A 66,119-nucleotide genomic window follows, 5' to 3' on the forward strand; every position below is an offset into this window, starting at 1 on the left:
TTAAAAAATGACCCAAAAGGTGGCTGTTTATGCAAAGTCAGCCTTCCGGCGTCCCTTTCGGGAACATTCGGCTATTTATGACAAAACAGCATCACCTGACTTATTTATTAAAATTTGACATATTATTTGTTATTTGTTTTTTCATTAATATTTATTTGTTTTTGGCTATTTTAGCAAAAGGTGGGTTGGACATCACCCGACTTATTTATGACAAGATTAAAATTTTTGATTTTTAGCTATTTTAGCAAAAGGTGGGGTTGGACCCGATGAGGGTTGCCTACGTATCTCATATCCGGTGAGAATCAAACCCGCGTAGTTCGGGCAATCAAAATATTTTTGAGAAGGACCCTTTTCCATTTTCTATATTTTTTTTTATTATTATTTTCACAACAATCAAATAGACTATTATTCTATTATTTTCATTTATAACAAACAAACGAATTAACGAAAAACATAAAACATTCCTTCTTTTTTGAGAAGGTGGGGTTGGACCCGATGAGGGTTGCCTACGTATCTCACATCCGGTGAGAATCAAACCCGCGTAGTTCGGTCCAATGAACTACATTAAAAGAATGATAAGCAGATGAACTAACTTTTTTTTGATTTTTCGTTTAAAAGAACTACTTTAAAAGCAGCAAGGAAATATTATTTTTTGATTGATTTTCTTTTTAAAAGAAACACTTCTAAGATATATTTTGAATTTTCATTTGGTCTTTTTTCTTTATTCTAGAGAAGAAGAAGAAAATATTTTTCGGAATTTTGCTTTTAATAAAAGAAATGCTTCTCAAAATGTTTTTTTTTGAATTTTGAATTTTCTTTTCAATTTCGAAAAAAGAATCAAAATATTTGTTTTTCTATTTTATCTTTTTGAATTTTGAACTTTCTTTTGAATTTTTTTTTTGGATTATATATATACTTATTTTGGAACAAATAATAAAATCACATTCAACGCCGGACTCTTTTTATTTTTATTTCTGGCATTTTCATAGACAAACAAAATAAAATAAAATGAAACATTTTTTTTAAAAAAAACAAACTCTTTTTCATTTTCATTTAATGACAAAACAAACTATTTTCTTTAATATTTAAAAAAAACAGACAGAACAATGATGATTTTTTTTTTATTTTCCCTTTGCTTTTAATATAACAAACTAACAAGACATTTTTTCATTTTCAAAATTTCGGCAGAGTTTCGACACTACTTGGACATTTGTTTTTTTCTTTCTAAAAATAAGTAGTTATATCTCTACACTGCCATTTCCTCATCTTTTCACGATTTTCTAATTTGTGGAAAATGATGACAACATACAAAATCTTTTGAATTTTCATGCCTTGTTTTTATATGTATTTTTATTTTTTTATATTTATTGTTATTTTCAAAATGTGGCATGGGAAACATAAGGATTTCCAAGACATCTTGGATTTCGCAAATGTTCTCCATGCGCTTTTTCCAACATATGAAGCGTGGGGGACATATGGGAATTCCAAGACTTCTTGGATTCCACAAATGTTCCCCATGTGTTTTCCCAAAAAGCAAGCGTGGGGGACATAGGGAATTCCAAGGCTTCTTGGATTCCACAAATGTTCCCCATGCTTTGATTAAAATAACATCATGCTGGAAATGACCAAATGACTCATTCGCCCTTGACTGAATACAACATGTAGCACATAGGATGCCATAAGATGGTCTATTATTTTCAGGTTGCTTGTCCTAGACGGACCCAACCCCTGTGTTGAGTCCCCTAAGTCAAATGCACATGATGCAAATAAACGTTCCTACTAGGGATCCGGCATGTGGCTTTGTTATACTAGGTTCAGAACCTGGGTGTTTGTTCTAGACCTGGCTTACCCGAGCGGACAGCTCGAGCCGAGGGGGCAGCGTCCGGGAATACAGAAGCTTCACCGGCTTTGCGACTTATCCAAACCTCGTTCTAAATTGGGACTTGACACTATACAGAAAAGAAGTCGTACGAAGTACACCCTTCTTCATGATTCAGAAGACTCAGAGAGAAGATGGGTTTCGGCACAATTTATATACAGTTCACATAATATCAAAGCGGTAAAAGCAACATTTAGCACATTAGGCTTAAAACATGTAAAAAATCAGATAAAGCCAAATATAACAATTTATCTAAGCTCGAATTTCTAACCCTGAACCAGTAGTTCTGGGCCAAGTCCCCAGCAGAGTCGCCAGAGCTGTCACACCTCCTTTTTCCGCGCCCGGGGGCGCAGGGGGAGTTTTTTCCAATTAAAGGACAATCGAAACGGGATTGGTTTATTTATTTCAGAGTCGCCACTTGGGAGATTTAGGGTGTCCCAAGTCACCAATTTTAATCCCGAATCGAGGAAAATAATGACTCTATATTATAGTCTGCGTACCAGAAATCCGGATAAGGAATTCTGTTAACCCGGGAGAAGGTGTTAGGCATTCCCGAGTTCCGTGGTTCTAGCACGGTCGCTCAACTGTTATATTCGGCTTATTTATCTGATTTTTAATACAATTATGAACCATGTGCAAATTTTATCTTTTAACCGCTTTATTAATTATTATTATTAAGAAATGTGAACATCGCTTAAAACATATCTTTGGACTGTGTCACATGAAATGCACCCACAATCCGAAACATATTTTATTTGATGTTTTAGAATTTGGATTTGGGTCGCATGAAATGCACACCCGAGTTTAAGAAAATTAAATTATTAAAGACGCGCCTAAAGCAACTAGCGCATTATTATTTTGCGGAGGCCGTGAAATTCGCTAAACAACCCTCCTGAATTCTAAGTAATTTAAACAAGTATTTACTGAGGGCCCCACAATTTGTGTTTTTATTTGGCGAGGCTCATCTCATTCTTATTTTTTTTAAAAGAATTTGCAACGTCATGAAAATGCATCTCGGGCCACGCCACAATCAATGCGCCCGTGACTAAAGACATATTTCGACTCCGTTGAGATTTGGATTTGGGTCACATAAATGTGCACCCGAGTTTAGGGAGATAACATTATTAAAGGCGCGCCTAAAGCAACTAGCGCATTATTATTTTTGGGGTAGGGCCGTGAAACTTGCTAAACGGCCCGTCCCGGAATCTAAGTATTTAATATATACGTTTAGAGGGCCCCGCGGCTTGTGCATTTTTTCTTTTTATTTCTTTTTATTTTTGCGAGGCTCGTCTCATTTTCACTTTTTAAGGGAAAACTTAAAACAACTACAATTTCCTACTAGTGAAGCCATCCGAGATTAAAAAACGATTCTAACCGGTAATAATATCCATGAAAAAAATGAAAAATAGAATAACCTCGTTCATATGCTCACATTAACTTTGAGCATGCAGTAACTAAACATAAAATACCATTTTTAACACAACAACAAAATTGCATTGTTGACATTCATACATATCGAATATTTTCATTTATTGCCTTGAACCATAATATGCAAAATGAATGAAATGAAACAAAGGATGAAGAACACCAACCTTCGAACCTCGACAATCCTAGAACGACAAACAGTGCTTCCTACGGAACTCGAACCGGACCTCACTCGACGAGGAATAATGATGAAACCTCGGACAAACACCTCGACGTACCGGACCTCGACGGAAAACAGAAAACTCGGCAAGGCGGGATCGCGGCAACCCACAACTGCTCGCGAAAGACGGAACGACGTCGACAGCAGTAAGGTCGACGCGGGGGGGCTACTGACGGACCTGTTTGGTGGTGTACGCCGGTGGCTTTGGACGCGAGGGTTTTGTTGGTGGTTTTGGACGTGAAGGGGTGGCGTGTGGGCAGTAATGGAGGAGTGGGTGTCGCGAACGTGAGGGAGTAGTCTTTTGGACGTGGGGGGGGCCTAGGGTCGTTGGGTCGTCGACTGGTGGTGGTCGATGGTGAAGCCGGTAACTGGAGGTGGAAGGGTGGTTGTTCTTGGTGGTTTTGGGCAGTAGGGTCGACGCGGTGGAGCTGGACTGGTGGTTTTTGACGTGAGGCTGGTGGCGTTAATGGAGGTGGGCGTTTTGAAGGGTCGGGCTGTTTGGTCGTTGATGGTGGTGATGGTTGAGTCGACGATGGAGGGTCTGTTGGAGCAGGTGGGTTTGGACGTCGTTTTGGCAGTGACGGGGTGCTGGTCCGGTGCTGGGGGGAAGTGACGGGGTGGTCGTGTCCGGTAGGGTTTTCTCTTCTTCTTCTTTGTGAAGAAGAAGATGAACAGTGAGCAAAAGGAATTGTTTTCCGTTTTTTTTTCTTTTTTTCTGACCAAAAGTCCAAAAAATTCCCCCCCCCCTTTCATGTTTTGTCCGTGTATTTGTAATGTTTTGCCCTCAAAAAATGAGCCCCACGCGTGGTGGGGTTCAAGGCATATGTCCCCCACGCGTGGTGGGGTTCCCCACGTGTCCTGGACACGGTTTATTATGGGCTCGGTCCGAAAATTAGGCCTAAAACCGGGAAGTTTAAACCCGAATATTATTCTTTTGCCAGGACCCGAGAAATAGGAACACGTTGCTTAACTAGTCCTATGTAAGCAAAATAACTACCAAAAATAAGACTAGTAACAAAACTATATCTTTTTGAATATTTTCCAAGATTTAAAATAGCTACAAAATATTAATAAAACTATATTTTTGTAATTTTCGTTTTTTAAATATTAAGATAAAATATGAGATAATATTTTTGTATTTTTCAAAGTTAAAAATGACTATAGAATATTAATAAAACTATTTTTTTTTTGTAATTTTTCGAAATTATATAAGGTACAAAAATAAAGTGCAATTTTTGTATTTTTCAAGTTTATGAGAAATACATAAACTAAAATTTATATATATTTTTTGAAATTTTTTCTTTTTGCAACGAAATAAAGTAAAAATAGTTAAAATAGCTATACTAGACCCAATTTCACATATTCACACTAAAAATGTGAAAATTCTCGGGGAGGGTCAAAAATCACGTGCTTACAAGGACAACGGCTAAAGTGTTGGAGTCAGGTTTTAATTGGCCGACGTTGTTTAAAGATGCACACTTTTGGGTGAAAAGTTGTGATGAGTGCCAACGAAAGGGGAATATTTCCCTTCGACATGAGATGCCCATGAACCCAATTCAAGAGGTGGAAGTATTCAATGTATGAGGAATCGACTTAATGGGACCATTTGTCAGCTCTTATAATAATAAGTACATAGTTGTAGCGGTGGACTATGTCTCGAAATGGGTAGAAACCGTGGCACTTCCAACAAATGATGAGAAGGCAGTTATTGGTTTCTTGAGAAAGAAGATATTTACCCGATTTGGCACTCCAGGAGCTATCATCAGTGATGGGGGCACCCACTTCTGCAATCCAGCATTTGCAAAGTTGTAGGAGAAATATGGTGTTCTCCATAAAGTTGCTACTCCGTATCACCTACAAACAAGTGGGAAAGTCGAGGTGTCAAACAGAGAAATGAAGAGTGTTTTGACCAAAACTGTAAATGCTATTCAGACTGATTGGGTGAGAAAATTGGATGATGTGCTATGGGCTTACCGCACTGCATTCAAAACTTCGATCGGCATGTCACCATATAAATTGGTGTTTGGAAAGGCATGTCACTTGTTGGTGGAGTTAGAGCATAAAGCATTCTTGGCGTTACGACAATTAAATCTGGAAATGGAGGCCACTGGAACTAGTAGAGTCATAGAGCTGTATGAACTTGACGAGCCCTGTTACCATGCTTTTGAGAGTACAAGGTTATACAAGGAAAGAATAAAACTGGTGCATGACAAAATATTCTTGAGCGAAATTTTAAGTCGGGGGACGTGGTACTATTATTCAATTCGAGATTGAGGTTGTTTCTGAAAAAATTAAAGTCAAGATGGTCAGGACCATTTCATGTGCTAGAGATTCATCCCACTGGAGCCATAGAGATTGCTTCAGAAGATGGCTCTCGCAAGTTCAGAGTCAATGGTCACATGTTGAAACATTATTTGGGCATGGATTACACGAAAGTAGTATCGGTGACTCATTTGATAGAGCCAACAATGTTGAGCGAGCCTTAAGTTGATTGCATGCATCGTGCCACGACGTTAAATCAGGTGCTCCATGATAGGTAACCCACTATAATGTTGTATTCGTCATGTGGTGATGTTAATTAAGGCACTTATTGGAAGGTAACCCAATTCGTAGTTGATTTTTAGTATAGTTGGAAGTTTTTCTTTTTGTTTTTAGGAACTAATATGTTTGCAGGTAATTTCGGCAAGTCGTACACTACACTGCACGTTGCCTGGTCCCCAACGAGCTGGGTCAGGAAGAAAGCCTCGCATCACCTGATGGAAAGCTCGCATGGGAGCTCGCCTTGCGAGGAAAAAATCAAGGTGAATCTTGCATGGAGCCTCATACTGCACACCCCAGAGCTTGTGTTGGAGCTCGCCTCACGATGGGTAAAGCGAGGCAGCAACCTCGTGTCGCCAGGTAAGTGAAATTTTTGGTTTATTTTAATTTCTTTTCCCTTATTTCTTTTAACCACCTCCCTTAAAAACCTAACCTAAACGCCCAAACCTCACTGCTCACAAAATACACTTAAGCATATATCCTCACTGCTCATGCCAAGAACACTACCAAACTTCCTCCCTCACAACCCAATTGAAGACAAGCACTCTTCTACTCTTTCCTTCACCTGCAACAACAATTCAAGGGCAATCCCTCCTCTTAAACATCTAAGGTATGACTTCTACCTCCATTCTTTGACAATTTCGAGTTGCGTGAATGCATGTCATTGGATACAAATTTTGGGGTTGTTCTTCATTGTAACAATATGTTTGTGTGTCCCAACCCTATGAACTAGGATTGGTGTTGTTATTGTGTGAACAAGTGGTAGCACGGAACTTCCAAGCCGATTTGGGAGGGTGAGGCAATCCCTCGTCCCTATAAGCACTCTCATGGAACTAGTGCATGCTAAGTGTTTGTCATAATGCCTCAAAGGCATTCTTTGTCCCCATTAGAGCCCGAGTCTCCGGGATTGTAAGACTACTGCTATATAGTCGGGCGCCACTTTAAAATCTTAAGTGTGGGGTGGCTCATTGGTAGCCCGATGCTTCCAAATTGGAGGAAGCACTCATGTGTCATTGCTTGATTCTCATGCTAAGAAAAGATGAGGTGAAGTCTGAGTAACCTCGGAAATAGTTGAAAATCATGTGTTAAACTCTTAAGTGTTGGGTGGCCAAACCATGTTTTGAAATGTTGCAATGGAGCTTAAATTGATTAATGCTCACTTGTGCAGGTACGAATATGCCTCCAAGTAAAAACACTGGTAAAGGCAAGGCCACATCCACTGTTCCATCTAAGGCTAAGGATACCTCCGCACCTCCCCCGAAGAAGAGAAAAGGGGGAAGCTACTTCTAGTCAAGGTGAAGGCCTGCAAGCCATGGCAGCTATAGCAGCCACTCATCCACAACCTCAAGGATAGCGGGAGTTTGGCATCAAAAGCATACCCCCACATGTTAAGGATTGGTACAAGCGTTGTAGGCCAAAATATATACATCCGGAAGATGCTATTCACGAGCGTAGCCTGCAAGCCAAGTACCAAGCTATTTGGAGGGCATCAATGAGTTGGGGTTGAGTTATGTGTTCAAAAATACAGGGGATGTAAATGTCAATCTTGTGAGGGAGTTTTATGCCAATTTTGACCCAGAGGATCCTGAGCAGCTGGTGCCTATTCAGAGAAGGTTGATCGATTTTTCAGCCTCGACGATATGCAATTTCTTAGGTGCATCGGATGTTCCCCAGGGACCCTTGTACAATTTCATAATCCTTCCTACTTATAGAGAGCTAAAACACACTCTTTGTAGTATCAACTCTGTGGTGTCTTGGGTGCGGGATAAGAAAACCAATCGCCATAGGAAATTCCCAAAGAAGAATATAAAGACAGAAGTGCAAGTGTGGTTGAAACTGATTAATACATGGCTCCTACCATGCATCCATGACACTCTTATCAGCCGTGAAAGGACTTGCATGTTATATTTCTTAATGATGGTCCAAAGGGTGAATGTGGGCCACTTGATCCATTACCAGATGACCCAAGTGCGAACTAGCAAGAAAATTGATCGAATGCCCTTTGCAAACATGTTGACTCAGTACTTGCGACAAGAGGAGGTGGAGGAGGATAAGGAGTTCGATCACATCATTGCTCCATCCCTAAGACTAACGGACCTTACAAATGTCCGGGTTAAGGAGGAGAATACCACAACTTCACTGACAGGGGTTGAGCGCAATGTGCACAATGAGAGCTTTATGGCCATTTATATGGGATGATGGACTTGCAGCTTCGGATTGGGGCCACTATGGAGGAGAGGGCCATATTGGAGGAGTGGTTCCCGCTCAACGCTCATGCTCAGCAGCTGGTTGGGCTAGGTGATGGATACAAACTCCCAGCGGATGAGGATGTCAACATACCTAAGCAGTCTGAGGCCGAAGTGGAGAAGTCAGATGATGGGGATAATGAGGAGGAGGAGGAGGAGGAGGAGGAGGAGGAGAAGGAAGCACAAGATGAGGAGTGGGAAGCCTCAGAGGAGAAAAACGATGATGCAGTTTGATCAGGGAGTTTTTCATCCACCCTATTCATTTTTTTTTCTTGTTTTCAATTTGTGTATGTTAAGCGTGTTGATACCCAATTTTTTTCTATATATTTTCAATATGCAAAATACTTTCAAAATAGCATATATATGCATATATAAGCATGTCCAAGTGTTTTATTATTTTTCCATAATTTTTAAGGGTTTTAAATTGATTTATTTCCCATTTTTATCCATAAAATCCCCAATAATTATTTCCAAAATTATTATTTTGATAATTCATCTAATGTATTTTCATATTTATTCCAAAATATGGATAAGGTAATTTTTACATATTTTTACAATTTTATTTAGTATTTTCAAAGCTAATTGCATCTATTGCAATATTAGCCATTTAAGGTTTAATTATATTTTATATTCATAAAATTAAGCCATATACTTTTAAACTATTAATTATATGTTATAAATCATTTTAGTGTTTTCAATTTATTTTCAGAAATTAATTTACTATTTTTATAATTTTAAAAGGGGAAAATTGGCTAGTTAAATAATAGCCCAATTACATTTCAATTTTAGCTAAATTAAACCTCAAATTAAACCCAATTTCCCGGCCCAATTCCCATTCAAACCCGACCCCTAACCCAATTTAAACAACCCAACCCGGATTCCCCACCTAACCATTTTAATCCTGGTCATTGATCATTTAGATCAACGGCCACCATTCCCCCTTATCATTTTTAACCCAAAACGACCCCTTACCCTAAATCATTTATCACCACCCACCGCCCTTGAATCCCTTTCCTCTCCAATTCTCTCTGTAGCCTCAGCTAAACCCTAGCCGCCGCCACCCTAACCCACTTCAATCCCCACCCAATCCATGGACTCCCATGGCTGTTTAAGATGTACATCGGTCTCCTACATCTTTTGGTGGCCCGTTTGTGTGATTTCATGGATAGATATCGAAGAGATCTGGTCCAGTCCTTGCTCAACTTCTATTCATGGACTTTCTCCGGCCATCCATGGCCGTTCAAGTCAGATCCATGGCTTTTCCGGCTAGATCGGTAACTTTTTAAGATCTTTCTCACCTTTTTCTGGGTTCTCTGAAACCCTAACTTTTAAGATCATTCAATTTTCTTTAGATCTATCTTAGATCTGTGAATGTTATGAACCCCTCAAGTGTTTTCCTTTAAAAATATTCGATTTTCAAAACAACTCTTCGTCTTCAACTAATAGGGTCTCTCTTAACCTCTTTTAAAAGATCTCTTCTCTGATTTTTGGTATTGTTTCATGATTTTTACTATGTTCAAATTTATTTACGCCTTTTCTTCTACTTGAATCAGCATGTTGAAAACCATAAGTGTTTTGGTTCTATCCGGGGTTCTGAAACTCTCTTTGTTTATTTTATACGCATACTTGTTTCGATTAAGTTCGGTGTGTTCGAATCTTTTTCCTTGTTTGACTTATCTAATTTTGAGTTCTTACTATTCTTTTAACTCGACTATTGTTGAAACCCTAATTTATTAAAAGGGCCTTCCTCACTTATTGTTGTGAGTTCTTTACTTGTTTTTGATTTTCTTTACCTGTTAGTTTGGTTCTCTGCACTCTGGTTCTATGTGACTACTTGACTTTGTTGGCTACTATGCTTCGAGTAGGTTTCTTTTACTATTGAATCCTAGCTTACTCCTGCTATTACTGTATGTTTGTGCTATCTCTTTTGCCAATATATTTGGCCTCGCATGTCTAATGTTCCTGTTCGTTCTATTTATATGCTGAAGTTTCTTCCTGGATTGATCTTGATTTTGTGATTGATTACAGAAGATTTTCTTTTATGAACCCTAATTTCACTCGCATGTTTAAAATTAATTGATTTCTTTCCCTTTACTGTGATGTTTTACCTTGCTGAATTCTTTCCCAAAATAAGCATATTTTGTATTTAGACTTGATTGTTTGTTTCATGCTTTTACTACCCCTTTTATGGAAATAATCAATCTATCCCCAAACTTATTTTCTTTCCTTAATTAGACCTGCTACTACCCTTTAAACAATGATTCTTAATTAAAGAAAATCACTTGTGGCAATTGATTCTGACTTGTGATTGTTTCCATGTTTGTGTTAAGACTTTACTTATTACCTTATTCTTCACCAGCTTTCAAAACTATAAATATCCACCCTCTTTTCTTTCAAAGACAAGAACAGTTATGTTCAAGAACACACACTTACACTCAAAACTTTCTCTCTTTTCTCTACTACTACTTGTGCTACTGCTTTGTCTAGCCGGCTGAAAGCTAAAGCTAGACTGTGGAATTTTTGCCTACTTTTCCTTTCTGCACATTATTACTCTACTGGTATGTCCTAGTTAATCTTCAAGCATCAACAACAACATGTTTCTTTAGCTGTTTCAGTTTCCTTCACCCTTACCTGCTTCTGCTTATGTTTATGCAATCAAGTTACATTACTAAGCATGCTGTAATCTGTTCCCTCCCCTTCTAAATTAATGTTTTCCCTTATGTATGCACTCTGTCAGTCACTTGTTGTGTGATTTGCCGACTTATAAATCCCAAACCCCCATATCCCCCTATGTGTTTGTGTTCTTTGGCTGGTTTGTGGGCATGCCAACATCATCTATTGTTGTACATGACAAAATCTGATCCTTTCTGGGGTCATGTGCTTCGTGCAATGTAATCCCAAAACCCCTGACCCCTTTGTGTAACTGTTGATTCTGTGTAGTTTGAGTTTTACTACTACTGTTTTCAAAACATCCTTACTACTTACTATTTCCAACCCATTTTTAAATAAATCTCAGTGTTATGCACTTCCACTATATTCTTAGAACCTAGGTTCTGCCCCTCTTGTGTGAGCCTTGCCTTAGGACCCTTGAGCTCCCTCTGAACTTGGACACATAAGGGCTGGCCCTTTCACACTTCACCCATCTCTATTTGGTTATGCAAACCTGGGTGTAAGCACTGCCCGGAGTCCCTTGAGACCCTTAGGGAACTTTGATACATCCAGGTCTGATAAAGGCTTTGAAACAAGTGGCATTTGTGGTGGTTTTTTCCATAACTCAGAGAGGAAGTCAGAATCAGGCTTCCTATGGTTGTAACTTCTTATTTTGCACTTTTCTGATGTAATTCAGTATTTAGTCTGTAATAATTTAACAAATATTGAGGTTGGCTAGTGAAAGGGATGGGGTAATTATGCATGTTTTAGCTATTAGAAAGGTAGAGAACATGCCTATAGGATCTGTTCTGTTCTAATTCAAGTTCTGCATGCTTTACTTCCACACTTAGACACCATGCCTATAGGATCTGCTCTATTTTAATTCAAGTTCTGCGTGCTTTACTTTTACACAAATAGAGATCATGCCCATAGATTAAAATTCATTTTAATAGAAATCATGCCTATAGGAATTTCGCTTTAATCAAATAAATCCTGCCTATAGAAATTTCGCTTTAATCAAATAAATCCTGCCTACTTCACTACATGTTCAATTAGATACCATGCTTATAGGATCAAAATTGGTCGTTAACACTTAGATACCATGCATATAGGAATTGAAATCGGCTATAATAGAGATCATGCCTATAGGATCTAAATCAGTCTAGTTAAAATTAGTTTGACTCATGCCTGTCATGAATCAGTTTAAGCAACCTACTCCTTTTATTAATACGATTTAGAAAGCATGCCTATAGGGTCCAAATCGCATGTTTTAAAATTAACCATTGTTATGCTGCTTTCCTAATCAATAATAGATATCATGCTTATATGACATCACCAATACACACTTAGGCAAGCCTTAGGTAATTGCTTGATAAAACTAAACTCGCCTTTGTTTAATTAGCACTGCTACAACCAGCAGGCAGGCCTGATTCGGACTTCTTATCTGAGTTATGTAATAAATATGGTCTACTTCAACAATTAAAGCACCCTGCCTTAGTACCTTTAAATTTTGACCCTAAATGTGTTTAAGTCAAGCTATTTATGTGCTTTTATTTGAGGCGGTATATATGAGCCTCTTAGTTGTTTATATGTTTCCTCTAATATGCAGTCATATGTGTTTTTTATGTCGTCTTAGTCTTTTTACCTTTAAAACCCAAGAGTCATCCTAAAATCCTCCCTCTTATAGGAATAGTAGTCATAAATCTCTCTGAGACTGATAGGAATGGGACGGGTAATAGCTTGTAATAGAGGCCGAGACCAATTCGTGCTTTAATACCTTAACGGGGTGGGAAGGGTAGATATAGATATAATGACCGGTGTGCTAATATCACGTGTATCCCCTCTTCGAAGGAGTGTCATACCGGTATCGCATTGATGTGATCCATATTATAAATAAACCTAGGACCCCCCTCCTTTTATATTCTCAAGTATTTGTAGAACTGTAACTCCTTTTCAAAATTCGCCTTTTAATAATTTTAAAACTCTTATGTGTTCAAACTTAAATCCCCTACTATTTTAGCCTATATTTGTCTATCTGCTAATTGTACAAAATTCACAAAAACTGTCTGGCCGGAAATAACACTAGTGGATCCTGAGGGGTGCCTAACACCTTTCCCTTAGGATAATTTCAAGCCCTTACCCAATCTCTGGTTATCAACAAACTTAGAAATTAATTCTTATAGGTGTCCTAATGCACCTTAAATCATTAAGTGGCGACTCTTCAAATGCAAACCCAATTCCCAAAAGGAATGAGTTGTCCCATACCCAAAATGTCATAAACACTATTTTCCGATGCGAAGAGGGAAAAAAGGCGCGCGACAGCATGGCGACTCTGCTGGGGATCTTAGGCTTTTACCACTTCAGATTGTTCTTGTGAATTTTGTTCCTCCCTTATGTGCAATTACTTGTTTAATTCCTTTAAGCATTTAATTTCTTTTCAAAAGCAGAACTGACCGATCTTCTCTATTTCCTTCCTTTATTGCTGCTTTAAATTATGAAACTGATGTATTTATCGCTTTATTAATATACAAATACGTGCCAACATGTTTTAATTATTTCATAATCATGCTCAACATCATACTCCACTCGTGCCAAACAAATACTATAGCAACGCTTATAATGAATGGTTGCGCTCTTCCTATATCATTACCCCCCTAAATTCAGAAAGGCATATTTGCGGTAAAACCAGTCGATCAGCGGTGCAGTCACCGGTTTCGTGCCTTCCCCCTTGAGTAGTCCGCTCAAGGGTACCAATCTAAAACCCCATACAAACCTTACTCTGTTCAAATTGTGCATGCATCATGGTTAAACCTAGCCGAGTCAGTTATGTTGTCCACATAATGATCCTTTAAGATAGCCTTGTCCAAAGTCCACCGGGTTTCCCTGAACCCAAACAGACACCACCACGTTCTGTGTATTTATTTAGAGAACTAAATGCTCCATGCTAATTGTTGGTATTAAATATTCGAGTTTGTTTTGTAGAAATATGAGACATGAAGTCCCTAGATTCGGCATGGTCACCAACATCCACCCAAGACTGCTAAGTTGGTAGAAAGATCTTCACTCTAGTGATCAAAATCTCATCCGAAAATATCTGGGAAATCTACCATCCCTTCTGGAGATCCAATCTAAAAACAAGATCATAGAAGTTGCTACACTGTTTTAGGATTGTGAAAGGGCTGTATTCCACTTTAGGGACATTGAAATGACACCCTTGCTAGAGGAGATAGGAGGATTGGCCGGTCTAGTGTGGGAAACTCTAGGTCTGCTGATGCCTGAAAACCGCAAAGGTAGGGGTTTCCTCAAAATGATGGGTTTGAAGAAAAATCAAGAATTGACATGTCTGAAGGAATCCTACATCCCTTTTGACTATTTGTATGAAAGGTAAGGTCACAGCAAATCCTATCGTACCTACCCTGACGAGTTTGCCATCACATCCTTGGGGCACATCCATCGAAGGGTTTTCATCTTCATGATTTGTTTTCTAGGTCTGATCGTGTTTTCGATGAAGAAGGCAAGTATCCATACCAGGCTGGCTATGGTAACTAAGACCCTAATGGAAGGAATTGGTGGGCAGCCATTCAGCATCATGCTCATGATCATTGCAGACATATATCGAGCCTTGGAGAAGTGTCAACGAGGAGCAAAATACTTTGAAGGCCGCAATTTATTACTTCAACTCTGGCTCATGGAACATCTCCAAAGGGGCGAATACCGACAAGAGATTCAGCGAAGGGACTAGGATGATCACATCTCTTTCCATTATCCAAAGCGAATGAGTTACATCCCCAATATGTTCGCTCAGCCGGAGGATGCCAAAGGATGGGTCGAGCTATTTGATAATCTGACTGAGGAACGGGTCCAATAGATGTTCGAGTGGTTTTCGACCGAGGAGTTCATCGCCCGATCCAGAGATGCACCTTTCCTGATACTGATCGGTCTGAGAGGAACATACCCTTACGTCCCTCTCCGAGTTATGAGGCAAGCTGGTAGGAAGTAGGTTATACCCAGGGTCGACAAGATGAGTCATTTCCGGGCTGACTTCCAGAATGATGATAGTCCTTACAAGTGCTAAGCTCAACATATGTGGCACCGCAAGATCATAATAGGGAGAGAAACCATCGAGCCAGACAGGTATCATGCTGGTTGCGCTCCTTTCTACTCTGGTTGGTTGGAAGACAATCATGATGGTCTGGGCCATCCAGGGTTTGCTCAAGGTCACAGGATCATAGATGAAAGGGCCGAGGCATATGCCAAATACAACCAACTGTGCAAAAGGGTCTAAGAGTACGAAAGCAAACACCGCAAGATACAAGAGTTCAACCAGAAGCTGATTGAGGAATGGAAGGACATGACTGTCAGTGCCAACAAGCGGCTAGGATACTTGGAGCGAGGCATAGTGGAATTGGAGAGAAAGATTCTCAAAAGGGTCGAAGATTGTCAAAATGCTTAAGGGACCAAAGGTGGACACCTAGCTAGAGCATACCTATTGTTGGGACTTCGCGAGTTGGGAAAGTTGTTCGACGGAGCCAAGGATGCCGAATTTGGGGAAGGTCCTTCTGGGACCAAATAGAGTTTATCTTTTCGCTTTATAAATTGTAATAAGGCTCATGGCCATTAGTGACTTTTATTTCCTGTTTATTTAATATCAATTTGGGATTCGTCTACTTTTTATCAATAAAATGAGGCATTTAACATCCTAAGTTCTCCAAATTAATTTGTCGCCATGCCTACCTCGGGCACAAAGAGGTTCCCATATTAGGACATGTTTTACATTCCGCACTATGTGTGTTTAAAAACAAAAATAATAATCAAGTTAGTGAAGAATATAAAAAGTGTTGCAGTATTTTATTTTTGTTTTTATTATTCCCCTCCCCAAAGGTTAGTTCGTGCACTCTGGCAACATCATCCTATTCTACGAGATCCAGGGGTCCTCCACCAACTCTTCTTCTTAGTCTTGCCAAAAAAAAGAACAAAGGCAAGATGGAAGATTTGAACAACGCCAGAAAGGAGAATCCAACTGAACGGGTAGAGTCCACTAATGGCCATGGTACTTAGGTTCCTAAGGAGAATGTATCCCGACTTGAACAAAAGCTGTTGAAATTCCAAGAAGTGCTCGATCAGGTTCGGAATCTGGCAAGCCTGTCATTTTCCCTCAGCACTCCAGATATCAACTTTCCCAATACACAAAACCCCACACCTCCTCAAAACATCCCATAGCAACAGAATCATACCGCTCCTCACCATCACACTGTTCCACCAAAAAATCAATGCAACACTTGCCATATCCCAAACAACACTCCACTACTCATCCCAAAACCTCAAAACCCCACAAATGACCATTTTCACACTCACACACCAAGTCACCATCACACCCCTATCTACATGGAGACCATGCCATACTCCACCCAACCTATCTCAAGCACACCCGAGTCTGATGAAAAAGACCTGCTCATCATAAACCTGGCTGAGGAACTTAAGAAATTGACTAACCGGATTTAGGGAGTTGAAGGAAGTAAAGGAATCGAGGGGCTGAACTATGAGGATCTTTGCATACAACTTGATGTCGAACTGCCTGAGAGGTACAAACCTCCTAAGTTCGAAATGTTTGATAGTACGGGTGATCCAAGGGTCCATTTGAGGATGTACTATGACAAGTTGGTTGGAGTAGGGAAAGACGAGAGAATCTGCATGAAGCTGTTCATGAGGAGTTTGAAAGGAGATACGTTGTCCTGATACATCAGCCAAGATCCAAGAAGTGGTCAACCTGAGTAAGCATGGCGTTCGACTTTATGGACAGGGTCAAATTTAACACAGAGAATGCGCCGGATGTGTTCTATATTCAGAATCTAAAGAAAAAGCCTACAGAAATGTTTCGCGAGTATGCTACTCGCTAGAGGTCCGAAGCCTCTAAGGTTAGACCTGCCTTAAAGGAGGAATAGATGAACAAATTCTTTGTCTGGGCTCAGGACCCACAGTATTACGAACGACTGATAATGATCGAGAGCCACAAGTTCTCTGACATTATCAAACTAGGTGAAAGAATTGAATAGGGTATTAAATGCGGAATGGTTACGAACTTCGAGGCCTTGCAAGCTACAAATAAGGTCTTGCAGTCTGGTGGTGTGTCCAAGACATAGGGGCCGTGATGGTTGCACAAAGGACCAAACTTCCTATCAAATACCAAACTTACCCAACACCTCCACTCACATACCAGCCAACTCCGAACTACCAAGCATCCTCACCACCAACTTATCAATCACCTCCACCTCCCACATATTAACCTACTTCACCCAGATACTCTCAACCCACTCATGTCTACCAAACCTATAATGCTCAACCATCCCACTATCAATCACCTCCTGCGCACCAAAACTTTCCTAGACCTCGACCTAATTTTGATCACAAACCTCCAAAATAATATACAACCATTGTCAAACCCATTGACCAGTTGTACGAGAGACTCAAAGTTGCTGGTTATGTCACCCATATCCCTGCTGCGACCCCTAAGAACCTGTTTCAGTGGGTTAACCCAAACAAATCCTATGCATACCACTCCGGCATAACAGGGCACACTATCGATGAATGTCTTTCTTTGAAAGACAAAATCTAGTCCTTAATTGATAACAAGATCATTGTGGCAAAGGAACCCGCGTCGAATGTCCGCAACAACCCTCTATCAGACTATAAGTGTGGAGGTATCCACATGATTGAAATAGAAGATGACTAGGATCCCGATGGATCAATCGGGTTGATCGCAGAAGGCGATGACCCAAAGAAGCCAATAGTTACTCTCAATCCAATTATAGTCCGGATTCAACCATCTGAGGACACTGAGGTAAATATGTCTGTGCCACTTGAGTTTGAAGCAACATCATCTACAAAGACACCGGCACTAATTGAGGTCGAATTCATGTCTCCGGAAAATGCACCCACGCCATTCGAGGTTGCAGTTTTGCCACCCAAGGCACACACGCTCCATTCGGAGTGAGGTTAGCCACGCCAATCCCAGTGGCAATGTAGACCATGACACTATTCCATAGAAATGTTGTACCCTGGGACTATACAGCCGAGGCAAGGAAGAAGGGCAAGGTCAGGTTCAAAGAGACTGTTGTAGCACAGGGTATGGCAAGAACTGGTAGAGTCTATACCCCTGAACATCTAGCTGAGTCAAGCAAGCAGGCCTCCAATCGGCCGCCCTCATCGAGACGGGTCCAGACGATCTTTGGAGAAAGATACAGGCCAAAGAATACTCGGTCATCGACCAGTTGAACAAAACATCAGCGCAAATCTCCATTCTTGCTTTGCTACAAAATTCTGAGGCACACAAGAATGCTCTATTAAAGGTACTAAGTGAAGCATACGTGCCAAGTAATATCACTGGTGGGGAAATGGCTAACATGGTAGGACAAGTTCTGGAAAGCCATAAGATCACCTTTCATGAAGACGAGCTGCCACCTGAAGGGCTGGGGCACAACAAGGCACTACACATCACCGTGCAATGCGAAGATTATTTCATCACCAGAATCCTGATCGATGGAGGTTCCAATCTCAATATGTGTCCGTTGATAACACTCAAGAAATTGGGTAAAGGACTACACGAGATAAAAGATGGAGATATCAATGTGAAAGCCTTCGACGGTTCCCAGAGGTCCACTATTGGTAAGATTGTTCTATGCTTACAAATGGGACCAACATGGTTCGACATCGATTTCTAGGTAATAGACATGCCAACATATTACAACTTGCTGCTGGGACGGCCGTGGATTCATGCTGCTGGGGATATAGCATAAACACTACATCAGGCAGTAAAATTTGAATGGAATCACCAGGAAGTGATCATTCACAGCGACGGTAGAAACCCTATATATAGTCTCCACACCATTCCGGCAATCGAAGGAAAAAGGAAGCTAGGTAGAGAGACTTACCACCACATTGAACGTGTAAATCCTGTTGACAAAGACAAATGGTGGGATAACAAAATCGAGAGTATACTGAATTGGCGTGGGTTTGAACCTGGCAAGGGGCTCGGCAAGAACCTCCAAGAAATCGCTAAGCCTATAAAACTCAAGAAGCATGGCACTACCTTCGGTTTGGGATATGACTACACCTGGGAACAATTCAACAACTGGTCACCACCATGGCACGGTACTTATATCCCCTAGAGCACCCTATACCACGTCTGGAGCAGACTTTCCAACAAGCCGACATAGTTTATGGGACAAACGAAGAAGAAGCACTTGCAGCGGTGAAGAATTTGTTCCTAGAAGACAATGACATGGACTGTTGTGTTGTTCTTGAGGAGGAGAGCGAGGAAGGCCCTTCCATACAGGCTGTAAGAAGAGGGGCATGCCTCAATAATTGGACCATCAGGACAACCAGAGCCCGGTGAGCCTCGGGGTAGCAAGGCTAAAACTAGCATCATGCACTATTTTATTTACTAAATAATTTTCTTTTCTCATTCTTTCAATTCCCGCAATAAGATCTCCAATGTTCAAAACAGTTATGCAATTTATCAAAGCATTTGCCTTTTCTTATGAATCAACACTCATTATTAGTTTTCTCTCATTACTTTACATATACAACATTACTATTACTTATCTTGATGAACCAATGACTGTGACATGCAATAAGACAATGCAACAAACAGACATTGATTCAGAGGAAGATGACATACCAGATAAGATTGTCAAAGAAGTTGAGAATTTTGAGAATAGACCTAAGTCCAACCTGGAAGAGATAGAAATTGTTAACTTGGGAGATGCAGAAAACATCAAGGAAACACGAATCACGTTCCCTTATCGCCATCAGAAAAGAAGGAATACACAGAATTTCTAAAGGAATATGAGGACATATTCGCCTGGTCGTATGATGACATGACTGGTCTAAGTACGTCTATTGTGGCTCATAAACTACCAACCGATCCGACATGTCTGTCGGTAAAGCAAAAGCTCAGAAAATACAAACCTGATATGAGTTTGAAAATCAAGGAAGAAGTCACTAAGCAAGTCAAAGCAAAGGTTCTCAGGGTAGTATAATACCCAACATGGTTAGCCAATATCGTGCCAGTACCAAAGAAGGATAGGAAGGTCAGATTCTATGTCGACTACTGGGATATCAACTAGGCCAGTCCGAAAGACGACTTCCTTTTGCCGAATATACATATCCTGATTGACAATTGCGCCAAGCATGAGCTGTAGTCATTTGTAGATTGTTTTGCGGGTGATCATCAGATATGGATGGATAAAGAAGATACTGAGAAAACGGCTTTCATAACACCGTGGGGGATGTACTGTTAAAAAATGATGTCGTTCGGCCTAAAGAACGCAGGGGCCACCAACATGAGGGTCATGACCACTATTTTTCATGATATGATACATAAGGAGATAGAGGTATATGTAGATGATGTTATTATCAAGTCCAAGAAGGCCACTGACCACATGGAAGATTTGAGGAAGTTCTTTAATAGATTGTGGAGGTACAACCTGAAATTGAATCCCGCGAAATGCGCATTTGGGGTTCCCGCTGGAAAATTGCTTGGGTTTATTATGAGTCGCCGAGGAATAGAATTGGATCCATCAAAAGTCAAAGCTATTCAAGAACTGCCACCGCCAAAAAGGATGTGATGAGTTTCTTGGGAAGGCTCAACTACTTCAGCCGATCGTCGCACAAGCAACAGTCAGAAGCATCAACCCATTAAACTAGGCAAGAATTTTGAGGGGGACCCTCAAAATTCCGTAGCAAGAGAGGTTGCAATGTCCTGAACCGCGTCACATTCGTCGGTTCATCTAAAAGCTATTTTTTTTTACTATACACTTATGTCATATCTTTACGAAATCATGCATGTTTATTTCTGAAATTGCTTTGTTTAGCAACGCTACCCCAATGATACATACAGTATCACCAGATCAAAGCCAAGCAGGTCAAGCAAAGCTAGCGGGGATACAAACTAACCTTCCCTCCACAAAACTCATGATTTTTCTTTGGATGCAGGCACCAAGATTGCAAAATCATTAAACATACTATACACTCATGGACAAACATTATTCAGGAACACGACTCTCTAAGCCGTTGCACTCACCAGCATTTGCTGTCCATTAGTGATGTCCCGTATGTCACAATGATCCCAGTAATTGCAACACCGCAATCTGTTATCAGCTAAGAAAGCTCTACTACCATTTGTCATTTATTTCTTGCATAAGTCTACTATTCTGCCTTCCGAGACTAAACGCTGTCTCCATCTGCATTCCTGCATAAGGCTACCATTCTACCTTCCGAGGTTAAGCTCTACCTCCATCTGTATTTACATTACATAAGGCTACTATTCTGTCTTCCAACTTGCATAAGGCTACCATTCTACCTTCTGAGACTAAACGTTGTCTCCATCTGCATTCTTGCATAAGGATACCATTCTGCCTTCCAAGATAAAGCTCTACCTCCATCTGCATTTGCATTGCATAAGGCTACTATTCTGCCTTTCAACTTGCATAAGGTTACCATTCTACCTTCCGAGACTAAACGTTGTCTCCATCTGCACTCCTACATAAGGCTACTATCCTGCCTTCCGAGGCTAAGCTCCGCCTCTCTCCGCATTTGCATCTTTGCATAAGGCTATCATTCTTCCTTCCAAGACAAAGCTCTGCCTCTAATTTTCTTCGAAACTAAGCAATATCTCAAGCATCGTTTATTTCGTTTCTCTTACGCGCTAAGCTCTGCCTCTCAATTCGCAAGACTAAGCTCTGTCTTGTCCGCATCATGCTACTGCATCTCATGGGCTAAAAGATTGCCTTATACTGCATCTCATGGGCTGAAAGATCGCCTTATACTGCATCTCATGGGCTGAAAGATCGCCTCATACTGCATCTCATGGGCTGAAAGATCGCCTCATACTGCATCTCATGGGCTGAAAGACCGCCTCATACTACATCTCATGGGCTGAAAGATTGCCTCATGCTGCATCTCACGGGCTGAAAGATCACCTCATACTGCATCTCATGGGCTGAAAGATCGCCTCATACTACATCTCATGGGATGAAAGATCGTCAAATTATCCAAAGGCGTCATCGTTCGGAGGCATCATCTTCATAGCCCGAGAATACCATGTCATGGCCTGAGGATCCCTTTTAATCTTTTGCATATCATTATTCAAAGGCACCATAGTTCAGAGGCACCATCCTCATAGCCCGAGAACATCATTTCATGGCCTGCGAATCCTTTATCATACGCTTCATGGCCCATGACGTCATCCTAATCGTCCGAAAATGACATTCATGGTCCAACGGGAATATGCATCATGTTTAAATTTATGCACAATATATGCTTGTATTGTTTCTAACTACATGTTAACCGGCGAGCAACGGCCATCCCGGCAGGAGTGGTCCCACTCCAGTTCCCGCAGCCTTACCTAACCATTCCCGCAAGTCATCCACTCACCCCGCCCTAGATATTGCGTCCGTTTTTGAAATATCATCATCAGCACACTCCGCAAGTGAATCCTGAACTACATACGACCTGATTACTATAAAACTAGGGATATGTAGGCAACTCAGAAGCTAGGGTGCGGCCTAAACTTCTTCAAATCATTTTGCTTGGTCAAAATTGGCCATCATATCTTTACCCGACAACTCTTTCATCCTTCCCAGGTAACGAGGGGCAGCTGTTGATACCCAATTTTTTCTATATATTTTCAATATGCAAAATACTTTAAAAATAGCATATATATGCATATATAAGCATGTCCAAGTATTTTATTATTTTTCCATAATATTTAAGGGTTTTAAATTGATTTATTTCCCTTTTTCATCAATAAAATCCCCAATAATTATTTTTAAAATTATTATTTTGATAATTCATCTATTATATTTTCATATTTATGCCAAAATATGGCTAAGGTAATTTTTACAATTTTATTTAGTATTTTCAAAGTTAATTGCATCTAATTGAAATGTTAGCCATTTTAAGGTTTAATTATTTTTATATCCATAAAATTAAGCCATATATTTTTAAACTGTTAATTATATGTTATAATCATTTAAGTGCTTTCAATTTATTTCCAGAAATTAATTTACTATTTTTATAATTTTAAAAGGGAAAAATTGGCTATTTAAATAATAGCCCAATTACATTTCAATTTTAGCCTAAATTAAACCTCAAATTAAATCCAATTTTCTGGCCCAATTCCCATTCAAACCCGACCCCTAACCCAATTTAAATGACCCAACCCTGATTCCCCACCTAACCATTTTAATCCTGGTCGTTGATCATTTAGATCAACGGGCACCATTCCCCCTTACCATTTTTAACCCCAAACGACCCCTTACCCTAAATCATTTCTCACCACCTGTCGCCCTTGAATCCCTTTCCTCTCCAATTCTCTCTGCCGCCGCCACCTCAATCCCCACCTAATCCATGGACTCTCATCGCTGTTTAAGATGTACATCGGTCTCCTACATCTTCTGGTGGCCTGTTTGTGTGATTTCATAGATAGATATCAAAGAGATCTGGTCCAGTCCTTACTCAACTTCTATTCATGACCTTTCTCCGGCCATACACGACCGTTTAGGTCAGATCCGTGGCTTTTCCGGCTAGATCAGTAACTTTTCAAGGTCTTTCTCACCTTTTTCTGGGTTCTCTGAAACCCTAACCTTTAAGATCATTCAATTTTCTTCAGATCTATCTTAGATCTGTGAATGTTATGAACCCCTCAAGTGTTTTCCATTAAAATTTTCTGATTTTCAAAATAACTCTTCGTCTTCAGCGATTAGGGTTTCTCTTAACCTTTTTTAAAAGATCTCTTCTCTGATTTTTGGTGTTGTTTCATGATTTTTACTATGTTCAAACGATTTGTTTACGCTTTTTCTTCTACTTGAATCAGCATGTTGAAAACCCTAAGTGTTTTGATTCTATCCGGGGTTCTGAAACTCTCTTTGTTTATTTTATACGCACACTTGTTTCGATTAAGTTCTGTGTGTTCGAATCCTTTTCCTTGTTAGACGTATCTGATTCTGAGTTCTTACCATTCTTTTAACTCGACTATTGTTGAAACCCTAATTTCTTAAAAGGGTCTTCCTCACTTATTACTGTGAGTTCTTTACTTGTTACTGACTTTCTTTACCTGTTAGTTTGGTTCTCTACACTCTGGTTCTATATGACTACTTGACTTTGTTGACTACTGTGCTTCGAGTAGGTTTCTTTTACTACTGAATCCTAGCTTACTCCTACTATTACTGTATGTTTGTGCTATCTCTTTTGCCAATATGTTTGGCCTCGCATGTCTGATGTTCCTGTTCGCTCTATTTATATGCTGAAGTTTCTTCCTGGATTGATCTTGATTTTGTGACTGATTACAGAAGATTTTCTTTTATGAACCCTAATTTCACTCGCTTGTTTAAAATTAATTGATTACTTTCCCTTTACTGTGATGTTTTACCTTGCTGAATCCTTTCCCAAAATAAGCATATTTTGTTCTTAGACTTGATTGTTTGTTTCATGTTTTTACTGCCCTTTTTATGGCAATAATCAATCTGTCTCCAAACTGATTTTCTTTCCTTAATTGATTCAAAGAAACGAACAATTGAGTTCAAGAACACACACTTACACTCAAAACTTTCTCTTTTTTCTCTACTACTACTTGTGCTACTGCTTTGTCTAGCCGGCTGAAAGCCAAAGCTAGACTGTGGAATTTTTGCCTACTTTTCCTTTCTGCACTTTGTTTCTCTACTGGTATGTCCTAGTTAATCTTCAAGCATCAACAACAACATATTTCTTTAGCTGTTTCAGTTTCCTTCACCCTTACCTGCTTCTGCTTATGTTTATGCAATCAAGTTACATTACTAAGCATGTTGTAATCTGCTCCCTCCCCTTCTAAATTAATGTTTTCCCTTATGTATGCACTCTGTCAGTCACTTGTTGTGTGATTTGCCGACTTATAAATCCCAAACCCCCATATCCCCCTATGTGTTTGTGTTCTTTGGCTGGTTTGTGGGCATGCCAGCATCATCTATTGCTGTACATGACCAAATCAGATCCTTTCTGGGGTCATGTGCTTCGTGCAATGTAATCCCAAAACCCCTGACCCCTTTGTGTAACTGCTGATTCTGTGTAGTTTGAGTTTTACTACTACTGTTTTCAAAACACCTTTACTACTTACTATTTCCAACCCATTTTTAAATAAATCTCAGTGTTCTGCACTTCCACTATATTCTTAGAACCTAGGTTCTGCCCCTCTTGTGTGAGCCTTATCTTAGGACCCTTGAGCTCCCTCTCAATTTGGACACATAAGGACTGGCCCTTCCACACTGCACTCATCTCTATTTGGTTATGCAAACCTGGGTGTAAGCACTGCCCGGGGTCCCTTGAGACCCTTAGAGAACTTTGACACATCCAGGTCTGAGAAAGGATTTGAAACAAGTGGCATTTGAGGTGGTTTATTCGATAACTCATAGAGGAAGTCAGAATCGGGCTTCCTATGGATGTAGCTTCTTATTTTGCACTTTTCTGATGTTATTCAGTATTTAGTCTGTAATGATTTAGCAAATATTTGGGTTGGCTAGTGAAAGGGATGGGGTAATTAGGCATGTTTTAGCTATTAGAAGGGTAGAGAACATGCATATAGGATATGTTCTATTCTAATTCAAGTTCTGCGTGCTTTACTTCCACACTTAGACACCATGCCTATAGGATCTGCTCTATTTTAATTCAAGTTCTGCATACTTTACTTTCACACAAATAGAGATCATGCCCATAGGATTAAAATTCATTTTAATAGAAATCATGCCTATAGGAATTTCGCTTTAATCAAATAAATCATGCCTACTTCACTGCATGTTCAATTAGATACCATGCTTATAGGATCAAAATCAGTCGTTAACACTTAGATACCGTGCCTATAGGAATTGAAATCAGCTATAATAGAGATCATGCCTATAGGATCTAAATCAGTCTAGTTAAAATTAGTTTGACTCATGCCTGTCATGAATCAGTTTAAGCAACCTACTCCTTTTATTAATACGATTTAGAAAGCATGCCTATAGGGTCCAAATCGCATGTTTTAAAATTAACCACTATTATGCTGCCTTCTTAATCAGTAATAGATATCATCCTCCAATACACACTTAGGCAAGCCTTAGGTAATTGCTTGATAAAACTAAACTCGCCTTTGTTTAATTAGCACTGCTACAACCAGCAGGCAGGCCTGATTCGGACTTCTTATCTGAGTTATATAATAAATATGGTCTGCTTCAACAATTAAAGCACCCTGCCTTAGTACCTTTAAATTTTGACCCTAAATGTGTTTAAGTCATGCTATTTATGTGCTTTATTTGAGGAGGTATATATGAGCCTCTTAGTTGTTTATATGTTTCCCCTAATATGCAGTCATACATGTTTTGTATGTCGTCTTAGTCTTTTTACCTTTAAAACCCAAGAGTCTGCCTAAAATCCTCTCTCTTATAGGAATAGTAGTCCTAAATCTCTCCGGGACTGATAGAACTCATTTTCTTCAATCATTTACATCTTTTAACATGATTTTAACTCAAAATCAATGATTTTCATGGGAGAAATTGTGTGTTTTGGGTAGAACCTAGGTTTTTAAAAAAATTGAGGATTTGGACCTCGATTTGAGGCCCGATTTCAAAACAAATTATATATTTGGGTTCATGGGGGAATGGGTAATCAGGTTTTGGGTTGAACCTCGGGTTTTGACCATGTGGGCCCGGGGGCAATTTTTGACCTTTTGAGTAAAACTTTAGAAAACTCATTTTCATGCATTAGGGTTGATTCATTTAGTGTTTTTTTATGTAATTAAGTAACTTGTGGCCAGATGCGAGCGAATTGGTGGTAGAATCAAGGGCTAAAGCTATAATTGAAACGTGAAATGCATTCGTGGCATCGAGGTAAGTGTTTGGTCTAACTTTAGCTTGAGGGATTAAGAGTTGTGTCTTATTTGCTACGTGTTAATTGTGGAGTATGACATATAAGCATGGTGATGGGTATCTATATGTCGGTGTCAAGCATGCCCGTGGGTCTTGTATTATAATTGTTATGATTTCGTTGTGATTTATTGTGCCTCACATGTTATTATCATCATTGTTCCCTTGCCGGGATATTGTTGAAATATCATTGTTTCCTTGCTGGGATATTGTTGAAATATCATTGTTCCCTTGTCGGGATGTTGTTGAAATATTAATGTTCCCTTACTGGGAAGTTGTTATATTGTTCTTGTTTCTTTGCTGGAATTCTTTATGATTGTTGTTGATTTGTAACATGGGAGCGGGTGGCACGTCTGCCACAAGATATATGAAATAGAAGCTGGTGGCACACCTGCCACAAGATAAATAAAATGGGAGCGGGTGGCACGCCTGCCACGTGATATTTGAAATAGGAGCGGGTGGCACGCCTGCCACAAGATATATGAAATGGGACCGGGTGACATGCCTGCCACGAGATATTTGAAATGGGAGCGGGTGGCACGCCTGCCACAAGATATGTGAATGGGATTGCACGCCTGCAACAAGATGTGAAATGCAAGTGAATTTTGCCTTCATTTTTCCTTAACCTTGTTAGTGGTTGGATTTTGGTTCCTTTTATAATTCTCTTGATATTCTGTTGTTACCTGTTATTCTCCGAAGCATGTTTTCCCCCCTCCCATCTTTACTTGTTTATTTCTTCTTTACTTTCCGATGTATATTATATAACTACACGGGTTTATCTGGTAGTCTGGTCCTAACTTCGTCACTATTTCGCCGAGGTTAGGCTAGGCATTTACCAGCACATGGGGTCGGTTGTGCTGATACTACACTCTGCACTATGTGCAGATCCCGGAGCAGCTCTCCGACCGTAGTTTGAAGGCTACCTTCAGTCCACGCGGAGATCCAAGGTAGACCTGCAGGCGTCCGCAGGACCTAGCATCTCCTCTATCTTTTATTTCCTGTTTCATCTTTTTTGCTTCAGAAACAGTGTGTCTTTTATTTTCAGACCTTGTATTTAGCAGTCTTAGATCGTCAGTGGTACTGTGACACCAGGTTTTGGGATTAAGGCTTAAGCAGTTGTAATAGATACAGACTTCATATATTTTATGGTTTTCTTCCGCGTAAATTCAATTTCCGTTGTTTATACGTTATCGCTTTATGTTTGTTATAAAGAAAGAAATGGATAATGAAGTAATTAGTTTAAGGGTTTGGCTTGCCTAGCTCATATTAGTAGGCGTCATCACTACTCCCGAGGATGGAAAATCTGGATCGTGACAATATAGACACAAGGTATCACTTCATCAGAGAATGCATTTTCAAGAAGGAAGTCGAGCTCAAGTATGTGAAGTCTCATGATCAAGTTGCAGATATTTTCACAAAGCCTCTCAAATTTGAAGATTTTAAGATATTGAGATCGTATCTTGGAATGAAGAGAAAAAATCAAAATTAAGAAAGAGATTTGTGGGACTATTCAAATAAAAAATAAATAAAAGATCAAAACAAAAGTTGGCAACAAGTTGCAATGCAACAAGTTGAAATGGACGATAATAAGATAGCAATTTGCGAATCTGCAAATTACAATGAAAGAATTTGATTGGCTAAATTGGACGGCTCCTTGCTTATAAGTAGAGTCATTCAGTTTCATTTCATTTACACCAAAATCAGAGAGCGCAATAGAGCGCAGACAGAGTAATCCGAAGATTGTTGTCTGTGAGATAAATATTAAGTGGGAGTAATATTATAATGAGATATTTAAAATAAAGAGTATTATTTCTTTTGAAGTTGTAGAAGTCTCTTGGCACTAATAAGTTGTAATATTATAACGGTAATATTGCTCCGCTCGGATATTATTTTACCTCGTTAAAATATTTGGTGTCTTTGTTACTCTCTTGTGTTATTGTTATTTATCGTGGATATTATTCCTGAGCGGGAATTATTATTTTTCTCAACAAAAGGATCAAGTAATGTCAAATAAGAAAAAAAATATAAATGTTTTGATTTTTATATTCTAAACTCCTTACTCTCTGTGGGTGGTAACTATCACAAATGTCCAACTTATCCTACTGCCACTGCATTTGTGCAATTAGAGTAGCAAATCTTGCCAGCTGCAATATTTGATTTTGTTGTATTGAAGTGAAAGGATAAGCTTATGGAACTAGCAAGAAGAAATCCCCAATTATAGTGCATTCAAACATACATTTATTCAGTTGAAATAGTGTTTGTTGGGTTAAAGTAACTTTCTTTACGCCATCCACATGATGGATCCTTGTGAACAATTCCCTTTTTATGTAGGTATACAATTTCCTGCCAAGGTTTATGTAGTTCTTTTTTAAGAATGTTATTTGATGAAATTCTCACTACCCGAAAATAGGAAAATCCAAAAAAGAAAGTGTTTGCTCAAGTACTATTGCAGTTGGCCTAAATGCAAGTGATGCCATAAATTTCATTAAGAGTGTTCTAAAATATATAATTTTTTAATTTATATACACAAATATTTTTTTGTGTACACAATATATTTTTTCGATGAAGGGTGTTCAACTACCACCCTTGTATGTGGCTATGCCACTGCACAATACTGTGTTTCAGCGTAAACATAATATCAGATATAATTGTCCTGGTGCTTCTTGATCAAAATTGACAGAAAAAAGATTTATTATCTATACATTAGTGTACACTCATTAAATCTTCTTTATTCAAACAAACTGGCTTAAATAGGAGGACAATTGTAAATGACTATTTTCTTGATTTGAATATAATATTAAAGTATAGCATGATTATTTGGATTATAATAATATATCTTGCAGTTGTGTAGAATCTTCTCAATCTTTGTCAAGTTTCCATATTTTATTCATTTAGATGGCCGTGCCTGTCAGGTTAAGAAAACTAAAAAGAATTATTGCTTAACTACATATAGGAATTAAAGATGCAGAGTGTAGAAATGTGTTACCATTGACGTTGAACTTTCAACTTCTTCCGCTAGATTGGTTTACTACGGAACAGTGATTGAAACTATAGTTTGTGGAAATGTTTAATGTTTGGTTAATTCAAAGAAGATACATCTCTAGTCTATTGTTAATATCAATTTTCAAAAAAAAAAACTTTATGGTCAACTTTACTTAAAGACAAGAGTCTCCATGTCAATTCTCATTTTAATTAGTTGCAGGTATAACATGCATGAATTAGGCGTTTGGACACACATTATATATGTGCAAATGTTATTTGCAAATATTGAAACATTAGGTGCAAATCAAGGTTGAAAAACTTGTTTTATGAGCATTTTAAGTGAAATCGTGAATTTTCCACTAATTCACTAAAAAAAAATTCAAGTGAAATATATGTCCAAGAAAAGAATTTATTCAAATTCATGCAATTGTTTCAACTTCAACCAAATATTGCTCAAAAAATATATTTTAATGATAACGCATAGCATTTCACATATAACGTGTCTCCGTTCAACTCTCACTATCCATCATCTATCTCCCTTCCAATTCCCTAACCCTGAATATAATAGAAAAATACTTTTTTTAAATTGAAAAAAATTTCTTTGGTTATGTACTATGTACGTTACTACGTACAATCGCAAAATACCCTCCCTCTCTTGCCCAAAAGCTATAAATAAATAAGAACAAACAAACGAGACGTCTTTAATTTGTAACCCTCGCGTAAGGCTAAATTTGCCTTCACTTCTTGCATTACTTGACCGAGAAATGCAAGTATGCAACGTTATTGGTCTGTCTGAGCTTTGAGCCATCAGATAAAACACCCCCCCCCCCAAATACCCCCACCCCACACCCTCCCCTAAAAAAACAAATGGCGTATATCCTGGTCACAGCAAAGAATTTCAAAACCCAAACAGCATGAGAAGTGTCAAGTGTGTATACTTCCAGTAACTCTGGCTCCTACTTCATGATTTTCTTCCCTATTCAACTCACTCTCCCTTTTTAATTAGTATCGAAAATTCAAAATCATGTTTGTTTGTTTGTACGTCCTTATCTCAACCTCCTCTTTAACTCATCAGATCAGACTCTCCATCACGGATTCTGTATGAAAGTTGTAATCTTTTGATAACCAAATCTTGAGTAATTGCGAATTAAGAAGTGAAAACTGGTTTCTTGAATTTGGGTGTTTGATAAATTAAAAAAAGAAAGACTATGGTAATGGAAATTGTGGTATCCGTAGTGTTGCTGTTGGTGGGAATAGCTGTTTTAGTATTCATTCATGTTTGTATTGTTGGAAGAGCATTCAGGAGCAGAAATGGTATAAATGGTGCCATTTTTAATCCAAGAAATCTGAACAAAAGTATGTCACAGGAAGATATCAAGAAACTGCCTTGTTTTGATTACAAAGTGGAAATAAAAGGAAGTGGTAGCCCTGTGGATTGTGCTGTGTGTTTGGAGAATTTTAAAGTTGGTGAAAAGTGTAGGATTTTACCTAAGTGTAACCATAGTTTTCATGCTCAATGCATTGATTCATGGCTACAGAAAACAGCTGCTTGTCCAATTTGCAGAGCCAGTGCTAAATCACCATTGAAAACAGAGGAAGAAAACAACAATTCTAGTGAAGTTGGAATTGAAATGACTTAAAGGTAACAATTGTTTATTCTGTCTTTTTTTTCTTGTGAGTGGTTAGTAGTTTGAAATTTGATTCCTTGCTTCTGTTGGAGGAGAGAGCTAAATACGTGGCTAATTTACATTATAAATTGTGGGGAAAAAGAAAAGGATGAGTAGTTTATTTCATATATTTATTGCACTTGCTGATTCCTTTCCATAGCGATGTATTCTTTTTTCATTTTTTCCTGCAATTGTAAGCTTTGTTTTATTGTAATTAATGCTATAATGCTGTCAAATATACAATTGCTCGCGTTCTTCTTCTTCTATCTTTTAAAGTTGAATTTATGGAGGAGGAAACAAAAAGAGAGGGTCCAGAGGAGAACAAGGTTAGGAAAATATTGGGGTATTATTACTTTTAGCACGTACCAGAAATTATTTACGGTAGCCGAAAAAGTATATAAAATTTATATAATTTTTGTATATAACATACAACATACTATATATATTCGGCTATTAATTTTATAGTGGCTATACAATGTTATTTTTCTGAAAATATTCGCTAGGCCCAATAAATATATGATGTGTGTCCTTATTTGTGGGAAGTTCTTGGAGAGAAAGATGTCGGGGGTCTATTTGGAAACAGCATCTCTACCCCAGGGTAGGAGTAAGGTCTGTGTACACTCTACCCTCCTCAGACCCCACTAAGTGGGATTGTTGTTGTTGTTACTTTGATCATTTTTAATTAATAGTATATTTTATCTAAATTTCTCACTTAAACATGATATTTGCACAGTTTGATTTGATCATATCCCTTGTCCAATTAGTTTTGTCAAAGATGAAATCGAATAAAATATTAGGACTAATACGCCAAGTTATTATCAGATTTCTAGGTGGGCGTTGGGAGCTTAATATCTATCATCTAATCATAGTTTTTGTTGGTCTTACAACGGGGCCTCAATTATCATAACTTTCGGTTTAAGTGTGTCTAGCAGACTAACACTAGACAATAATTATTACTTGGAATAATAAGTACTTACTTAATTTCGGATCAGTTTTTAATGTATTTACACTGCGCGTGTGTTTCTTTTATATGTTTTTCTTTTTTCTTTAAAAAAAAAAACCTTCAGTTAATTACCCCAAAAAAAGAAACAGCTGTTATGTCCCTGATAATACATAGATATGTATGCTTCAAATAAGTATTTAAGTTACATATGCCAATATTGTAAGGCTTTTTCACACCATCAATTAAATTTAATCAGTAATAGCAGGTCATTACGTCATTTTAATGTTACAACATTAAGCTTAATATATATAAAATTAGGTATTCTGTAGATTAATTTAATCTAACGGTGTGAAAAAATTGCTTTAAACTCAATAAATAATTATTCTGTTCATCTCAAGTAAATACGTATCAAAAATGAACAATTAGCTTTTCTTTGGTCGTTAGAAATGATATTAGGACAAGGAGATCACGATTTTTTCCTGCTCGAATTTGGAATTCCCAGATTTCCAACGCTCTGTCAATACTTTTTCTTATTTCTAAATAATCAGATCAATTTTTATCTAAAAATTTACATACAAGGCCTACTTTATTTTGTTGACTCTATGTCTTGTGGGAGTTTGATAATTTCTGTAGTGTTTACGAACGGGATATATACACAATTTTAAAAGCTTTGGACATTTACGTAAAGTTGCAGATATTGCCACAAAGATAATTATTTTTAGCTGAGTGGTCAAATGTGTAACTTGCCCAAAAAAAAGGAAAAACTACAATAGGGCCGTTGCAAAAAATAATATACGGAAAAATAGATATCTTTTGTATATTAATATATAATATACAGATTTTTGGCTAGCGAATATTATTATTTTTAGTTGACTAGCCAATTGTGTAACTTCCAAAATAATAATAATAATAAAAAAATCGCCTGGGAAAGGGGTGAAATTAAAAAATAGCCAGATTTACAAGTGGTAATTGAAAAATAGCCACAGTTTCAAAAGTAATCGAAATTAGCCACTTTTCATGTAAAGATAAATCTGAACGAAAATATTGTTCAAAATTCGGAAAATATTCCAGCATAATATACTAGAGTTCGAGTTTTTTACATGTGAACTTCTAGCATAATATGCTGGAAGTTCTTGCACTGGTGCTCCAGTCTCCAATATATTAGCTGGAACACTCTGTGTGCTGGAGTTCCAACATAATATGTTGGAAGTTCATACACAAGTGCATCAATCTCATGTATATTATGCTTGAACTTTCTGTTTGCAGTTAAATAGTGGTTATTTTTCAATAACTTTATAAACGCTGGCTATTTTTTAATTATCAGTCCGAAAACTGGCTAGCTCATGCTATCTTCACCTGGGAAAGCTGCTACAAATAGCCCACAAGAGTTTTGGACCTTGTATTCAGCCCATTCTAGACCCTTCAGAGAAATTAGCCAACCTCAAAGTTCCTTTGCAGAAACTGACCATTTATACAAATAGCCATAAAAATTCAATAATTACTTTTTATAGCAAGTATACACTGATTATACATAGTTATTCAAATATTATAGATGAATTTATACATATATTATACAGCCGCCGACTATTCTAGTTTAAACAATTAGGTGGACGGTTATTAGGATTAATTCTTCAAAGAGTAAATCAGATAAACTGAAAATGAAATCGGCCCAACTAAAATAAGGGAATAGCTTCGTTTTTCAATAGATGATGGTCATTAGCGCGTAAAAATTGTATGGGATAGCCACTTTTTAAAGTGGTATTTAGTTTTTATCCAGTATTTTTAATGCTGAGCAAAAGTAGTCACTAGTCTATTAAAATTAATATGAAAAGACAGTATTACCCTTTCATAATTTCATAAAGGTAAAGCGTAGGAAATTGCTGCGTGAAAGTTTACGTTTCCCTCGTTCAAATGGGAGTTTTCTTCTCTCTTTTAATTTCTCACTGATTTTTTAACACAATATTTGGTAGACTGCTCGTTGTTCATAATTGTTGCCAAGAATGTATGGTTTCCTACATAATATAATGGATGAGTGTCATGACTGTCTCTATCTAGTACATAAGTAACAAAACGGGGCAGAAACATAGGTAATAGCAAACTACGATGATTCTGGAAGAATTTTGTGCCCTTCATTTGACATCAATCTTATATGTAAATTGCAATTATTATTATTTTTATTTTTTTTGTGAAAAGATACAAATAATATTTGGTTTTCTGCTACGTTATGGATCCTGAACTTACAGTTACAAATTCAAAAGTTAAGGACACTTGGTCCTGAACTTCGAGTTCCAAGTTCAAAAGTTAAGGACACTTGGTCCTGAACTTAGAATTATAAGTTCAAAAGTTAAGGACACTTGGTCCTGAACTTTGAATAACAAGCTCAAAAGTTAAGGACAATAGGTCTTGAACTTACAGTTACAAGTTTAAAAGTTAAGGACAATAGGTCCTGAAGTCCTGAACTTAGACTAACAAGCTCAAAAGTTAAGGACAATACGTCCTAAACTTAGGCTAAGAAGCCCAAAAGTTAAGGACAATAGATCCTGAACTTACAGTTACAAGTTCAAAAATTAAGGACAATAGGTCCTGAAGTCCTGAACTTAGTCTAACAAGCTCAAAGGTTAAGGACAATAGGTCCTGAACTTAGGCTAAGAAGCCCAAAAGTTAAGGACAATAGGTCCTGAACTTAGACTAACAAGTTCAAAAGTTAAGGACACTTGCTCCCGAACTTACAGTTACAAGTTCAAAAGTTAAGGACATGTAGTCCTGAAGTTAAGTTCAAAAGTTAAGGACATGTAGTCCTGAAGTCCTGAACTTAGAGTTCCAAGTTCAAAAGTTAAGGACATGTAGTCCTGAAGTCCTGAACTTAGAGTTACAAGTTCAAAAGTTAAGGACATGTAGTCCTGAAGTTAAGTTCAAAAGTTAAGGACGTGAGCAAAAGGGTATTTTCGTCCGGGCAGTTAAAGTTTATTAAAGCAGTGGCTAAAGACTAAAGACATTTTAAACAGTGGCTTAAAAGTAAATACATGTGTTATTAGAGGTTAACCGTGCACTTCCCCCATTAGCGCTCCATAGAATCATGCTACCAAGGACCAAGTATGCAACAAGTGTTTTTACGTAAAAATAGCACAGTACTGGTCATTCAAAAATAGTCAGCGTTTACGAAGTCAATGAAAAATAGTCATTATTTTGTTGCAACAGAGACCGATCCAGCATAATATACTGGAGTTCGGTGCACCTGTGTATGAACTCCAACATATTATGCTGGATCAGTATACTTTGCTGACTCCAATATAATATACTGGAGACTGGAGCACCGGTGCTCCAAACTCCAGTATATTATACTGGACAATTATACTTGCTGGAACTCCAGTATATTATGCTGGAGTTCTAGTGTACTTATGCTGGAACTCCATCATATTATGCTGGAGTTCCAGCATACTTATCCTGGAACCCCAGTATAATATGCTGGAGTTCAAGCATACTTATACGGGAACTTCAGTATAATATACTGGCGTATTTTCCGGGTTTTGAACAGTGTTTTCGCTCAAATTTATCTTTACATGAAAAGTGGCTAAGTTTCGATTACTTTTGAAACTTGACTATTTTTGAACGACCAATTATAAATCTGGCTATTTTTGAATTTCTCCCTGTTTTTACGTAGGCTTTATTACATACCCTGATACCCATGGTTAAGGAAATAAGGAATGTGTATTTTTCATTTCAAATGTAGCATCTAATCATTGTAAAGTAACGTGATTTGAAGTAAACATCGAAGGTTAAAAAATATATTTCCAAGCAATAGTAGAACTCAAAAAGCTCTACAGTAGAGTCTTTCTTCCTATATCTCAAGTGTGCTGCTGTTTTAGTCGTCACTTCTCTCCCCTGAGTTTAAAATACAATATTTAAGAATTCTTATATACTCAAATAACATTGCAACGAGAGAAAAATACCATATAGGCCCTTAAATAGTCAAATTCTGGCAACTTACTCCATTATTATTATTATCATTGTGGCAATAGCTTCTACTCATGCTATTTAATTAGTGACGGAGCCAGAATTTCGATCAAGGGGTATTAAAATATAAATAATTAGATACATCGAAAAATCAAGGGGAGTCAAACGTATAGTAAATATACATAAAATAAAATAAAATTATCTAGCAATATAATTTTTCCGGCGAAGGGATATCGCTTGACAACCCTTGGTTCAAGCCATTGTATTTAATGCTAATAACTGCTCCTACTTTTTGCTCTTTGAGTCTAGGCGTCCAGGGGACTAGACCATATGACCCTGCACATAGAAAGGGCCACAGATATTAAGTCAATAGACATGGTTGACAAGCTACATAGTCGCAATTTTACTATCTGTTAAAACATATTATATATATTTTTGCCTGGGATTAAAATGTTTTCTAGGTATATGGTTGAATAACAGGACATATAAAATAAGTGCTCGTCGTTTTCCTGTGACTTTGAACGTTATTTGGATTTTTTTCCTTTTGGGGTTAAAACCAATGCTTAGACAGGGGAAGGTCCGAAGGGGCCACCACAACTAGTGTGCTTTTAGAGAAGTCTATTGGATTATGCTATATTACTATTTCGAACATACATTATGTAACAAGATCTTGACTTAGGGATTAACGTAATAAGTTTGACTATTCATCGGTTATAGTGAAGACCATCCTTATTTCTTTTAATATTTTTATTCAGTATTTACTATTTACTTGAGGTAAAATGGACCTTCTAAAATTTCTAGACCTCATGCCTTGTGATGTGAAGTGCAGCGAAAAAAGAGAAAGGTCACTTCTATTAAAAAAAACTTACTTCTGGTGATGAAACACTATTTGATTCTACACAATTAGCAAGTCACTCCAACTATTAATTTTAATAAGTCGATATTGTGATTACTTAGTCTTGATTTATTTTGTCATAAAGTTTATTGATTGGTACACCTCCGTAGAGCAAGTTATCTGAACTCAGTATTTTGACGTACTTATATATATATATATATATATATATATATATATATATATATATATATATATATATATATAAGTATGTGGGTATGAAGTTTACTAAAATTACAATGAATTTAATAACTAGCAAATAATGCAAATCCCAATGAAGTAACAACAGTTGGACAATGGCATGTGTGACGAATCCATTGGACCAAGTTACCGTGGAAGAGGTCGAAGCCCAGCAAAATGAGAGTAAAGTTGGGCCTGGGTCTGTTCGAAGAAGCTGTAAAAATTGCAGGGCGTCCTATTTGGTCGCCCCCATTTAACCTATATCTATTTTTTTAAATTTTTTTAATTTGTACCCACTTTTTAAATAATTTCAACCCCCTTTCTCATCATTCTTCTTCTTCTCCTTCTTCTTCTTCTTCTTCTTCTTCTTCTTCTTCTTCTTCTTCTTCTTCTTTTTCTTCTGCTGTTGCTGCTGATGCACTAGAATGTGTGGTGGTAACATTCGCTTGCTTGTTCATGTCGAGAATCAATAGCAGTGTGAACTTTTGCATCGCAGAAAGGCACGTGTCATTGAAGGTTGGGACTTTAATAGTATTTTTATATAAAAATAAATTCTGAAAAGCAATCCATGTATAACAATTTGCTTGTGCCAAAGGATATAGCAGACATATGTTTCCAAATGCCGATCTGTCGAAGAAAATTCTTTGAAAGAATAGTTGTTTGTCTCTCAGAATACACACATTAAGAAGAAGAAAAACAAACACACAAGCACTAGAAAAAAAAGAGAACTAAATAACTTCAGCTCTAGCACAAGCACTAGAAAGAAAAGAGAACTAAATAACTTCAGCTCTCGACAGTTATAAAACAAAAACTTCAGCTCCAGTTACAAAACAAAAACTTTAGCTCTAGCGCTGAAGTTCGACAGTTACAAAACAAAAACTTCAGCTCTAGAGCTGAAGTTCGACAGTTACAAAACAAAAACTTCAGCTCTAACTCGCCAATTACAAAACAAAAACTTCGCCAGTTACAAAAACAAAAACTTCAGCTCTAGAGCTGAAGTTCGCCAGTTACAAAACAAAAACTTCAGTTCTAGAGCTGAACTTCAGGCCCGGCTACTAGAATGCTGAAGTTTTGCGTGATTGTCTTTGCTACTTCAGCACCGTATGCTGAATTTATGCGAAAAAAGGGGTACGCTTGTAATTTTTTTTACAAGACAGGCATAAATTAAAACGTGACATAAAAAACGGGTATAGATGCAAATGCCCGAAGAAGCCAACTTACAAAACAACCCAACAAGTTTTTACAAGATTATGTGTGTGAACCACGTTAAATATTGTGTCATTTATTTTTGGTTTCGTTGATCATTTATTTTATTCCGTTGTGCAGTAGTGTTTAGTGCCACCGGGTCCTAACAAGTGGCATCAGAGCTTTGGTTAGAGTACTATTCATACGTACGGTACTATTCATACGTACGAGTACTATTCATCCATACGGGCACTATTCATATCCACGGTTACTATTCACCGTCGGAATTTTTTTTAGATTGCAGAAGTCTGTCAAATTTCTGATCTAAATGGAGGCGAGGACAAGCAAGATGGTCAACCTGAATGGCACAAATTATCACTTATGGAGAAACAAGATGAAGGATCTCCTGTTCGTGACAAAGATGCACCTGCCGGTGTTCAGTTCTCAGAAACCTGAAGATAAGTCAGACGAGGACTGGGAATTTGAGCACAACCAAGTGTGCGGCTACATACGGCAATTTGTTGAAGACAATGTGTACAACCACATTTCTGGTGTGACACATGCAAGGTCGTTATGGGACAAGCTCGAAGAGTTGTATGCCTCTAAAACAGGTAACAACAAATTATTTTACTTGACAAAATTAATGCAAGTAAAATATGTAGAAGGGACAACTGTGGCAGATCACCTTAATGAAATACAAGGGATTGTCGACCAGTTGTCGGGAATGGGCATAAAGTTCGATGACGAGGTACTTGCTCTTATGGTGCTGGCAACACTCCCAGAGTCATGGGAAACCTTGAAGGTTTCAATCACCAATTCTGCACCCAACGGTGTGGTAAACATGGAGACAGTCAAGAGTGGCATTCTGAATGAAGAAATGAGACGCCGATCACAAGGAACATCTTCTTCACAGTCAGAGGTGTTGGCTGTTACGACCAGGGGGAGAAGTCAAAATAAGAGCCAGAGTAACAGAGATAAGAGCAGAGGTAAATCCAACAAATTTGCAAATGTTGAGTGCCATTACTGCAAAAAGAAGGGGCATATCAAAAGATTTTGCCGACAGTTCCAGAATGACCAGAAGAAGAACAAAGGCAAAAAGGTGAAGCCCGAAGAAAGCAGTGATGATGAAACGAACTCCTTTGGTGAGTTCAACGTTGTCTACGATGACGACATTATCAATCTGACAACCCAAGAGATGACCTGGGTGATTGATAGTGGGGCTACCATTCATGCGACGCCACGGAGAGAACTCTTCTCATCTTACACACCTGGAGACTTTGGTCGTGTAAAGATGGGAAATGCCAATTTCTCAACAGTTGTAGGCAAAGGTGATGTTTGCCTAGAGACCATGAATGGGATGAAGCTACTTTTAAGAGATGTCAGGCATGTTCCAGATATGCGCCTGAATCTGATCTCCGTAGACAAGCTCGATGAGGAAGGTTACTGCAATACCTTCCATAATGGCCAATGGAAGCTCACGAAGGGCTCATTGGTGGTGGCGCGGGGCACGAAGCAGTCAAAGTTGTACGTGACCCAGGCGAGCATCTCCCAACAAGTTATAAATGTTGCGGAGAATGATAGCAATATCAAGTTGTGGCATAGACGTCTTGGCCACATGAGTGAGAAGTCAATGGCGCGTTTGGTAAAGAAGAACGCCTTACCAGGTCTAAACCAGATCCAGTTGAAGAAGTGTGCTGACTGTTTAGCTGGGAAACAAAACAGAGTTTCGTTCAAAAGATTCCCTCCTTCCAGAAGGCAAAATGTGTTGGATCTGGTACACTCAGATGTATGTGGACCTTTCAAGAAGTCCCTCGGTGGTGCCCGATATTTCGTGACCTTTATTGATGATCATTCACGAAAGACATGGGTATACACGCTGAAGACCAAGGATCAAGTGTTTCAAGTTTTCAAACAGTTTCTGACCTTGGTGGAAAGAGAGACTGGTAAGAAGTTGAAGTGCATCCGGACAGACAATGGCGGTGAATACCAGGGTCAATTTGATGCTTACTGTAAAGAGCATGGTATTCGACATCAGTTCACACCTCCTAAAACTCCCCAGTTGAATGGCTTGGCTGAGAGGATGAACAGAACTTTGATCGAGAGAACCAGATGTTTACTCTCTCATTCAAAGTTACCAAAGGCTTTCTGGGGTGAAGCTCTAGTTACAGCAGCCTATGTGCTGAACCATTCACCCTGTGTCCCTCTTCAGTACGAGGCTCCAGAAAAGATTTGGTCAGGAAGAGATATCTCTTATGATCAATTACGGGTATTTGGCTGCAAAGCCTATGTCCATGTTCCGAAAGATGAAAGGAGCAAACTTGATGTCAAGACAAGGGAGTGTGTATTCATCGGCTATGGTCAAGACATGCTTGGCTATAAGTTCTATGATCCGGTGCAGAAGAAGCTCGTCAGGAGTCGAGATGTCGTGTTCGTTGAGGACCAAACAATTGAAGACATTGACAAAGTAGAGAAGTCCACTGATGATTCTGCTGAGTTTGAGTTGCCTCCAACAGTGGTGCCGAGACAAGTTGGAGATGATGTTCAGGATAATCAACCTGAAGCCCCTGATCTTCCTAATGAAGATGAACCAGCAGATACTGAAGGTAACGAGGACAATGGTGATGATGATGCAGACGAGGAGGATCAACCTCAACCACCAATCCTCAATAACCCTCCTTATCACACAAGATCTGGAAGAGTTGTGCAACAGTCTACCAGATATTCTCCACATGAGTATGTGTTACTCACTGACGGGGGAGAACCCGACAGCTTTGAAGAAGCTATTGATGATGAACATAAGGAGAAGTGGATAGAAGCCATGCAAGACGAGATGAAATCCTTGCATGAGAACAAGACGTTTGAGCTGGTGAAGTTGCCGAAAGGCAAGAGAGCTTTGAAGAATAAGTGGGTGTTCAAGATGAAGCATGATGAACACAATTCCCTTCCGAGATTCAAAGCAAGATTGGTCGTCAAAGGTTTCAATCAAAGGAAAGGCATTGACTTTGATGAAATATTCTCACCAGTTGTGAAAATGACCTCAATACGCACGGTGCTGGGATTAGCAGCAAGCCTCAACCTGGAGGTTGAGCAGATGGATGTAAAAACCGCCTTCCTACATGGTGATTTGGAAGAGGAGATATACATGGAGCAACCAGACGGTTTCCAGCAAAAGGGGAAAGAGGACTGCGTTTGTAGATTGAGGAAAAGCCTCTATGGCTTAAAACAGGCACCAAGGCAGTGGTACAAGAAGTTCGAGTCGGTGATGGGGCAACACGGCTACAAGAAGACAACTTCAGACCATTGTGTGTTCGCTCAGAAGTTTTCTGACGATGATTTCATCATCCTATTGCTCTATGTGGATGATATGTTGATTGTTGGCCGGAATGTTTCCAGAATTAATAGCTTAAAAGAACAGCTAAGCAAGTTCTTCGCCATGAAAGACTTGGGGCCAGCAAAACAGATCCTTGGGATGAGGATTATGCGAGACCGAGAAGCCAAGAAGTTATGGTTGTCTCAGGAGAAGTACATCGAGAAGGTACTTCAACGGTTCAACATGGAGAAAACTAAAGCAGTTAGCTGTCCTCTTGCTAACCACTTTAGATTGAGCACCAAGCAAAGCCCGTCAACAGATGATGAGAGAAGAAAGATGGAGCGGATTCCATATGCTTCAGCAGTAGGAAGTTTGATGTATGCCATGGTTTGTACACGGCCAGATATCGCTCACGCTGTAGGAGTGGTAAGTAGATTTCTTTCTAATCCAGGAAAGGAACATTGGGATGCTGTTAAGTGGATTCTCAGGTATCTTCGAGGAACCTCCAAACTATGCTTATGTTTTGGAGAAGACAACCCTGTGTTGGTTGGCTATACTGATGCAGATATGGCCGGAGATGTTGATTCTAGAAAATCAACTTCAGGATACTTGATTAACTTTTCAGGGGGAGCTGTGTCATGGCAATCAAAGTTGCAAAAATGTGTTGCATTATCAACTACTGAAGCTGAATTCATCGCAGCAACGGAGGCTTGCAAAGAATTGATATGGATGAAGAAGTTCTTAACTGAACTTGGATTTTCGCAAGACGGTTATCAGTTATTTTGTGATAGTCAAAGTGCTATCCACCTTGCGAAGAATGCCTCATTCCATTCCAGATCCAAACATATTGATGTGAGATATAATTGGATCAGGGATGTGTTGGAGAAGAGGATGTTGCGGCTTGAAAAGATCCATACAGACGAAAATGGATCGGACATGTTGACCAAGACTTTACCGAAAGGGAAGTTTGAGTTCTGTAGAGAAGCTGCAGGGATAGTGGATCCACCATATAGTTGGAAGGGGGAGAATTGTTAGTTTTTCCAACAATTATGGTGATGTATGGGAGAGGTAAGCAATGATGCAACTCTCCTTAGTGAGATAAGCAATGATGCAATGAGTGGTAGGTGAGATGGGAATATTGCAAATTGATCCTTCTTGGTAGGTGAGATTTGCACTTTTGGTCCCTATCTCAAAACTATAAATACCCCCTTCCATTTCATTGTATAACACACCAAAAAAAAACTCAAGAAGAAAGAGTTTGAGAGGGAGAGAGATATAGTTCCTTTAGGAATGTTTCCTAACAGGGGAGTGACAAAATAGTGAGTAGAATACTAGTCGGGTATTTTTCGGGAAACACTTTTGTGTGCGCCACTATTTTGGGTAGAGCTCAGGAATTGTTGTACCTCCAAATTATTGGGGAAGTCTCTCTTTGTATGCCTGCTAAATGTTTTAGTGGAAGTTGGTGTCGGATTTGTGGACGTAGCCTAAACGTTTTAGGTGAACCACGTTAAATATTGTGTCATTTATTTTTGGTTTCGTTGATCATTTATTTTATTCCGCTGTGCAGTAGTGTTTAGTGCCACCGGGTCCTAACAAGAAAGGCACGTGTCAAGCAAAATAGAGGTTATCTATATCTGTTATATGTACGAGCAGTTTTAGAGTAGTGGCAAGCAAGATGTAGCAGTTTCTGATTTCTCATCCCAGTTTCTTCTAGAGTCTCCTCATCCTCCTTCTGACTATTTCTATCATATATCTTTCTTGCAATCCTATTTTTAAATTCCATGACCCTCGCTTATTGCAAAAATATATTGGACCCTTGTCCATTGAAAGGCGTATTGGGAAAGTTGCATACCGGGTGGATACCCCAGCTTGGTGGAAAATTCATCCTGTTTTTCATGTCAGCCTCCTGAAACCTTTTCGGGAAGATACAGAGGATCCTTCAAGGAGCCAGCTCACAATACCCAGTATTCGAGGGCCCAATTCAACCGGGAAAAGGCGTGTTGAAGCTATCCTTGATGATAGAGTGATTCATGCCTCAAGGAAAGATCACCAGGAGTTCTTGGTGAAATGGCAGGGCTGTGATACAGAGGAGAACACTTGGGAGAGGGGAACAAACCTCAAAGCCTACAAGAGCCTAATTGAAGATTATCTTGCAAGTAAGGCGCCGAGGACGTCGCCAACTCAGGTGGGGGAGAATGTCATGGGCGGCTTTCCAGCCGTGCCCCATGACCCCTTGGGCGCGCCCCGTGGCGTCCTAGCAAGCCTTCCAATGCCTAGCGCCACGGACGGCCCCGTGGTCTTGGTCGCGCCAAGTGACAAGCGCGCATGTGCCTCTGTCGCCCCACCGATATCCCTCGCCAGCGCCCAACCGCAGGCAGATGCCAACAGCGCCGCGCGCGCAGACAATGCCGCGCGCGCAGATCCTGATGCCAAAGACTATGCTGCCGACAACGGCCCTGTTTTCTGCCTTATAGCAAACTAAGTCTTTTTCATTGTAAATATAGAGTAGTTTTATTCCATGTAATTTCATTATGTTTCTCTAGCTTAATCAAGTCTAGTCTTGTAGCTTTGGATTATTTTTTTAAGCATTATTAAGGGGGACCAAACAATCAAAACTTTCTAGCAAGCAAACAATTCTCTGTACTGGTGTCTCTCCCCCTCGACACCGCATTTCCTTTCTGTAATAGCTTTCATTAATGCAATCAAGCTTTCTTTCATTCTCAATTCTCATTCCTGTTCTCTCAATTTCTCTTGACATTGGTTTTCCCGTACGGCACTGACAATCTAGTCTAGCGTACGGAGGGGACCTCAGTTGGCGGACAGCAACTGCACTGACATCAGTTGCTTAGCCTTACGTCGCCCTTCCAAGGAATCTCAGGAAGGCGCCGCGTAACAGTTGGTATCAGAGCCTAGGCTCGACATCGGACGAGGGAACGCATTGCCATTACCACCATTTCTGACCATGGTGAATCATGGGGACCGCATTGCGGCCCTTGAACAGACGGTTGACGGATTACTGCCCATCATGGATACGGTGCCTGAACTAAGAACCAGCCTAGGGCAAAGGTTGGATGACCTGGACCGCAGGGTGCTCCAGGCCGAAGTTGACATAGAAAACATCAGTCGTGACTCCGAGGGAGATCGGCAAACGGCAGCCACAGAGGCAGCCGAAATTTTTGGCAAATTCGAGGGACTCCAACAGGAGCGTGCCGAGGATTTAGCTTACAGGGCACAAGAGGCAGATAGGGTGACTGCCATGCAACAAACTATTGACGACTTGACAGACAAGCTCAATGTTGTCAATGCTGCCTTACAGGGCCTACTGCGAGGCGGTGGAAACCAGGTCGGGGGCGCTGCAAACCCCACCTCCGCGACACAAAAACTGAAAATTCCTGAGCCAAAGCCATACAGTGGAGCTAGGAATGCCAAGGAAGTGGAGAACTTCATTTTTGATGTCGAACAATATTTTGATGCTGTGGGGGGCCTAGAAGAAGCCAAGAAGGTAGCAACTGCTGCCATGTATCTTCAGGGTGATGCTAAACTCTGGTGGCGGGTGAAATACGAAGCCATCAAGGCCGGTGAAGATGCTCTCGAAACATGGGCAGAACTGAAGGCAGCCATCCGCCTACAATTCTTCCCCGAAAATGTTGAATACAATTCAAGGAGAAAGCTACGGGAGCTCCGTCAGACCAAATCTGTGCGGGACTACGTGCGGGAATTCTCCGCGCTCATGCTAAGCATACGCGACATGGGGGACAAAGACAAGCTCTTCACTTTCCTAGAAGGGCTGAAACCTTATGCCCGTATGGAGCTACAAAGGCAACGGGTAGATACCCTGCCCAAGGCGATCCAAGCAGCTGAATGCCTTGGGGACTATCAAATGGAAGCTCGGAAGGATAGGCCTCAACCGCCTACCCGAGCGGGATTCAAAGGGGGCCAGTCTAGCAATGGTGGCCCTAGCAGAAGTGGGGGAGATCGGAACTCAACCAAACCTAAGGCTCCCTCCACAGGCAGCAACAGTGCTGCATCTAACAACAATGATCGGGGGAGGAAGCCTCCTTCAGGGTGCCGTCATTGTGGCGGACCACATTGGAACAATGAGTGCCCACATGCACAGATGAATGCCCATCAGACTTTTGATGATGGGACAGATGACGATTCAGACGATGCGGATCAGACTGAACCCGTAGGTGCCTTCAATGCAATTGTTGGCTCCATTTCTGAGGCATTAGCAGAGACTAGTGCTGGTATCCGTAAGAAGAAGGACCCATGTCCCGTCACCAAGAAAGGGAAAAAGAAGGCGGATGATGAGACTCCTCTTAAGCACGAGAGGACCTTAATGTTCGTTGAGATGAAGGTGAATGGCAAGCCCATTCGGGCCATGGTAGACACGGGTGCTACCCACAACTACTTAGCCTCGACTCAGGTGGAGCGCCTTGGTCTAGTCGTAGGGAAAGGTAGAGGCCGTGTCAAGGCTATCAACTCACCTCCCCAGCCAGTGGGTGGAATAGCCAAAGAAGTACCGATGAAGCTTGGCCCTTACGAAGGAAAATTCAACTTGCGCGTGGTGATCATAGATGACTTCGAGTTGATAGTTGGATTGGAATTCCTGAGGCAAACCAACACCATGCCTGTACCGTATGCTGACATGTTACTGATGATGGGAGCAAACGGGGCCAAGCCCTGCGTTATCCCGTGCATGCCCATGAAGATGGCCGTTGAAAACATCTCGGCCTTGCAGTTGAAGAAGGGGGTCAAAAGAAACGAACCTACGTTCCTGGCAACCCTCTGCATCGAAGATGTAGAATGCTCCTCGGGTCCCATTCCTGAACCCGTGAAGGAGCTACTACTAGAGTTTGAAGATGTCATGCCACAAGACATGCCAAAGCGACTACCGCCTAGGCGCACTGTGGATCATGAAATTGAGCTGGTGCCGGGCGCGAAGCCACCTGCCCGGGCGCCTTACAGAATGTCACAACCCGAACTCACCGAACTTCGGAGACAATTGACGGAAATGCTAGACACAGGGATTATCGTGCCCTCCAAATCCCCATACGGGTCCCCTGTGCTATTCCAAAAGAAACATGATGGTAGTCTACGACTCTGTGTGGACTATCGGGCTCTAAACAAAATTACTGTGAAGAACAAGTACCCTATTCCGTTAATGGCAGACTTGTTCGATAGACTGGGTGGTGCGACAGTGTTCACCAAAATAGACCTGAAGACAGGTTATTGGCAAGTTCGGATTGCAGAGGGTGATGAGCACAAGACGACCTGTGTGACAAGATATGGGTCGTACGATTTCCTAGTTATGCCATTCGGCTTGACTAACGCCCCAGCTACATTTTGCACTTTGATGAACCAAGTCTTCCGGGAGTACATTGATGAATTCGTGGTGGTCTACTTGGATGACATTGTGGTATATAGCCAAACATTGGAGGAACACCTGATGCACTTGCGGAAGGTCCTAGCTCGATTGCGGGAGCATGAACTATATGCGAAGCTATCTAAGTGCTCCTTTGCTCAAAAGCAAATTGACTTCCTCGGACATGTCATTGGGGAAGGGCGGATCAAGATGGACCAGCAGAAGATTCAGGCAATCACAGATTGGCCGCCACCTAAGGATATCCACGCCTTGAGGGCGTTCCTTGGTCTATGCAATTTCTATCGGCGATTCGTGAAAAACTACTCCCTCATTGCAGTACCATTGACAGAACTCCTCAAGAAGATCACGCCTTGGGAATGGGGACCCAAGCGAGCGGAGGCCTTTAATGCATTGAAAGCGGCTATGTCTAGTAGCCCCGTCTTGGCCCTTCCTGATCTGGCCAAGCCATTCGAAGTACAAACAGATGCATCTGACTATGCCCTCGGTGGCGTCTTGCTACAAGAAGGGCATCCTGTGGCGTACGAGAGCCGGAAGCTAAAAGATGCAGAGCGGCGCTATGCCGCCCATGAGAAAGAATTATTGGCTGTCGTCCACTGCTTGCGCCTCTGGAGGCACTATCTGCTGGGAACCCCGTTCGTGGTCAAGACAGACAACACAGCTGTTAGCCATTTCATGACCCAGCCGAAGTTGAATGGTCGACAGGCCAGGTGGCAGGAACTCCTAGCTGAATTCCACTTCAACCTGGAATACCGAAGTGGGAAGACCAATCATGTTGCTGATGCGCTCAGTCGGAGAGCTGATCTAGCATCAGTGTGCTTACTCGCCACCCTAAGGGGGAGCGAGGTAGCCACCTCCATCAAGGACCAGATACAAGATCTACTCATCAAAGATCCTGCTTCACAGTATTTGGTTGATTTGGTAGGACAAGGCAAGACTCGCCAGTTCTACATGGAAGATGGTTTTCTGAAAGTGAAAGGGAACCGACTTTATGTTCCTAAAGAAGGAGATCTACGAAGGACTCTTCTAGCGGAATGTCATGATACTCTATGGGCCGGCCATCCCGGTGAAGAACGCACCATGGCGTTACTTCGCCGTGCATATTATTGGCCTCAAATGGCCGATGACATTGCTCAGTATGTGAAGACTTGTCTAGTATGCCAGAAAGACAAGTCAGACCGCTTAACACAGGCGGGACTCTTGGAACCACTAGCTGTCCCAAAGAGACCTTGGGAAAGTGTTTCCCTGGATTTCATCACCGGATTGCCCAAGGTCGGAGATCTAACAACTATCTTGGTTGTGGTAGATCGGTTTTCCAAATATGCTACCTTTATTGCTGCCCCACAATATATATCAGCAGAAGATACAGCTCGACTCTTCTTCTCTCATGTCGTCAAATATTGGGGCCTACCCAAAGATATTGTTAGTGATCGTGACTCACGCTTCACTAGCAACTTTTGGACCCAACTCTTTAAGTGTCTTGGGTCGAAGCTGAATCACAGCTCAAGTTTTCATCCGCAATCTGATGGCCAGACGGAGCGGTTCAATGGTATGTTGGAGGAATATTTGCGTCATTTTGTAACCGGATCGCAGAAGAATTGGGTGAAGCTTCTGGATGCTGCTCAACTGTGTTTCAATTCACAAAAGAGCTCTAGTACAAACAAAAGCGCTTTTGAAATTGTTACCGGACAGCAACCGCTACTCCCACACACCGTCAATGCACCAAATATGTCTAAATCTCCTCGAGCTGCTAGCTTCTCTAAAGAGTGGAAGCAAAATTTGGAGATAGTGCGGAGCTATCTTGTCAAGGCTCAAAAGCGGATGAAGAGGCATGCTGATCAGAATCGTCGCTTTGTTGAATACCAAGTAGGAGACAAAGTGATGGTCAAAATTCCAAAACGTTACTTATTTGCAGGGGTCCATGACCCTCGCCTTATTGCAAAAATATATTGGACCCTTGTCCATTGAAAGGCGTATTGGGAAAGTTGCATACCGGGTGGATACCCCAGCTTGGTGGAAAATTCATCCTGTTTTTCATGTCAGCCTCCTGAAACCTTTTCGGGAAGATACAGAGGATCCTTCAAGGAGCCAGCTCACAATACCCAGTATTCGAGGGCCCAATTCAACCGGGAAAAGGCGTGTTGAAGCTATCCTTGATGATAGAGTGATTCATGCCTCAAGGAAAGATCACCAAGAGTTCTTGGTGAAATGGCAGGGCTGTGATACAGAGGAGAACACTTGGGAGAGGGGAACAAACCTCAAAGCCTACAAGAGCCTAATTGAAGATTATCTTGCAAGTAAGGCGCCGAGGACGTCGCCAACTCAGGTGGGGGAGAATGTCATGGGCGGCTTTCCAGCCGTGCCCCATGACCCCTTGGGCGCGCCCCGTGGCGTCCTAGCAAGCCTTCCAATGCCTAGCGCCACGGACGGCCCCGTGGTCTTGGTCGCGCCAAGTGACAAGCGCGCATGTGCCTCTGTCGCCCCACCGATATCCCTCGCCAGCGCCCAACCGCAGGCAGATGCCAACAGCGCCGCGCGCGCAGACAATGCCGCGCGCGCAGATCCTGATGCCAAAGACTATGCTGCCGACAACGGCCCTGTTTTCTGCCTTATAGCAAACTAAGTCTTTTTCATTGTAAATATAGAGTAGTTTTATTCCATGTAATTTCATTATGTTTCTCTAGCTTAATCAAGTCTAGTCTTGTAGCTTTGGATTATTTTTTTAAGCATTATTAAGGGGGACCAAACAATCAAAACTTTCTAGCAAGCAAACAATTCTCTGTACTGGTGTCTCTCCCCCTCGACACCGCATTTCCTTTCTGTAATAGCTTTCATTAATGCAATCAAGCTTTCTTTCATTCTCAATTCTCATTCCTGTTCTCTCAATTTCTCTTGACATTGGTTTTCCCGTACGGCACTGACAATCTAGTCTAGCGTACGGAGGGGACCTCAGTTGGCGGACAGCAACTGCACTGACATCAGTTGCTTAGCCTTACGTCGCCCTTCCAAGGAATCTCAGGAAGGCGCCGCGTAACATATCACATGCATCTCTATCTTGTTAACCAATCCTGACTCCTAATACATTCTAAAACAATATAATACTCCAGCTGTCACTCGTCATGCTTACATTCAATTAATTAATTTAATCTCAAAATTACAAATTTAAACGATTAATTAAGTGATAAAGATTTTATATGCCAGATTTCTTTATATTTACTTGCTTGTGCTATCGAATGCGAATACATCCACCGTCTGCCAAGCCAACGCTTTGTTGCCTCAACCATCTTGAGGTAATTGATTTGTATGCACGATTAAACGGCAAAATGGACTTGTACTTCATCAAACTGTTTGATTAATTTCTTTATCTTTCATTTGGATCAATAAATACGATATTGATCGATTTATTAAATTAAATTGGCGCCATACGAACACTTGTAATGACTAGGGTTTGTCAATCTATTATTTTTACATAACGGTGGTAAAAAAGAGTTACACGTGGAATATTAAACTGCTGACATGGCATAACACGTAAGAGCAATGATGTAGCAACATGTGGCAAACTTATTTGATAGAATAAGAAAAGGTACGGGAGGGAAACACCCACGGGATAACACCGAGCCTAACGTCTGGCAAAGACTGAATCAAGACAGTAAAAAGGGAAGATTCATGAACCTTCAATTAATGAGAAGGTGAATCAGAATCGTTACAGAATCTCTTGAACATTTACAATTACTAATTATAACGGATCATTAATGACCATTAAAGCTCTTAATGATTTGGCCATAAATGGAAATAAACATTATATGTGTAAACCTCTATATAAGGGGAGAGAATTTCACTTGTAAAGACATCTGAGATAATACTGGAATATATTTTACTTTTCTGCTTTTTGTCGAAATTCTTTATATTGACTTTGCAATCAACCATTTCCCTATTTATTCTTGTTCTTTTCCTTCGATATCATTGAGAAAGTGAGCAAAACTTGATTATCAGAAGTCCATATTCTTCTAAAATTAGTCTTTGACCGAAAAGTATATTATTGGTTAAACAAATTGGTTTCGTTATCGGGAATCTGATAATCTTTTTAATTTTCAAATTTATTTTTTTGTCAAACAATCATGTCGATTGCCAATGATAACAACCAACAAAACCAACTGAACCAACAGAATCAACAAGATGGTGAAACTCCAATCCCTTCCCCCCAAAATTCTCCCCAACACTCTCGAGAGGGGTCACCTCAAAGATCAACATCACATACGGATAATCAACAAGGGGACGATCAAACTGCTGAAGATGCATTGAAACAGCTAATTGTGGAACATGTCAACAATGCCCTTCAATCTTTCGTTAGTGGATTACCACTGTACTACCAAACTCCACCTCTAAACAACACCGCAATCATATAAAACCCACACTCGGGACTTGTTAATTCAGGCAGCGGAGGAACTCCCAGTGAATCTCGCAATGGAAGGTCAGGTACCCCAAATAATTGTGATTTACAAATTTTAGTACTAACTTTGCAGAAGCAACTCAAGGAGCAGAATGGTCGCATAGAATAGATACCTCGTGTGCCATCCATGATTAAAAGAGTGGATAATGATAAATATTCTCAACAGCCCTGGAAGCCAAGTGTCGCTCCCTTGCCGATTCCAAAAAAGTTTAAGATGCCCGATATTCTGAAGTATGATGGAACAACTGACCCACGAGATCATGTAACTATGTTTACAACTGGCGTGAAAGGCAACGATTTAACCAAGCAAGAAATTGAGTTGATGCTGGTAAAAATATTTGGCAAAATACTCACAAAAGGAGCACTAACATGGTATTCTCTTTTACCGGAAATTCTATTGATTCTTTTGCTGAGCTTGTAGATTTATTTATAAAAGCACACTCGGGAGCTCAAAAAGTTGAAAAGAGGATGGAAGACATCTTCAAAATAAAACTAGGAGATATGGAGCTACTTAGGGAATTTGTGGATAGATTTCAACGCGAAAGAATAATGTTACCGCATGTACCGGATAATTGGGCGGTCATGGCGCTTACAAGTAATTTAAATGAAAAAAGCTCAAAAGCCACGAGGAGGCTCAAGGAAAGTTTAAGATAATTTTTTGCTACAACTTTGAATGATGTTTACAACAGGTATAGCACGAAGCTGCGGATAGAGGAAGATACTATCACTTAGTCACGGGGAGACAAAAGAACAAGCTCGAGGCGACCATAAACTAAAAAAAGGTTCGGTAAGAACAAGTACGAACCTTACATGGGACTAGCAGGACGAGATTCACGTTCTAAACACGAAAACCCGAGGTACAATTCTAGGTCAAGGGACAGGGATGCGGGTTCATCATTCAGGTTTGAAAAGGAGCGAGATACGCGGGATATCAATGTTAATACAATGGCAAAGATTGGTAATTAGAGTTTCAATGTTAGCACTTCAAAGTTGGTAGCTGTTTTAAGAAGTATAGGAGATAAGGTGTGGTGGCCAAAAGAAATGAGTCGAACCTTATCAGAAGAAACCCAGAGTTTTGGTGCGAGTTTCATAGTGATCACGGTCATAAAATAGCAGATTGCAGATTGCTACAAGGTGAAATAGAGCATTTCTTAAACAAGGTTATTTAACTGATTTGTTTAGTGAGAAGGGTAAACAAGCGTATATGAAGAATAGACAAGAGCCACCAAAACCTCCGTCACCAAAAAGAATGGTTAATGTGATAAGCGGAGGAGAGGAGGTCAACAATGTGACGTATACGGCTGCAAAAAAGATGTCAAAAGTCATAGTTACCTACGGAAAGCGAGTTCGCCAAGTTTAGAAGAAGATAAAATAATATTTGATGACGCAGATGTAGATGGCGTGATGATCCCTCACAGCTATGTACTGGTAATATCTTTACGTGTACATGTTACTAATGTAAAATGAGTTTTGATTGATCCAGGCAACTCTGTACATATCATTCTTTTAAGAGTGGTAAACCAGATGCAAGCCGATGATAAATTGGTGCCCAAAGCACGTACCTTATCTGGATTTGACAATTCGAGCGTTGTTACAAAAGGGGAAATAATGCTCACCACATTCGTAGAAGGAGTTGTCAAAGATACAAAATTTCAAGTGATAGATACGGACGTGGCATATGATATGATTCTCGGCAGACCATGGATTCATGAGATGTATGTTGTTCCGTCTACTTTATATCAGGTTATTAAGTTCCCTTCATAATAGGGAATTAGAAAAATTCGTAGTGATCAACAGGCTTCTAGAAGTATCAATTCAGTGGCAGATTCAAACATAAAAATGATGTTGCAGACAAAAAATAACAATTACAGAATTTAGTTGAGGACTTAGCAACACAAACCTCAACTGGAGATGGGCAAATGGATGTAGAGTTAAGGCATGATATCATTCAAGAGCCAAAAGAGAACGAAAACATCAGAACAACAATTGAAGAACTAGAAGTAGTGGTGATGTTTATACATTGATTGGACAGAAAAGTTTACATCGAAACCAACCTGAGCGCAAAGATGAAAGGTAAGTTAATTGAATTCTTAAAAGCTAACGCAGACTACTTTGCTTTGTCGCATTCAGATATGACAGGTATACCCCTGGAGGTGATGACCCATAAGCTAAAAGAAGATCCAACATATCCACCAGTCAAACAGAAGAAAAGGAAGCAAGGATCCTTCAAAAATCAGGTAATTCAGGATGAGGTACGAAAGCTTTTAAAAATTGGGTTTATCCGAGAAGTAAATTATCCTAATTGGCAAGCTAATACTATAGTAGTACCAAAAAAGAATGGTAAATGGCGAATTTGTGTAGATTATACTGACTTGAATAAAGCTTGCCCTAAAGATTCTTTTCCTTTACTACACATAGATCAACTAATTTATGCTACTGCAGGACATGAATTGTTGAGTTTTTTATATGCCTATTCAGGGTATAATCAGATAAAAATGGATCTCTTAGATAAGGAAAAAACTTCTTTTATTATGGACAGGGGGACTTACTATTATAAAGTAATATTTTTATGATGTTTTATACGTCAATACCACACCAGAGGGGGGTTATTTGTGTGGTACCCAATTGTTTGTTTAAATTGCTTATGGAAGGACTTGGTTCTTCTATGTGTTCCAACTACTACTGTTGCGGAATAATAAATACAGAAAATAAAGAACACTGAGATTTTACGTGGAAAACACCCAGCTCAAAAGGTGAAAAAATCACGACCTACTACTCAGTAGGATTTTCCCCAACACTTCATTAAATTACTAATCCAAAACAGCATTTACAAAACTCTTTGTAAACCTAAGGATTACCTCTAATCCCGTTGTAGCAACCAACTTCTAACTGTTGCGACAACTTCAAGTTAACTCTAACTTGAATACTCAAAATACCTATTATAGTTGCTTCTAGATAAAGCTGAAAAGTACAATATGAAAACACCTACTACAATTGAACTAGAAATAAAGAAAGACACATAAAACTCTTTATGGAGCTGGTTCTTCAATCTGGTTCATGTAGCTTCAGGTTTGCACACTTGAATCACAAACGAACTGCTTGCAAAAAGCCTTGCAATTTCGCTCTCAATTCACGTTTAACTTCTGCATTTTTGTGCAACACTTGTAATGTGAGAACATCCTACAATTTATAGAGTTAGTAGATGAAGAAATAACTAGAGTTCTGATGCAACTCTTCCTTGGTGGAAGAGTTCTAGTTGATTTCAACTTCTAACTCCTTTCTTATCGTGGATAGTGTTCTCTTTGATTAAGGAGTCCTTCTCCTTATCAATTATGCAACCTTTTCGATCAGGAGATATTAAATACACCAATTTAAGCTTATCTCCTTCACGTGCAACCCACATGCTCGAATCTGCATGTTTTTGTGCACCTGAGAGATGGACCTAGTTCATCCTGAGTTCTTTTGTCAGTTTCAAAACTAACCATTACTTGGGCCAACATTTTGGTCTAAAGAATGCTGGAGCCACGTACCAGAGGTTAGTAACGAAAATGTTTCAAGAACATCTGGAAAAAACTATGGAAGTTTACATCGATGACATGCTAGTCAAGTCAACACAGATAGGGGATCACATCCAACATTTGTCAGATACATTTCAGATTCTCCGCAAATTCAATATGAAGTTAAATCCCAAAAAGTGTGCATTTGGCGTGTCTTCAGGTAATTTTTTAGGTTTCCTTATTTCTAATTGAGGAATAGAAGTAAACCCTGCACAAATCAAATCTATTGAAGAAATACCAGACATACTCATGAGCAAAAAAGAGGTGCAAAGGTTGACAGGTAGGATAGCAGAATCGGGAAGATTTATTTCTAAATCTTCGAAGAAGAGTTTTATGTTCTTTTCAGTGTTGAAAAAGCAAAGCCAATTTGAGTGGACTGAAGAATGTCAACAAGAACTCAAAAATCTAAAAGCATACTTGTCAAACCCACCGTTGCTGGCTAAACCAAAGCATGGAGAAAGGCTACTCATCTATCTCGTTGTTTCAGAAATGGGGATATTAGTATGAGAAGACAAAGGTACACAATCTCCAATCTATTTCCAAAGGAGACATTACCTCCTTTGAGGTCCTCAAGTGAAAGGAACTGGTTCTTGTTTCCTGTCATATGCTTTGAGCAGCCACTATCCATATACCATATTTGGCTGATCCCCTTCACTTGGACCCGCAAAAGGAAATTAGAGGTTAGTCTTAGGAACCCAAACTAGTTTGGGTCCCTTTCTATAGGTAAAAGGGTGAATCAGATTCTTTTTAGCCCAACCTGGCAGCCTATTTTTTGCTTGAATAAATTCTTTATTCTTTTGACTAGCCTTTTCTTTTGCAATATATTCAAATTTATAATGACCAGTTTTACCACAGTGTGTGCAAATTATATTCTCAAGAAGTGTGAGGTACTTGCTTTTAGGATCCCACTTATGTGCAGGGGTCCTGTAGCCAAGTCCTCGCTTATTGCTACTATGGTATTCATATAGCCATGAAAGTGCATCGGAGGACCTATTCCATTTATAGGTTCTGTCTAGCTCGTGATTAACCTTGTTTAGATCCTCCTTAAGGACTCTTATCTGCTCATCTCTTTTGTACAACTCATCTTTCATTTTTCCTACATTTTCTTCTAAAGTGAGTTGTGTGTGATCAACTTTCTTTTTACCAGTTCCTAATTTCAATTTTAGATTTTTAGATCTAAGCTCTAGAATAGTAGTGTCATGTTTATGAACCTGGTTCTTTTAACTCAGCACTTTCACTTTCACTAGCCCTAATTTCCAAATTTTTGCACTTAGCTTTCAAAATCACACACTCCTTAGACAACTGTCAGATTCATCAATGAAATCCAGGAGTAACTCAGATAGCCTTTCTTTAGACAAAAATTTAATCTTGTCTTTGAGATGAATTATACTTACCTTAGATTCCTCATTGGATTCTCCAATTGTCATAAGTGCTTTTTCATCTCTATCTTCACCCTCTGAGTCCTCATCTGAGCTTTCTCCCCAGGCACCAACCATAGCCTTTGTTGATCCTTTGTTCTTCCTGGGTTGAACTTGTTCCTTCTTCCTGTTCCTTCGTTCAGCTCTTTCCTTCTTTCATTCAATTTCCCATTGAGGGTAGTTTTTGATGTGGTGATCAGTCTTACCACACTTGTAACACCCCTCATTGGTTTGTTTTTCAGTAACCCTTGGTTTGCTGTAGCTTCCACTTCTTGAAGGTCCCTTTCCTTTTATTAGGTAATTTTTGAAGTCTTTTGTGATCATGGTCATTTCATCCTCCTCTAGATCAGCACCTTCAGTGATTCTGAATGCCAGGATCCTTTCCTTCTTAGGTGTATCCATCTTTATGGTTTGCCTTCTAAGTTCATAGGTAGTAAGATTTCAAATTAGCTCGTCCAACTTAAGAGTGACAATCTTCTTTGACTCCTAAATGATAGTGATTTTGCTTTCCCAAGTGACTGGCAGAATTCTTGTCAAATTTTTCTCAACTTTGTCCTCTTCAAGAATAACCCTTCCAAGAGACTTAAGTTCATTTGTCAGTATGGTGAACCTTGTATACATCTCCTAGGTGGTTTCCCCTTCCCCCATGGTGAAATTCTCATATTGAGAATACAGTAGTATTCCTCTGGACCTCTTCACTTGAGGTGTTCCTTCATGAGCTACTTGCAAAGTATCCCAGATTTCCTTAGCAGTGGTACAACTTTGAATTCTACTGTACTCGTCTGGACCTAGTCCACACACAAGCCATTTCTTGGCCTTGGCATTCTTTTCCCATTTCCTCAAGTCCCCAGCATTGCAGTCAACTCTTGTTTTTGGCACATCTACTCCTTCAGCATTCTTCTTCATGGTAGCCAGGGGACTATCAGTGATAATGTCCCATAGCTGATAGTCTTCTCCGATAATGTGATCTCTCATCCCGTTTTTCCACCAAAAGTAGTAGTGGCCATTAAAGAGTGGAGGCCTATCAGTGGATTGCCCTTCCTAGTTTCCAGGTGGTGCGCTCATCTTGATCTGTTCCTAAGGTGTTAGCCTCTTCAAGGATAACATGCTCTGATACCAATTGATGTTTTATACGTTAATACCACACAAGAGGGGGGTGATTTGTGTGGTACCCAATTTTCGCTTAAACTGCTTATGGAAGGACCTGATTCTTCTATATGTTCCACCTACTACTATTGTGGAATAATAAATACAGAAAATAAAGAACACAGAGATTTTACGTGGAAAACACCCGGCTCAAAAGGTGAAAATATCACGACCTACTACTCAGTAGGATTTTCCCCAACACTTTACTAAATCACTGAGCCAAAACAGCATTTACAAAACTCTTTGTAAACCTAAGGATTACCTCTAATCCCGTTGTAGCAACCAGCCTCTAACTGTTGCGACAACTTCAAGTTAACTCTAACTTGAATACTCAGAGTACCTATTACAGTTGCTTCTAGATAAAGCTGAAAAGTACAATATGAAAACACCTACTACAATTGAACTAGAAATAAAGAAAGACACATAAAACTCTTTATGGAGCTGGTTCTTCAATCTGGTTCACGTAGCTTCAGGTTTGGACACTTGAATCACACACGAACTGCTTGCAAAAAGCCTTGCTATTTCGCTCTCAATTCATGTTTAACTTCTGCGTTTTTGTGCAATACTTGTAATGTAAGAACATCCTGCAATTTATAGAGTTAGTAGATGAAGAAATAACTAGAGTTCTGATGCAACTCTTCCTTGGTGGAAGAGTTCTAGTTGATTTCAACTTCTAACTCCTTCCCTATCTTGGATAGTGTTCTCTTTGATTAAGAAGTCCTTCTCCTTATCAATTATGCAACCTTTTCGATCAGGAGATATTAAATACACCAATTTAAGCTTATCTCCTTCACGTGTAACCCACATGCTCGAATCTGCCCATTTTTGTGCACCTGAGGGATGGACCTGGTTCATCCTGAGTTCCTTTGTCAGTTTTCAAAACTAACCTTTACTTGGGCCAACATTTTGGTCTAAAGAATGATGGAGCCATGTACCAGAGGTTAGTTACGAAAATGTTTCAAGAACATATGGGAAAAACTATGGAAGTTTACATCGATGACATGCTAGTCAAGTCAACATAGGTAGGGGATCACATCCAATATTTGTCAGATACATTTCAGATTCTCCGCAAATTCAATATGAAGTTAAATCTCAAAAAGTTTGCATTTGGCGTGTCTTCAGGTAAGTTTTTAGGTTTCCTTATTTCTAATCGAGGATTAGAAGTAAACCCTGCACAGATCAAATCTATTGAAGAAATACCAGACATACTCATGAGCAAAAAGGAGGTGCAAAGGTTGACAGGTACGATAGCAGCATCGGAAAGATTTATTTCTAAATCTTCAAAGAAGAGTTTTATGTTCTTTTCAGTGTTGAAAAAGCAAAGCCAATTTGAGTGGACTGAAGAATGTCAACAAGAACTCAAAAATCTAAAAGCATACTTGTCAAACCCACCGTTGCTGGCTAAACCAAAGGATGGAGAAAGGCTACTCATCTATCTCGTTGTTTCAGAAATGGGGGTATTAGTATGAAAAGACAAAGGTAAACAATCTCTAATCTATTATGTTAGCAAATCTTTATTGGATGTTGAGACTTGATATCCTCATTTAGAAAAACTTGCTTTAACATTAATCATGGCATCTAGAAAGTTGAAGTCTTATTTCCAATGTCACCCTATCCCTGTAGTGACCGCTTACCCCTTAAGAAATATATTGCATGAGCAAGAACTATCAGGTAGATTAGCTATGTGGTCTATAAAGCTCAGTGAATATGATATCATATATCAACTTAGAACTGCGATAAAATCACAAGTTTTAGAAGATTTTGTGGCAGACTTCAGCCTAGGGATAAAATGAAAAGCAAAAAAGGAACTGTAGGTGTTCAACGGGTCTAATCCAGGTACCTAGACCCTATTTACTGATGGTTCCTCAAATGTTAAAGGAGCGGATTTAGGCATTGTTCTAATCCCACCTTCAGGAGAAACCATAAGGCATACAATTGTAATGACCCGGTCAGTCGTTTTATGAGTTACTGCTCCGTTTCCCCATTTCTAGTTCTTTATGTGTTGTTCAGTTGCATTTCATCGTATCGCATTGGTTGGTTTGGGTTCGGAGTGGTTTTGTAGAGAGATGAGACACTTAGTTTTTTTTTGGGAAGCTTTAGTTGGAAAAGTCAACCGAAAATTGACTTGTGAGTAAAAGATCTCAGAACTTGGTTTTTATGGTTCAGATAGCTTCATGAGGTGATTTGGTATTTAGGAGTGTGATCGGAATGTATTTTGGAGGTCCGTGGTAGATTTAGGCTTGAATTGGCGAAATTGGAGTTTTGGCCTTTTCCGGTTGGAAGTGGAAATTTTAATATCGGGGTCGGATAGGAATTTCGGAAATGGGAGTTGGTTCGTTGTGTAAATTGGGACGTGTGTGCAAAATTTCAAATCATTCAGATGAGGTTTGATAGACTTTTTGATCGATGGCAGAATTTGAATGTTTCGAAATCCTTAGGCTTGAATCTGGGGTGATTTGGTGTTTCGATGTTGATTTGAGTGTTCCGAGGATTGGTATGAGTTTGAATGGTGATATGTGACTTATTGGAAAGTTTGGTTGAGGTCTTGAGGGCCTCGGCATGATTTCGATAGGTTATCGGAAAGTTGGAAAATAGATTTTGCAGCTGAAGATGCTGTGTTTTTGTCATAACCGCACCTGCGGATTGAGGACTGCAGGTGCAAGCCGCAAAAACGGCATTTTGATCGTAGGAGTGAAGGCCAATTGGCTGGGGAAGTAGTGCAGATTCGCAAGGTTAGTCGCACCTGCGACCCCGCAAATGCGGTGGTTTGATCGCAGGTGCGGATGGGGACTTTAAGTGAAATTCTGCAGATGCGGACTTCTTGTCGAAGGTGCGGTATTGGACCGCAGATGTGGAACCCCTGGACAGAACATATAAATTCTTGCCTTCGCGAAATTTGGTCATTTTTCCACCATTTGAGTTCGAACTTGGATCTTTTTAAGAGGAATAGAAGAGGGATTCAAGGGGTAACACTTGGAGGTGATGTTTTTGAACTCAATACTCGATTCTATGGTGATTTCTAACTGATTAGACATGAAATTTGTGGAATTTAAGGGTTAAAATTGAAGGTTAGGGCTTGAGTTTTGGAGAGCTTGGAGTGGTGATTTGAAGGGCCATTTGAGGTCCGATTTTGATGTTCTTGGTATGTATAGAGTCGTAGGAAGATAAGGATTCTTGTGATGTGATTTTTATCAAATTACGAGACGTGGACCCGGGAGTTGGGTTTGGCCAATTTCGGGATTTTTGAGTTAATTTGATTATTTTTGCTTGGGCTTTGTTCCTTTAGCGTGTATTAATGATATATACTAATTTTGGTTAGATTCGAGGCATTTGAAGGCCGAATCGAGAGACAAGGGCATCGCAGGCTAGAATTTGGCTTGATTTGAGGTAAGTAACGCTTCCAAACTTGGTTTTGAGGGTTCAAAACCCCAAACTATGTGTTCTATAATTATTGTTGAGGTGATGCAAATGACAAGTGATGGGCGTACACCGTGAGAATCGCAGCCTAGATCACTCCATGGCACTGCTTAGTGACTTTTTCTTGCTGATATCTGTGTTGTAATTATGTGATTAAGTTAATGAGTTGTAAATCATGCTAAAGGCTTCACGCTAACACTGTTGAGACCCGAGAGGTTGTTTCTTGCTGTCATATCATTAGCTTCATTGATATTCTGTACTCAGTCCTGTTCATGCATATTGTATCATGCCTCAGTCTCGATTATTGTTATTTTACACATCATATCATTGTTCGGGCTAGTATCATGACATTTTGAACCCGTGTGTGAGAGACTGGAGAGTGATGACTAAGTCAGGCCGAGAGCCTGATATTGAGTGATAGTATGAGATCGAGTTACAGGCTGCAGTGAGATATTGATTATGCCTTCGTTGGCTTGTTATTGCGCTTGGGCTGAAAGGAGCCCCTCCAGAGTCTTTACACCCCCAGTAAGCGCAGTTAATGATATTGAGGGATGGATCTTCCCTGAACATGGATCTTGTTCGAAGTATTTATACCTGGAGATGGACCTTCTACATAGGGATGGAATGGCCTTCCTCGGTACTAGATAACTGCAGTCAATGATGTATATATATTCCGGCGGATCTTCCCTAGGACAGATGGTCATATACAGTACCGAGTGGTTCAGCACTTATGAGTTGAGGAACACGGGACATCGATCATGCTATTTGTGCATTGATTATGCTACCAATGAAGAAGAATATGAAGCTGTAATTGCAGGTCTGGAATTGGCATGAAAGCTCGGAATAGTGCAGATTATAATCAAAAGTGACTTGCAGCTTGTAGTAAATCAAATGCAGGGGACCTATATAGCTAGAGAGGCGAGGATGCAGCAATATTTGGAAAAGGCACGAGACTTAATCAGACAATTCCAATCTTGGAAAATTGTGCAAATAGCGAGGGATGAAAATGCTGAAGCAGATGCGTCGGCTAATCTCGCATTCGCTACAGAAGTGTTAAATGAAGAAAATGCTTTTGTAATACATGTGTTTCATTCGGCACTCGATCAGGACAAAAATGAGGTAAATTTCAATAATTTAACTTGGGATTGGAGAAATGAGATCATTAATTTTTTGCAGTACGGGATTCTACCTGAAGATAAGAAAAAGACTCAGTCACTTCGACGAAAAGCTGCCCGTTATTGTTTGGATCGTGACAACCTATATCAAAAGATGTTCGGTGGACCTTTAGAAAGATGTCTTAGACCTTCTCAAACAGAGTATGTGATGAGAGAAGTATATGAGGTACATTGTGGAAATCACGCAAGAGGAAGATCTTTGGTAAAAACACTAATTAGAGCAGGATATTATTGGCAAAAAATGGAAGATGCGAAAAATTTTGTGGCCAAGTGTGACAAATGCCAACTGTATGGCAACAACATGCACCGCCCAGCAGAGTTATTCATCCAGTTATTGCACCATGGCCTTTTATAAAATGGGGGATGGATATCGTGGGTCCCCTACCACAAGCTTAAGGAAAGGTACGATTTTTATTAGTACTAATAGATTATTTCACCAAGTGGGTAGAAGCAGGTGCCTTCAAGCAGGTTCGGGAAAAAGAAGTCAGGGACTTCATATGGTGAAACATCATATGCCAGTTTGGAGTTCCAAGAGAAATCGTATGTGATAATGGCCCGGAATTCATAGGTGCAAAAATCATAGAATTCTTTCAGAGTTGGCAAATTAAAAGGATAACTTCAACACCTTATCATCCTGTGGCTAATGGACAAGATGAATCAACAAAAAAAGTTATTATTAATAACTTGAAGAAAACACTAGATGAGTCAAAAGGTAAGTGGCCAGAAGTGTTACTAGGAGTCTTATGGGCTTACCGGACAACAACGAAAACAAGTACGTGAGAGACTCCATTCTCACTTGTGTATGGTGCTGAAGCCTTAATCCCAATTGAAATAGGTGAACCGATTACAAGATACACCCAAGAAACCGAAGAATCAAATAAGGAAGAGATGCGAATAAATCTCGATTTGCTTAAAGAAAGGAGAGAAGCAGCTCTATAAGGATGGCAGCGTAGAAAGAAATTATTAAGTGATATTACAATCGGAAAGCCCACCTTAGATACTTCAAGATTGGGGACTTCGTACTCAAAAACGTTTTTCAATCACCAAAAGCGACCAATGCAGGAAAATTTAGTCCAAATTGGGAAGGACCTTACAGGATTCGAGGTATTGTTGGAAATGGAGCATATGAGTAGAAATAATGGACGTCAAAGTACTCCCATCAAATTAGAATGTTGTTCATTTGAAGAAGTATTACTTCTAAAGGAAGAACCCCCAGTCAGGTATTATTTATGCAAGTTTTAGATTTTTTTTTAATTATACTAACCATTTTAGATGATAGGCACAAAGATATCCCACACCAAATGATAATATTAGAAATAAAATACACGCGAGATGCAAAATTATCTCTGGTCTAGGTTACAACCTTTCTTATGGAAATAAAAAGGGTTAAGCATTCATCATCTAAAAATATACCTCCAAGTCCCGTATGTATTTTCCTTTTCAGGAAATGGACCAAATGGAAGGAATAATCAAGTGCTCGAGATTTCATACTTCAAAGCTCTAACACTTGGGGGACTATAGATAGAAGGCAAAGAAGACTGCAAGTCAAAAAAGGAAAAAGAAGACTAAAAGTCAGTTCAAGCCTGGATCAACCCAAAAATCAAAAGTCAAGAGCCAATCAAGAACCGAGAAACAAGTCTGAATCAAAAACCTTTTGTATTAAGCTTTCATAAATTGTAAACTTGCGGACATAAATTATAAGATCCTACGAGTACTAAGGTTAAATACAATGATTAGTCATGGTTTGCAAAATATACCCTAGAATTTTTGAAATCTGTTATGAGAAAAATAGTTATGAAAGAGTTGTAGATGTTAATTGAATACTTGTAAAAGTAATATGTAATTTGAAAGTTCAAGATGTGAAACTTCCTCAAATTATTCATGGAACTTCATCAAAATATTTATTTTCCTACTTCTCTCATATATATTTACACCAATATGAAGTTGAGATGTGTTCTTCATTAGTGTCGTTTATAAAAAGGCCCTCTTTTATAAAATTCGTGTTTATGCAAAAATCACTAAGAACACTAAGGAGTAGAGTCCAATGCGACATTATCAGCATCGCGAGAGGCAGAATCCAATAAGGCATCTTCAGCAACGGGAAAAGATTCAATTTGAGCAGAAGAAACTTGAATGCCAACTTCACCAGGAGTAAGTTCATCACCTTCGGAAACGTCGACTTCTGGTGAATGAAAGTCTTGACTTTGTTGAGTTTTCTCAATTGTTTCCTTAGCTTTAGCAATCTCAGCATTGAGATCAAAACCTTCCTGGCTAGCCTCCATCAAATTCTTGAGGTGGGTATTCAAAAAAGCCCAACTTATATCAAGTGTTGATTTATCTTCAAGGGCTTCATAATCTTTCTCCCACTGGTCAATTTCAGCCTTTAACTCTGCTTTCTCAGTCAAAGAGGCATCATAATAGGTCTTCAGAGGGGCCAGGGAACTCTCCAAGAACTGGATCTTATTAGAAGAGACACGAAGATCTTCTTGAGCCTGAGTAAGTGTTTGAACTAGCTCTCCGGCATAAGTCTCCTTCTGATTAAGGAGTTCTTTCAACCCCATTATCTCCTCGGTAGCTTTAGAAAATTGCTCTGCAAATGAATGTCTTTGTCTCTGCCAACTTGACTCAAAGAGGCTTTTTCAATTGCTAATTCCACTGCCATCATCCTTACTTGTTGTTCCAAAGTACACTTTTCTGCAGCTAAAAGTTCTTTTTCCAATTGAAGACCCTCGTATTGTTCCTTCCAGTTATCTGCTTCAATATGGTAATCATTGACTAACTGCTCAGTATGAACAATTCTCTTCATACGCTCCGTGCCTATCAAGTTGATTTACGAAAAGAAAGAAGTGGTTGTCAAACAAAAGTAAATAACCACGAGGAAAAGGAAAGGGAAAAGCTAAAACTTGAACCTTCAAAGATGAATGAACAATATCATTCATCCACGTCAAGGAGCTGTGGCTTTCTAACTTAGACTTCTCAACTGGGCCAATTAAATATTTTAATCACACATCGGCTTGACCAGATATTTTTGACAGATTACCATCTTTAGGGACTTCTACGGTAACCTTTTTCATCACTCTATTGCTATTAGAAGCACCAACTTCAACATGGGAAGTAGTAGCGAAAGGTGTGGTTGAGGAAGTAAATGCAGCCATGGGAGTAGCAGGAGCAATGGTAATAGGAACAATAGACTAAAAACAGACGGGGATTGTCACTGGAAGAGAAACAAGGGGTAATTCCTCATAAACAAGACCAAAATCACCACTATTAAAACCATGGGAAAACAGTTGATCAGTAGATTCACTAGGAGGAGCATTCATCCCATCATCAAAACTCACTAAAGTAGCATCTTCAGGCTCATTAACATGAACTGAACTTGGAGGAGGTGTGGCTTCATCATCTGAAATAATGCGCCTCCTGACACGAGTTCTACTGATTAAAGAACCTTCCTCTAGTTCTTCTTCTGCCTCTGAGCCACGGGTTCCATCAACTTTTCTCTTTGAAGAAGAGCTCAAAATCCTTTCTTGAGCAAGACTCATCGTAAGTTTTGTAAACAAAACAGAAGCAGGATTAA

The 66,119-nt window shown here is 39.6% G+C and overlaps 3 protein-coding genes across 3 annotated transcripts; 2 read left to right on the top strand and 1 right to left on the bottom strand.

The window, feature by feature from the left end:
* Positions 1–8,260: 8,260 nt before the first annotated feature.
* On the top strand, positions 8,261–8,542 carry LOC138888709 (uncharacterized). Its single transcript, XM_070170623.1, has one exon. It carries the CDS (start codon positions 8,261–8,263, stop codon positions 8,540–8,542), a length of 282 nt encoding a protein of 93 aa, XP_070026724.1.
* Positions 8,543–31,076: 22,534 nt separating this feature from the next.
* LOC104232983 (RING-H2 finger protein ATL77-like) lies at positions 31,077–31,508 on the top strand. The gene has a single exon (XM_009786265.2). It carries the CDS (start codon positions 31,077–31,079, stop codon positions 31,506–31,508), a length of 432 nt encoding a protein of 143 aa, XP_009784567.1.
* Positions 31,509–57,431: 25,923 nt separating this feature from the next.
* LOC138888710 (uncharacterized) lies at positions 57,432–57,782 on the bottom strand. Its single transcript, XM_070170624.1, has one exon. The coding sequence runs from the start codon at positions 57,780–57,782 to the stop codon at positions 57,432–57,434; it is 351 nt and encodes a 116-aa protein (XP_070026725.1).
* Positions 57,783–66,119: the final 8,337 nt, after the last annotated feature.

The sequence above is a fragment of the Nicotiana sylvestris genome, chromosome 3 (genome assembly GCF_000393655.2).
Source record: "Nicotiana sylvestris chromosome 3, ASM39365v2, whole genome shotgun sequence".
NCBI classification, from domain to species: Eukaryota; Viridiplantae; Streptophyta; class Magnoliopsida; order Solanales; family Solanaceae; genus Nicotiana; species Nicotiana sylvestris.

Excerpts from the sequence above, each read along its gene's own strand:
- LOC138888710 (XM_070170624.1), bottom strand. The coding sequence starts at position 57,782 with ATGAGAGATCACATTATCGGAGAAGACTATCAGCTATGGGACATTATC.
- LOC104232983 (XM_009786265.2), top strand. The coding sequence starts at position 31,077 with ATGGTAATGGAAATTGTGGTATCCGTAGTGTTGCTGTTGGTGGGAATA.
- LOC138888709 (XM_070170623.1), top strand. The coding sequence starts at position 8,261 with ATGGACTTGCAGCTTCGGATTGGGGCCACTATGGAGGAGAGGGCCATA.